General features: G+C 52.0%; 1 protein-coding gene across 4 annotated transcripts; it reads left to right on the top strand.

Annotated features, from left to right (window-relative positions):
• Positions 1 to 18,011: 18,011 nt before the first annotated feature.
• On the top strand, positions 18,012 to 61,243 carry Kcnj12 (potassium inwardly rectifying channel subfamily J member 12). 4 transcript variants are annotated; one of them, XR_007107890.1, is made up of 5 exons: positions 18,012 to 18,596; positions 49,406 to 49,527; positions 53,483 to 53,767; positions 55,834 to 57,606; positions 60,758 to 61,243. XR_007107890.1 is itself a non-coding variant. In XM_047546972.1 (4 exons), the coding sequence occupies exons 3-4, from the start codon at positions 53,518 to 53,520 to the stop codon at positions 57,189 to 57,191; spliced, it is 1,608 nt and encodes a 535-aa protein (XP_047402928.1). In that variant the 5' UTR covers positions 18,012 to 18,596; positions 49,406 to 49,527; positions 53,483 to 53,517; the 3' UTR covers positions 57,192 to 60,739. The 4 variants fall into 4 exon arrangements, 3 of the variants coding, with proteins under 3 accessions (XP_047402928.1, XP_047402929.1, XP_047402930.1); XM_047546972.1 differs by lacking the exon at positions 60,758 to 61,243 and having other exon boundaries at positions 55,834 to 60,739; XM_047546973.1 differs by lacking the exons at positions 53,483 to 53,767; positions 60,758 to 61,243 and having other exon boundaries at positions 18,013 to 18,596; positions 55,834 to 60,739.
• The last annotated feature ends 9,164 nt before the right edge of the window (positions 61,244 to 70,407 follow it).

The following is a 70,407-nucleotide window of genomic DNA, read 5'->3' as shown; positions in this document are numbered from 1 at the left end:
GTAATTTCTGAGAGGGTGTCATGTGCGAAGGGGATGGAGGGACCCCTCTGATGAGGGGAGCTTTGATTTGAGGTCCAGATGGTGGAAAGGAGTCTGTTAAGTAGTGAGGAGGGAAGAGCATGGTCAGTCAAAGGTCCTGTGGTGGGAAGGGAAGCTCCATGCCAGCGAGGGGAGGGAGAGGGGGAGAGTGAGGAGACAGCCCTGAGGAAGAGTGTGGATTCTTATTGTTATGCAAAGGACTGCTCTGTTGTCCCTTTGGGTGTTCAGAGCCTGAAGGATAGGGCCTGGCTCTGGTTTGCAGAATCTGTAAAACTGTGTGTGGTGGGAGGCAGAGAGGCCCACAGAGCCCTAGCTGCCCATGTCGTGACAAGAGAAGCTGGGGGCTCTAGCCAGGCAGGGCGGTGGAAAGAAGGGAACAGACTTGGACCTGCTTGGAACTGAGGAGCTTCATGAATCTTAGAATTAGATTCTCTGAATTAGAATTAGAATAGAATTAGAAGCCTCATGGAATTCTGGCAGTGGAAGGTGGCTGTCAGCTCAGTGGGAGGGGACCTCAGCCTCTCCCCTTCCACTATGACAGTGAGCCCAGCTGCCCCAGACTAGCTGCCCTGCCTGACCCACCCCTTCCCCTACCTTAGACATCTTTGGGGGCAGTAGAGGTCCTGGCTGCTGTCCCGGACTGCCCTATACTGAGGCCATTTGATTTGTTCCCCATGAGGCCCTCAGGAGAGGGTTACCATTATCCTCCCTACAACATGGATGAAGAAACAGGCTCAGAGAGGTGGAGTCGTTTGTTCTGGGTCTTCAGAGTCTGGATCTGGGTCCTGCCCTGGGCAGGGGCTGACCTCAGTTGGGGGACAGGGCGGGGGAGGGAAGGTGCTGCAGAAAGAGCCAGCGACGCCGGCAAGTATTTTTAGCGACCGCCTGCCCAGTGTGCAAGGGGAGGGGACTCAGAGATGCTCTTCCAGGGAGGAAGAGCGTAAAGTGATGTCTTAATTGGGATCCTTGAGGAGAAAAACTGTTACAAGTGCTCAATTATTTCATAATGAGCCCGCCAGTGTGCAAAGAGGGCCACAAACATTTTCAGAGCGAGATGGCGGGGGTGGGGGGGACGGAGGGAGAAAGAGAGAGAGAGAGAGCGAGCCCAGTGCTGATGCGGGGCCAAGGGAGGGATGGAGGCTCTTTCTCCTGGGTGTGAGCTGGAATCGGCCCCCACTTGCCTGACCGAAGGAAGGTCTTCCTGTCCCTTGAGTCGCTCCCCTAATGAGCCACTAATAATGGAGGAATTTCAGCCACCCAGAGGAAGGAGGGGACATTTTGATAAGGATTCCAGAATCAGGGAAACCCTCTGTCTTTGCCCACCCTGAAAGGAAACGGGAGCCACATCAGGCTGTTGGGTTGTTTTGGACTGGAAATGAGAGGAACCTTCGGAGGGAGGGACCCACGTTTCACTGTGTCTGAGTCACTTCCCAGCTGAATTTCCTCTCATGGGTCCCTATTGCCCTCCTAATAACGTGGCACCTCCTCAGTCCTCAGTGATCCCTTGTGACCTTTCCTTGTCCTGGCACCCTCCCCTGTCACTCTTCTGGGCTACTATTTATTTTATTATTATTATTTTGGTGCTGAAGATGGAACCACACTCTACCATTGAGCTACATCCCCAGCTCTTTTTCATTTTATTTTTAAAAGCTTTTTAATCAGATAAGTGCTTTTATTTTTATTTTTTATAAATATTAAAACAATTTTTTTCATACATGTATATAGGATAGTAATGTCTGTCTCACTCTACCGTCCTTCCCATCCCCACAGGCCCCACCCATCCCCAGCTCTTTTAATTTGTTTTTGGAAGTGGGGTCTCACTAAGTTGCGGAGGCTGGCTTTGAACCTTTGATCCTCCTGCCTCAGCCTCCCGAGTCCCTAGGATCACGACTGGCTGAACCACTTTTCTAACACAGGTAACAACTTTCCTCCCCAGACTCCTCTCACTAACCCTAACCTCTGCTTTTTACGTACCTGAGAAATTTCAGTCTTTCATGGCCTAGTTGCTCTGTTTCTCTTCAGCGAAGCACTCTTGTGCACCTCACTAGCTGGCAGGGGCTCCCTGTTCTGTTGATGGGTAAGTCAGCCCCCAGGAGGCCTCACTCAGTGCATCTGTTCCGCAGGGGAGGGCTAAGATCTGGAATTCTGGGTGCTGTAGGAGAGCTCTGTCCCTAGAGCGGACTTGGGCAGTGGCAGTGTGAAACATTACATAATCGTCTACATCTTACACTGAAAAAGTTTAAATTTCAAACTAATTTTTGAAAACAGGATTTGGGCTTCACAGTTATGTTGGCAATGGAACAGTGACTGGGAAAGGGGAGCTGGATGGAGCTGGATGGAAGATTGGTAGGGGTGGGGGACTCCGGAGCTGGCCCCAGGAGCTTCTCTTCCTCATCTGAAACAGAGAAGCTAATTGTCCCCAAGGTCCTGGGGCTGGGAGGAGGCCTCCAGGGAGGTCTGAGCCCTCATTATAGAGGCTCAGTGGACACTGAGAGTGGCTCTAATGGCCTCAGGGACAGGAGTGGGGGTGGGGCTCCTTGAACCTTCCAAACATCCCTCCCCCGCCTCAGGCATCAGGAGTCTGCTGGACCTGAGAAAGGAACTCCCTGGCCCCAGGTCCCAGGAGCACTGTCACCAGAGGCTGCAAAAGCCACAGGCTGCTGCTAGAGGCTGAGAAAGGGTCATTGGGGTCCTTGGTGGGGGTCATTGCCCCTTTTACAGGTGAGGAGTGGGTCCCCAGAGGTCTGGGCAGAGAAGAAAGAGCAGAGCGCTCCCCAGCCTCATTAGCCCTCCCTCCTTCCCCTATTCTTCCCTATTCACATATTTCCATCATCTGTTCCTCTCTCCTTCCCTCTGCCTCTCAACAAGTAGTTCCCATCCCCTGACATACACCAGATCCTGTGCGGAACGCTGGGGAGCCAGTCACCTGCAGACTCTATCCTGTAGGCATCTCCAGTCGCATTCCAGGAACTATGCAAGAGAATCCACCACCACCAGCCACCCTGAGGGTCTCATGGGGATTGGGGTCAGGGCACTGGAGTCTACAAAATTCTCCTGTCACTCTTTTGAAACCTACCTCAGCTCAGGTCTCCCCTCTGCTCAAACCCTTCTCATGATGACTTCCTGCCCTCCAGACAATGGCTTCTCAAGACTCCCCATCTATGACTCTAGTTAGCTCCCACCCCACTTCCCTTTGTTCCCTCTGCTCAACCACACAGTCCTCTTTTGAAACTTACCGGATAACTTCTACCTCAGGACCTTTGCACATGCTGTTCCCTCTACCTGGATCTCTCTTCCCCAGACCCCACTGTGGTTCTTCCCTTATCTCCTTCAGGTCTTTCTCAGTGCAATCTCTGGTGGCTCAACCTCAAATTGCAGCCACTTCCCTGACCCTGCCTATTTTTCCCCATGACACCTGACATTCTAATTCCCCACTCATTCTCTGTCGCCTGTACTAGACCTTCAGTTTTGCAAGGGTAGGAACTCTGTTTTGTTTACTGCTCTGTCCCAGCAACTGGCAGGGTGCCTGGCACATGGGGAGTGCCTAATAAATATTGCTTCAATGATTGATTGATGGATGGATGGCCTGCAGGGCACCCTGCCTGCTCCCAGGTTGCTAGCCTGGGAATGCTGGAGAGCAGTGTGGAGGGGTAAGGGTGGGTGGTTGCCTTTCCTGCTCTCTGGAGTGAATCAACCTGGAGTGCTCCACTGGGGACAATGGAGAAGTGAAGACCAAGCAAAGTGTGAAGTTTGGATTTGATTATGTCAGTAGTAGAAGTCAGAGGTGGGTTTATACAGGGAAAGTTGGGGTCAGATGTTAAAATTTTAAGTCTCTGGAAGGAAGAGAATGGAAGGGTGAGAAAGCCGATGCGGTAATGATTAAGAAAGCAAACAGATAGGTGGATGGATGGATGAATTAACAGAAGAGTGGGCGGATGGATGGATAGACAGGATGGATGGGCAGATGGATGGACAGACAAGGATGGATAGATGGACGGATGGACAGACAGGATGGATGGATGGATGGATAGACAGGATGGATGGGCGGATGGGTGGATGGACAGACAGAAGGATGGATGGATGGGTGGATGGGTGGATAGACAGAAGGATAGATGAATGGGTGGATGGATAAGTGAATGAATGGATAGATGAGTGAATGGATAGATGGACGAGTGGAGGAATGAGTAAGTGGATGGATGTGTGGATAGATGGAGAGATGGAGGAAGGATGGATGGAGGGATGGATCAATGGGTGAGTGGATGGATATATGAGTGGATGGGTGAATGGATAAATGGATGGATGAGTAGATGGGTAGATAAATGGATAAATGGATGGATGGATGGAAAGATGGATCAAGGGAGGGAGGACAAAAGGCCAGTCAGTCATTGATGGGTGGGTGGACAGATGGTGAGGATGATGATGATGATGATGACATCATTTTCCGAGTACTTTCTGTGTATCCTACCTGCACTTTGCACAATCAACCTCCTACTATGACCTTATGATGGAACACATTTCCATCCCCATTTTACAGATGGAAAAATAGAGGCTCAGAGACATGAAATGACTTATGAAGATCTCACAGCTGAGGAGAAGTTAAGGTTACATTTACTCTCAGGTAAGCCGAGTCTCCCTCAGCTGTCCTGCTTTTGGGGATGTGTCTCTAGCCTCTGACAGGTTACCTCTTGGGACCAGGTTTGCCCCCTAGCTGTCCTCTGGAGGAGGAGGTCACTGTGAAGATCTGTGCAGTCATGTATGGCTCCAGGGGATTGAGATGGGGGAAACACCCACCCACAATCCTCCACAATACCCTTGGCATTGGTGGTCCCCATGGAGAAAGGGTGTGTGTGGGAGAGTGACTGGCAGGATTCATCAGGATGAAGAGAACCCGTTCTAGCAGGCGCCTTGTTTCCCAGGCCTGTGTTCTTATTGAGGGCAGAAGAACAAAGGTTGGCCCACAGACCAGCAGGGCCCACAGGGTGGGGTGGGTATACCAATCCTCATCTTGCTCAGGGAATACTGGGCATGCAAAGCACAGTGGTTGGAAGTGCTGGACAGATAACAGAGGCACAGCTTATATTGGAAGTAATCCCGCCAGCTCTGCCATGTGACCCCAGGCATGTTACTTCTTCCAGAGTCTGACTCTGGAGAAGTGGATACCTGACTTGCAGCTTCATTAAGATGATTCAAGTCCCTGAACAAAGATTTATTTTCCCAGACACTGTTCTAGGTGCTAGGGACACAGCAGTCAATAAAACAGACAAATAAGCCAGATGCAGTGGTACACACTTGTACCCCAGGTAATAGGGAGGCTGAGGTAGGAGGATCACTTGGACCCAGGAGTTCTAGGTCAGCCTGGGCAACATAGAAAGACCCATCTTAAAACAAAACAAAAGAGAACAAAATCAAAACAGACAAACATTCCTGCCTTTGGGGATCTGATAATGAACACAATGAATTAAGCGAATTATGCACCATGTCACATGGGGCGAGATAGAGAAAAATAAAACTGGGGAAGGAACGATGGGGTGAGGAGGGTACAATTTTAAATGAAGTTTCTAGAACAGGTCTATCCCTGAGAAGATGTATTTGAGCAGAGACCCCAAATTGATTAAGAAAAAAAAAGTGAGCCATCTAGAAATCCAGGGGTAGAGTATCCACTGGGGGTGGGGGGAGCAGCATGTGCAAAGACCCTGGGGTAGGCATGACCTGGTATGTTCAGGGATAGAAAGGAGAGGGGAGAGAGAGAGGGCTAGGAGATAAGAACTGAGAGGTGAAGAGAGCCTCGAGGTTGTGGCTGAGCTGGAAGAGGGCTTTCAGCTGAGGATTCTGTGGTCCTGGGGATGGAACTCAGGGCTTTGTTCCTGCTAGCTCTACCACTGGGCAACATTCCCAGCCTCTTGGAGCTGAAAATTCTAGGAGGCTCCTCCAGGCTGTCACGTGCGAGGAAGGGGTTGTCCGTCCTCAATGTTGGAGCAGCACTTCTCCTGCGGACTTGGTGGGGTTGAGCCCTGCCTCCCCCTTCCCCAGTGGAGGTTGTAGGGAGCTGGTCACTGTCCCCATTAGGCCCACGTGAAGGTTGGCTTGTGGAGCCCAGGAGCTCATGGGGCCAGAGCTTGGAAAAATACCTGAGCCCCCAAACCTGGGTTCCTGACTGTAAATGCAAGGAAAGTGCAGGGGGCACATAGGCATGTGCCAGGCACATTGGCTGCCCTGGCCTGCAGCGTGGAGCTCCTGCCACTGTCAAAGCCGCCTTCGGAAACCTGAGGCTTTAAATTTGGAAACAGTTTGTGGCCCGTTTTTCCCGCGGCGGGAACCCCTAAGGAGGTACATGGAACAGCCAGGCATAAGCCAAAACTGTTAAAAAGCAGAAGGATAAAAATCCTTTCTCAAGCTCCCACTGCTGTCCCCAGTGGTTGCTGGGGGGTGGGGGTGTGACTGGGGGCTGCGATGGGGGGAGTGGTCGTGGGAGGGGGAACCGCCTCGCCCCACGGGAGCTATGTGCTGACACAAAGCCCCAAATTCCCCATCTTGCTTCCCTCACTGCACTCATTCTGTGCCTAAGCCCTGGCTCAGCGGAAGGCCCAGGAGGGATCCCAGGACAATGGTGCCCAGCTCTGGCTGCTGACCTCATGGCCGTGCCCGGATGGGCTTCATGGCATCATCCCCCCAGACCCCCCCAGGACAAGCAGAGTAGAGTCTCCCACCCAGGCCTGCCATTCGAGGACAGAGTGTCCCTGCTACTTGCACGCTTCTTGTGCTGTGGGGCTCACTACCTCCCAGGGCAGCCGTGCTTGGCTTTGAGCTGTTAGGATCATAGGAAAAGCTGTTCTTTCTTCTGTGCCAGCGGTGGAAAGAGGCCGAGCTTTGGCTTCCAAGAGCGTGAGCCATGTGTCCCTCCGGGTTCCCACGGCCAGCCCTCTGTCCTCACTGTTCTCCCTGCACTGAATCCCCTCCCTGCCTTCTCCCCTGCTATAGTGTTGGAACTTTAAGCAGCAGAGGACTGGGTGTCTTCAGACCTGAAATGACTTTCCTCCAGGAAGGGTGTACAACTGGCCCTTTCTGTCCATGGGTCCCACAACCTTGGGCTCAACCGATAGCAATAGAAAAATTTAAAAAAATTGTACTTGCCAGTCACAGCAGCCTGAGCCTGTAATCCCAGTTACTCAGAAGGCTGAGGCAGGAGGATGGCAAGTTCAAGGCCAGCCTAGGCAATGTAGCAAGACCCTGTCTCAAAATAAAGAAACGAAAAGGGCTGGGTGCAGCTCAGTGGTGGAAGGCCCCTGGGTTCAATCCCCAGTACCACACACATACACAAAGCTGTAGCTATACTGAACATGTACAGACTTTCCCCATAACAACGCAGTATGACAACTACTTACACAGTGTTGATGTCGTACTAGGTATTATAAGTTACCTAGAGAGGATGCAAAGTATATGGGGGTGTGCATGTAGGTTACAAGCAAATACTGTGCCATTTTATAAAGGGACTTGAGAATTTGGTTATCTTCGGGGAATCCTGGAATCAGTTCCCCACAGATACCGAGAAATAACTGTACACTGAAGTCCGGGAGCCTCTACTTCAGACTTAGCTACTTCATGGCCCATGTGACCCTGGACTTCATGTCTTTTTCCCTCATTTGTAAAATGACAAAAATGCTTTAGGTGGTCAGGGGGATGGACATCAGGCAATGTGGAGAAATGAGCAAGCTGGTTGCTGGGATGAGCTGATACCCCGAGATTTGGGTGCCTCCCTAAAATGTGGGGGTACTGGATCTCCTGTTCAGCCCAGTCGCCAGATCTGGGGAAGCAGGGAGGAGCTGCTTTCTCCATGCGACTCTCCTGCCTCATTTCAGAGCCCCTTGCTTGTGGATACCCTGGTCCCCTCCACTCCTCCCTCTGCCCTCAGAAGCCTGATTGGGCAGGGGTTCCCCTATCCCAGCTTCTCTTCTCACTCCTCCATTTCCTCAACTTCTGAGTGGCTGTTTCAAATGGCTAGAGATGGCAGACTTTCAAGGGATTCTGAGAGGGAGACCTCTTTGGGCAGACTTGGAAACTGGGGTTTTGAGGTTGAATGCTTGTGGCCTTCCCAGGGCACAGGTGGGCAGAGGCACCCCAAGCATAGCATGCATGCCCAGCGCCCACCCCATCAGGACTCAGATACCCGCTGCTCACTCTGAGCTCCCTGGTGGTCATAGAGATGCTGGTGCCTGTACAGATGGATCTGCAAGGTTCAGAGAGAGAATGGGTTAGCTCAGGGTTCTGCGGCCTGTGGTGTCAGGGCCAGGACTGGAGCAGTGGTCTTGGCTAGCAGGGGACCATGGTCAGGGGATCCAGCACCGCCTTGGGACCATCCCTCAGGAGGCGGAGTCTGACCATCCCTGTGCTGCAGACCCTTGCTCAGAACCCTGTTTATTTATTTATTTTTTAAATTTTTTTTAGTTGTCAATGAACCTTTATTTATTTATTTATATGCAGTGCTGAGCATCAAACCCAGTGTCTCACACAGCCTAGGCAAGTGCTCTGACATTACGCCACAACCCTAGCCTGAGAACCCTGGTCTTAAAGCATCAAATGATGCACAGGAAGCCAGATGTCAAAGCAGTCAAGAAGCACGCTTGTGATATGGGTAAAAATGCTCCTTCATTGATGACAAGATAGAATAGCAGATCAAAACCCAATCATACCTTTGAACCAGAAATGAACGTAAAGAACATTTGGAGAAGTCTGTCAGCCTTGGAGTGGGTTGTGACAAAGTCTCAGGTGCTGCTAACATGGCTGGGCTTGTTGTTTCAATTCATAGTAAAAGGGAAGGCTAAATTTCAGCTGGAGGTTGCTAGAAATAATGATAATTTCTTCTCATTCAAATTCATGTGCCCCTAAGTTCCATCCCCTACGTTTCTCCTGCTCTAGAACTTTCTGCCAGGAATAGAGCCTCAGCAACACCAGTAATGCCACATACAATAAATGATGGTGAAAAATAACAGCCACTAATCTTCATAGAGGGCTTGCTCTGTGCCAGATACTAGGCAAAGTGCTTCCTTCTACGTGATCCTTACACAGTCCTGTGAGGCAGCCACTAGTGTAGTCCCTATTTTGCAGAGGAAGAAAATGAGACACAGAGAGGCTAAGTAACTTGCCTAAGGTCACACAGATCATGAGTAAGAATGTCAGGATTTGAACCCAAGTTTGTCCCCAGAGTTTGTGCTGTTTATTCTCTCACTGCCCACAGTAGAATGGCAGGCACAAAAATGGGGGTGTAATAGATGTTTGACACATTTAAAGGGTCATTACTGAATCCTCTATGTTCACAAAGGGACATTTTCTGGGGTCCGGCTGGGCTCTGTGGATTCACAATGATTTCTAAAGTTATCATTCCCATTCCTAGGCAGGTTAATGGATTTTAAATGGAATAGATATTAGTTACCCTCATGCTGTGGATAAGGCAGTCTGCAGGGAGGGTTTCCTCCAGCTCTGGGACCAAATTTCTGAGCAGGGACCCTCACGGGACCTACATCACCAATTTAAATAGGCCAGGATGCGAGTAGGGAGGATGCTGGATTAAGGGAACAGCCTGGGGAAGGGCGCCCTGGTGGGATCTCCTGACCTACTGGGGAAACCTCCAGAGTGTCCCTGGTTTCAGGAAGCCCTCCTGGTCCAGGGACATGGGACAAGGCTGTCCCCAGGAGAGGATGTACACTCCCTAGAGCTCCTGTGAGATCCAGGCCATCATGGAGTGTTTATTAATCACCACAGACAGGATGGGGTCGGGCCTGCTGTGCAGCTCCATAGGGCATCGGCAGTGGGAGGGAACCCCGTGAGCAATGAGGCCTTGGGGGAGGTGGATTTTGGAGTTCAGCACAGGGAACAGGGGCTGGGGTGTCTCGACCAGCCTCCTCCCACAGAATGGGGTGATCTCCCTCCTCCCTCAGCTTTAACTGTTTTTAAAATTAATTAATTTGGGGGGAGGGCACGGAATCACCAAAGATGATCTGAAGATAAATGACTTGTCTCTTGTCCTCCCCTAACCTCTTACTTCCCTTCCAGTAGCCAGTTTCTGGTGTCTCCTTCCAGAATATTCTACCAAACACACCCGGGTGTGTGTGTGTGTGTACATATCTTGCTTTTAAAAAAATCTCAGTTGTGGCATCCAAAGCCCTTTCTTTAGTACTGTTTTTCCACTATGTCTTATGACCCTTCCATATTAATGCATTCAACCAACGTTTATGGAGCATCTACTAAGTGCCAGGCAGTGCTGTCATGTTGTCAAGGTGGGCTGCCCTGCCCTCAGAGTCCTGGCAGCTGCACTGCTCTGCAGCACTGTGCTGTGGTGGCCTTCACTTGGGGACATGTGCAGCTCTGTCCTATCACAAAGTGAGTAAAATTGAATGCACAACTTGCAAGCTTATCAGAGGGATAAATTCCTAGACCTGAATTTCTCAGGATAAAGGGATGTGTTTTCTTAATGTTGCTAACTATTACCAGATTTTGGTTGCAATGTCAGGTGTAGGTTGTGGACAGGGAGGTGTCCCAGGTTGAGGACCCAGGTGACCCTGCTGGAGATGGGACTGATAGGAATTGAGAGGCACATGCAGGGACTGTGAGGGGAACATGGCTGGGGAGGGAGGAATGGGGAGACCCCAGACTGAGGGAGAGACAGAAGTAGAGAGGGGGAATGTCTCCGGAGAGCTGTGATAGAGGAGTCCAGGAGGCTGTGGGTGCCTGGAGGAGGCCTGCAACTCAGCCTGGGAGGCGGTCCTTTCACCAAGAACCTGCTGTGCACCAGTTCCTGTGCTGGAACTTCCTATGTGTGTTTCTTGGGAACTCTGTGTGGTCCCTTCACTCATCCAATGAATAATCTGAATACCGACCTGGTACTACTGCAGCTCTGCAATGCACTAGAGCATTGGAGGCGAAGCAGCTCACTTTCTGGGGAAACATCATGCCCATTCTACAATGGAGAAAATGGAGGTTTTGAAGGAGAAGGCAAAGAAATCCCATCTCCTTCCTTCCTAGCTCCTGCCCCTGAGAATTGCCCCGGCAGAGGATGCTTCTATAAATAGGAGCTTCCAGTCCCAACTCATTCCTGGGATTGGGCCTCAGCTGGCCAGTCCAGCCTCTAGCTCTGCCCATGGGCCTGATGGTTGGGCTCCTATGAAGTCTGCTCTGGCCTGACAAGATTTCCAGCCCTGACCCTCTAGCTCCATGTCTTCTGAGACCAAGATTGTGTGGTTTACCTTCAGCTCCTGCTGGGGTGGGGAGCCCAGCACCTCCCCACTGGACTGTCACAGAGTAATGACCCCTTGGAAGGTCAGACCCTTAGCACACTGAGGGCCAGGACACAGAAGTCCTTTGCTGGCTGAACCCTCTGAAGCACAAATTTGTTTCACCCCAGAGAGGTCTACCCGCCAGACTCTGCTCAGCCTTAGAGCAGACGAGGTTCAAGTTGGCAATTAGTAAACCTCCCCTCCCCAACAGAACAGCAAATTCCTTGGGAAGCCTAAGCCAGCCACCTGGGGGTGGGGGTGATGGGCAGCTAGATGGTGCTCAGGGTGTTCCAGAGTCCAGCCTGACCATAGGGTAAGTGGGAGATCAGAGACCTCAAAAGACCTGGGGGGGGGAGGGGGTTGGGGGTGGGACTGAGGCCCCAAAGCAGTTCCACAAGGCTAGATTCCTGTCCTGTGGGCCACCAGGAAGACTTGTCCCTCCCTATTGCCCAGTTATTCAGCTTATTCCACTCATGGAGTAACTTGACTTAAAAACAATTTCTTTCTAAGTGCCTCATGTACTCCTCTTAACTGAGCAGAGGCCTGGGGGCTGGGCCTGGAGAGACCTGTCACCAGCCAGAAAAGGAGTGGGACCCCACCTTTCCAGGTCAGCTGGATTCCAGAGCCCTCAGAATCAGGTCTAGACACAGAAATGGATGAGCAAAAGTCCCTTCCTGGGAGGACACAATCACTAACAGTTTTGTCTCCAAATGCCTAGATTTCTCAATTTGCTGATGCAAATACATATGTAGTTTTTCTTAACATAAACAGGCTCACATAGCAGTCCCTAATCTGCCTCTTGATTACTTGGGAGGGGGCAGTTTGGGACAATTCGCTCTTGTTGTCAGGACTCATGTTAAACTCTATTTCAGGGTCAGGCCCTATTCACAGGCACTGGAGGCGCAGGGCTCTGCCCACTGCTGAGGAAGGAGGGCGAGATCGAGGGCAAGGGCCAGTTCTGGCTCTGGGGCAGAGTCCCCTGTCTGTGGAGTGATGGCCCCACATGGGGACCACAGTGGGGGAGGCAGGGAGGAAGCAGGCAGTGCCCACCAGGGTGGAGAGGGGCTGGGTAATTGGCCGGATTATCCCAGCGGGAAGGCCTCCTTGGGGGACGCTATTTTTAACTCTGAGAGACTGAAGCCACTTCCCTCCCTCCCTTTATTGCCCTTTATTCCTGTCCTCCTGGGGCCTGAAGGCCTTGCCCGCCTTCCTGGAAGCTCTGTCCCTTTAGAGGAGGAGACAGAGTGAGAAGGGGGGAGGGAGAAAACATCTCTCTGCATGTACCATGTCTCTGGTCCACACGTGGTTCTGCCAGGCGGCTCTTCAGCACCCTGTTCTAGAGGATGAAAGAGGTTTTGAAAGCTTAATGGATGTTTTGGAGGCCACGGTCTTTTTACATCTATGCCCTCTACCAGTAGCCCCTTGAGGTTACTGGAAATTTCTTAAATTAAAAACAGGATTGTTTTGGTTCATTACCAAAAGTCTAGGGGTAGATCTAACGGACTGAAAAGATCTATCTAGAATCTTGCTTTTCTCAGTATCTCAACTCTGCTTTTCTCTGGTGGGTGTCATTTCAGGTGGGTTCACTCAATGTGGGGCAGAGGTGTCCCTAGCAGATCCTTTCTACCACTCCAGCAGCCTGGGAAGTAAAACTCCTCCTTTTCCTGCAGATCCAACAAACGTCCTACGGCTGATATTCATTGTTTGGTTTCTATCACAAATGTCATCATTCAACCAATCACTATGATGTCTACTTCCAGACCTTGGTCACTTCTTACCCCTGAACCCTGGGGATGGCCCCAATCCCACAGGAAACAATTGGTGAAGGGTATGGGCTAGGAGTAGGTGAGATCCCCAAAAGTAAGTTTCTTAGCAGAAGGGTGTAAACAATGGCAGGACTGACCAATGACACCTCTTGAAGTTGCCCAGCCTGGACAAAACCCCGAACCCACACCCTCCTGATGCCCAGGAAATGCAGCATGGAGCACAGTGCAAAGTCTTGGCCTTCTGCTTGGCCCACTGCTACCCTCCTGGTCACTGTGAGAGCATCCTCCTCAAAGACAGAGCTCCAGGGGAGCTAGGGTGGGGGTGCAGGGTGGGGATGGAAGGACTAGGACAGGCTGAGGGATTGTCAGAGCCCAGGGCAAGGGAATCAGTCAGCGCCAGCTCCCAGAGCTGATCAATGCCTGCTTCCGGCAGGCGGGAGGGGCAGGAGGGACTCAGTGTCCTGTTCCCAGGGCTGCCATCATTCCTGAAGTTCTGCACGCCTCAGATCAATGCTTCAGGGTCAGCCTGGGGCCTTCAGGCACCTGGATGGGGGAGGGGCGAGTGTGCGTGCGAATGTGCCTGCAAGCAAGGTTCTAGCCATCCCCCCACAGCATCTCTGGGGACAGGGCCCTTGTCTTCCCTTAGCAATCACTCCCACCTGTGTGTTGCCTGGCACATGCCAAGAGCACAGCTGGCATTAGCCCTTGTCACCATTAGTTTTGGTTATTATCATCAAAGAGTGTCTTGGGACAAATGGTGCTAAGGAAAGAAAACAGGCTGAGAGTAAAGCTCCTGGGCCTGGGTTCTGCTCTGTGGCTCATTGTCAGAGAGTTGGGACCTTTATTTCTAGCTCAACTGACCTTGGACCCCCATGTGGATAGAGCTTAAGTGGAGTGCAACACTGTGCTTCTGGGCTTCCCGCCCTGGGCTCCCAACAGAAATGTGTATTCTGGAACCAGCCAGCACACTGGTCTTTCCGGCAGGGTAAGCACCGAGAAGAGGGTAAGGTTCGAACCCTGGCCACCTGCCTGGAGGAAGAGGCAAGTCTTGTGCTGACAGGTAGACTATGATCACACAGGGTCAAGTGTGGCTCTGCGATAGCACAGGTGCAGTTAGGCATGGCTGTAAGCACCCAGCAGGGGAGAATCCATTCATTTATGTGTCTGTCATTCTTATTCTATAGACACTTATCACCTGCTGAACCCTGGGATGGTTCCTGTCCTCAAAGAGCTGATATGCCAGTGGGAGAGGTGAACGTTAAACTTGACACCTCAGCAAAGTGGAGTTGTGAGGTGGTGAGTCCCAGTGGTAGGACAGGTCTCTTCCAGGGTAGCTGGCTGAGTTAGCTTCCCTGAACGAAGAGTGATTCTAGGAAACAGAATTCCCGGCTCAGTGGTCAGTGGGTGCTGAGACCAGTGACAGGATCAAGCTGGTAGCAGGCCTGCATGGCTAAGCCAGCGAGTCTAGAAGAGGGGGTCCCAGGGCACTGGGTGTCCTGAGAGTGGCAGGTCCTTGTCCTGGGAGATTTTGACTTTCATATCCATTTCACATTTTGATGATCTCCTGCTGGCCAGGAGAGGCCCTGACCGCTGAGTCTGGGCCATGGTCTAGGGCAGGCAGGAGAAATTCTGGCATTCCTCTGGATGAAGCATTCCTGGAGAGCTCCAGGTAGGTGCAGCTGTCTGTCTGGCTGAGAGGAGATACCGGGGAGGGATCATCTGGTTTCTGTATCTAAGTTGATGATAACTAATGCTTGACTTATGCCTGAAACAAAAGCATTGGCATTGTATTAAGATGTGACTATTATAAGAGCCAGCAGCTAGCCAGATATGATGGCACACACCATAATCCCAGTGACTCAGGAGGCAGAGGCAGAAGGACCTGGAGTTTTAGCAATTTAGTGACATCCTGTCTCAAAAGAAAATTAAACAATAAAAAGGGTTGGAGAGGTAGCTCAGTATAGAGTGCTCCTGGGTTCAATCCCCAGTCCAAAAAAAAAAAAAAAAAAAAAGGAGAAACAAAACAAAACAAAACAAAAGAAAGGAAAATAGAAAGAAAGAAAAAGAAAAAGCTGGCATTTGCTGTATAGCTGAGGCTCTGGCCCTGCTGTGCACAGACAACAAAACCCAGCCTTCGAGTGAGGCATTCTCTGGGAACTGCTTGGTGGGCCTCACTGTCCTCAAAATGGAGGGATTACAAATGAAAGGAGGGGCTCCTCTGGCCTCCCAGCCTGTGGCTCTGAGGATGCTCCTATTGCATACTTTTGTTGATCATGTACTGAGGGTTGGAGGTACCTTGACAACATCCTTTCCTAGAGCAGCTCCTTCCCTGGAAGGGAAGAAGGGGAATTTCAGGTTGAGGGCACCGGGCATAGGCCCATCTTGCTGGCTTCTCCTTGGACTATGCCAGGTGGGGAGGTTATTGTTTTTATTGCTGTGACTGTTACCACCCCAGTTTTACAGAGAAGGATGTGGAACCTCAGCAAGGGATGTATCCAAGGGCTGTCTGCTGGGTGTGGCAGTGCTGGGGTGTGGGTCCACCTGGGGGTCCCTGGGACACTCCCAAACACTTTCAGCTCAACAGGAAGCAGGTGGCATGCCTCTACCCTTGTGCCCACAGGGGGAGCCCACCAGTGCAGGTGCATGCACTGATTATAGAGAGGACTGTCCACGTGTCTGCCCTCCTGGTCCTCAATCTCTGTGTGGAGCATGGGGATGTTCCCCAAAGGGATGTTGGTGCCCCATGCCTGGCAGAGGACCCATAACAGCCTTGGGTGATTAAGAATTGAACTCCAACCTTGCAAGTGGGTTGGGAGGATAAGGTGTGGAAACTAAAGGCAGTGACCTGGACCGTTCAGTTTACCTCTCTCCTGGGGCATTCTCTGCTGGGTGATCTTGGGCAAAATACTTGCTATTTCTGTGAAATGGGTTGGATAATGGGGCTTAGGAAGAAGACCCCCACCTGCCTCACATGGGCCATCTTGGCGAACAACTGGGTGGGAGGTGTGTGTGTGTGTGTGTGTGTGTGTGCGCGCGCGTGCGCGCGCACACGCTCCCGTGCCTGCACACATCCTGGTCTCACCCCCTTGTCCCAGAAGTTGTCAGAATCCTAGACCCAGAGAAGTCCTATAGTGTACCTGCTCATTTTCTCATCCCCAAGCCAAGGGGATGCTATGGAATCCTTTGGGCACCCACAGTGGGGCCTCCCCAGAAGGGTGACTTAGGCTCGATTCTCCTGGGATAGTTGAGTCCTCTTTGGCTTCCTTCTTCTGGACACTGGGGCAGGGAAGGGTAGGAACTGAGTCATTTCCCTCCTTGGTCACTTGGAGGGAGAGGGGAAAAATTTCCTGAGTTTTTGGTCTCCTTAGAGTTTTGTTTCCCAGGAGGAGGAGGAGGAAGAAACTAGGACGCGGTGTGGTTGTTCAGGGCAGGTGTGGGGGCGTTGGGGTCAAGTCCTCCAGGATACCCCTTTTCTCTCCACTGCAACCTTAAGTGGCCCTCAGGCAGGGCCTCAGTTTCTTTATCTGCAAAATGTGGCAATGAGTGTATCTACCCCAGAGGGTCATTGTGACAGTAATAAAACTAGTCAGGTCCTTGGCAAAGAGCTGAGCACACAACAACCATTAGACACTTTACCCAGCCTAGAACCGTGCTAAGCACTTTATGTATACTTACCTCATTTAGCCCTCTTAAGATAGGGATTCCCACTATCTCCACTTGACCATAGGGAAGCTGAGGCACTGAGTGGCAAAGACTTGCCTCCATGTTCATCAGTAGAGGAAGTGGGATTTTCAAACTCAGCACAGCCTGAGGTTGGTGAGTGCTCCAGATGACTGTGGGGCCTGGGTGAAGAGCCTGGGTCAGAGCCCTGGGCTGGGGGAGACTGCAGACGGCTCTACACTGAGCTGCCAGCAATCTGGGCGGTGGCCAGAGAGCCGTCCTCCTTGGTTAGAATCCTGCAGCCAGTCTCCCCGCTGTGCAGACACATAATTATATTTCACATTAAAGGGGAAGCTGGAGGCTGAGGGGGCCTGGAAGCCTTTTGAGGCTCGTGCTGTGGGCATAGACCTGCCTCCCCGGCCCAATTCTGTGGCCCTGGGGCTGAGCTGGGGTTCAGGTCAGTGATAAAATGGGGTTTCCCTGGGTCAGGGCCCAGCCGGGCTGGTCTGTCTGCCAGGATGAAAGGCCGGGGCCCTGCAGGAGGCAGAGAGATGTGAGGCTCAGACAATAGGCCCCAGGAGGCTGAGAGGGCAAGGCGCCTGGGGACAAGCTGGGGAGGAAGCCTGAGCCTCCCAGACGGGGGTAGGCAAGAGAAGGGGGTCACATGAGGGTCAAGTCAGCATAGAGAGGGCAGGGGGAGGAACACAGGAGAAAGCAGGAAATGGAAGAAGCCAAACTGAGTACTAGATGGGGAGGGGGAGACATGCCATTAAGGAGAGGTGGTGGTGGTGTGTGCGTGAATGTGTGTGCTTGGTGTGCAAGGCGAGAGGATTTTGTGGGAATGCACAAGTTTAGATGTGTGCACATGTGCAGATACCACTCACGTGTGCACGTGCAAGTGTGTATGCACCTGTGTACCTTCAACCATTGTGCATGTTAGGACATGAGTTTTGCATGTGTGGACATGATGCCTAGGCTTGTGTGTCTGGTTGTGTCACTCCTGTCCAAGATTCCTCTGCCTGTGTGTGCGTGCCTGTGTGTATGCTCGCCATGCACCTGTGTGTGGTGCGCGAGTCCTCGGGAGGATGTGCCTCTGTGTGTGTGTGTGTGTGTGTGTGTGTATGTGTGTGTGTGTGTGCGTGCGCGCGCGCGTCCCAGTGCGCAAGTGGCTGGCGGAGTGTGTGTGTGGGGGCAGCCTGGGGCGAGGAGGGGGCGCCGGGCCTGGCCAGGGCCGTGGTGGGCGGGGGCAGTGGCAGCGCGGTGCGGGGCGGGAGTGCTCTTGGCGGAGAGTTAGACGAGTTGTCGAGCTGGGCAACGGTGGCAGCGGGGCGCGGAGCTGGGTGCGCGCCGAGCTTCTGTCTCCCGCCGCCTCCTCGCCTCCATTCCTCGCTCCCCGTCTTCCCCGGGCCAAGCCGCCGCTGCCGCTGCTGCGGCCGCCTCCCTGGGAACCGTAGCTGGTGGAGGGGGCCTGGCGCGGCTGAAGCCCGCTGGGAGGTGCAGGACTCCCGGGCGTAGGGGAGCGCGCCGGGCCCTGCCCGGGATCAGATAACAGCCGGCGGGGGAGGGGGTGGACCGGCCGCGCTCACAGCGGGACTGAGGGACCGACGCCAGCTGCGCCGGCCCGAGCGAGCGCCCAGCGGCCGGGGGCGCCGTCCAGGCGCGCGCCCCCGACCCGTGGCTAGACCCCGGCAATCCGCGCCGGGGACTGACGCGCCCCTCGGCATGGAGCACCCCCGGGGGCTGCCCTGAGGCGGCGGCGGCGGCGGCGGCGGCGATGCAGCCAGCGCAGCGGCTACCGGGGCCAGGAACGGCCACCCGGAGCTCGGAGGACGCGGAGCGCGCCGCGCCCGGACTACTGACCGAGGTAAGTGTGTGGCCGCAGTCGCACGGACCCCCGGGAACCCGGCCCCAGCTCCCCGCAGGCCGCCTTCCCGGCCCGGTGTGCGCACGAGGTGGTGCAGCAACAGGGAAGGTGGGGCAGGAGGGTTTTTCCTCGCTCTCGTTTTCATCTTTTTTCCTCCCTTGGTGAACCATCGGAGGAAATGCTGACTGCGAGCTTTTCTTCCTCTGCCATGTCTCCGGCTACCGCCACCAGGGAACTTTGCTCCTGGCTAACCTTCGTCCCGGGGGGCGCTCCGGGAAACTTTGAGGAGCCTCGGCCCCCCTCTGGCCGGTTTGCATGAGGGGGGCTCAGAAGGGAGCTGGAGGAGCCACTTTCGCGCGTGGCATCGGTCCTAGGCGTGACCTTCCTAAAGACCCCACAATCAAGGTGGGGCCACTGCCCGTGGGATTTATTAGCCGGCCTCGAGGATGCTCCCAACCCGAGACCTGCGGGGTCCTTGGAATCGTTTCTCTTCCACCTCCTGTGCTCTAGTGGAGTAAAAACATTCTGGAAATGGTTCTCGGCCAGCGGTTCCGTTCTGCTTTTTAAAAGTCGGCCTTGAGAAGCCCGCAGCCGTTCGGGACTGAGGGTCCCTCCTGGGCGCGCTTGTCTGGTCTGAGTGTCCTGGGGTGTGGGGGAAGCTGGACGGGGAGTCAGCGACCCAGTGCAAATGGCATCCGGGTTGGGGAGCGCCTTAAGGGGGGCTTCAAATGCGAATGGAGGCCCTGGCAGTGTCTGTGCCTCTGTGCACATGTCATGTGAATGTCTTAAAACCTATATTCTGAATGAGGATCACAGAAAAGTGTTTCTTTGGTGGTGGCCTCCCGTTCTGGGAGGTTCTGCCTTCCTGCAGCCTGGACTTGTGGAGACTAGGGCCATCCCCTTCCCGTTTCCCAGGGGGCGTACCCATCCCGGAGTGTGGCGCTGCCTGAGGCCATTTCTAGTTTCTTCTTCACTCCCCTGTGCTCAGGTCTGAGCCATGCAATAAAGCACTGGGGACCTCCTGCTCCCCACTTCTGCATCTCCGAACCCGGGTTCTTAGGCTCTGTCTCCCGGGAGCGCCAAGGCGCCCACACGCCGCTGAAATCGGCAGCCGCCTCCTCGAAGGTGCGAACCCAGAAGGCGTTAGCCTCCGGCCTACCCTTCGCTCCCTTCCTGAGGTGCCAGTAAAGGCCAGCCTCTGGCTGCTGCCCACAACCCGGGTCCGGACCCCAGCCTCACCTTGGGCTAGGTTGCATGTTTACAGCCAGTTCCACCCTGGACCGCGGCCCTGTAGCAGGAGAGGGTTAGAGAGGGGACAGCTCAGCATCAGAAGCTTGGGGTCTTTTTGAGGAGTGCGCCCGCTTGTATTCTCAGAAGAGCCCCTCATTGTCTGCCAGGGACCTCCTAAGAGATTTCTCATTGAAGTCTGTATCTCAGTTTTCTGGTGGCCCCTCCCACCAGCTAGGGTACCTAAGGTTGGCTGCTCTGGAAGGGGTGCCCTGGAAGGGCTGGCATCAGGTGGGGCCAGGCCTCCTGAGAGAGCGTGGTGTGAAGGGGGAGGAGCTTGAGCATCCTTGCCTACAAGGAGGCTGGCTCCAGTGTGCTGGACAACAAGGAAGGATTCTCTTCTTCTCTAGAGCACTGCTGTGCCCATTACAGTAGGCACTCTATAAATGTTGGGAGTTGGCACAAGCCTATCAGACATGAGATCCAAGTTTCAGATCACCTCCTTGTTCTCCTCCCTGGTGAGAGCACGGTTGAGCTCCTTCCTCAGCTCGGAAGGGAATGAGTCTTCTCTTGGGGAAAGGGGCAGGGTCTGAGTGTGTCTGGCTATCTATGGACCCTGGCTGTGCCCAGTTGCCATATCAGATTCCCATAGGACCATCTGGTTATTCAGGCAGGGTTCCCTCCAGGCATATACCTGATGGAGGGATGCTCAGGGACCTGAGATGTGCTGGGAGGAAGAGGTGCCTGGAGAAGCTATTGCCCAAAGCCTCATAGCAGGTTGGGTTGAAACAAATCTTCAGCTAGCTCTCTCCAAGCCAAGGGTTGCCCCCATCCTTCCTGCCCCAGGGCTACTGTATCCCTCTTCCAAGTCTGCTCCAACAAGGACAGGGTCACACTAGGTGGCCCTGCAGCAGTGAAATAATAACAACAGCCATGATAATAGTAATAACAGTATTGGCGACAGCAGCACCCTGCAGCTCTGCAGCACTGGGCGGTGTGCAATTTCCTCTTCTCTGGCTAGGCCTTTGGTGCCCTGGGCCATAATTGGCAACACCAAGCACGGAACCCAGAGGCCTTGGCACAGGATGGGGGCAAAAGTGACTGTTTTGTCACTCCTAGTAACCTCTATGGTCCTTGCTCAGCCTTCAGGCAGGGGCTGCTGCTGTACGTGTATGCTTGCCCCATGGTCACCCTCAGCCCCCACATTTCCATGAACTCTGGGCTGGGCCTTCCCTTTGACAGGTGCACCTGGTGCCTGTGGCTGAGAGTTGGCCAGTGCTTTACTGTGAGTGACACATGGGCACACCTGCCCCTCCCCTGGGGCTTGCTGCTGGAGCCTGGCCATGGCTGGCACCAAGGAAGGCCAGGAGGGGGCAGCTTGTGGGCAGCAGGAGGGTTGGGGGCTGGGCCAGCCACTCGAAAGGGAAGGTGTGGTGGGCGTGGGCTCGGCCCCTCAGAGGCTGCTCTGGGGAATTGGCAGTGTGATAGGGAACCAGCAGTAGGGAAAGGCTGCAGATGAAAGCAAGCCGCCTGAAACTGGGCCGCGGGCAGGGCTGTCGGAGGCTTCAGAGGAGACATGGGGTTGGGGGTGGGGGACTGGGTGGGGGCAGGTGGGTTTTCTGGAGGAGCTGGGCCTCAGGCAGGACCAGAGCCCTTGCTGGGCACTGGCTGAGGGCCCAGCGCTCTGCTAGTTGATTTAATTTCCTAATGGCCTGCCAGTGCAGAGGGTGGCATTAGCTTCGTTGTACAGATGGGGTTGGAGGCTGGGGAGGCTCTGGAGGGGTCATAATAGCCTGTGAGCCTCTGACCCAGAGTCCTGGGACTTTCCCAGGGACCGACCTTACTCTTCCTTGCTCAGCAGACATCCCACCCAGGGGTATTTATATGCCAGCCTGGCTTTAACCACCTGTCCCTGAGGAAGGTTTTACACAGGCCCTGGGGCTTGCCATTCCAGTCCCCAGGGAGCTGCATCTTCAGGACCTAGTGAAGGCCTGGCATTTAGAAGATGCTCAGTAAATGTCTGAAGATGCTTTAGTGGCACTGGCTTTGTTGTACTGGCACAAATTATGGGGGGAGTGCACTCTGGGGGTGAAGTTCCCCATGGTCCCCTGTGCAGTGTCCAGCATACAGAGGTGCTTCATAAATGGCTGTTGAATGAATGAATCTCACTATGTGGGAGGGATACTTGAGGGAAGCAGTGCCAAGGAGGAGGTAGGGTGAGGGAGATGTACTTCTTTGGGCCTCCATTCTCTTGGCCTTGGTTTCTTGACTGTGAAGTGGATCTGATGCCCCAGTCAGGGAGTACCCAGGATAGGGAAGTAGAAATGTGAGCTTTGGCGTATACCTCTGGGGGAAAAGGGTGGTGGTCTCAGCAGAAATGGGGGAATGCAAGGGGAGCCTCTGAAGGAGGGGGTGTGAGCACCTGGGGAGACTTGAGAATCTGCCATTCTAGCCCAACCTTCCTGTGGACACATGGAAAATGGGTCCAGAGAGGGAAGGCATATGCTGCAACAACAGAGGGCCTCACACACAGGCCTACTGCTTGGTGTGTGCTCTGTGGCCACCCCTTCATTCACCCCTCTGAGGTTCCACAGCTCAAGTCTTTCTGCTTGACTACAGAGGCACTGAGAGGCTGCGGGGACCTTGCAGACCCTGGCCCAGCTCTCATTAGCCTTCAGCCCTGTAGCACTGGACAGTGAGTGTTCTGCTTGCATGGCTAACCAGGAGCTGGAATTCCCTTCTTAGTGCCCCAGGGAGCAATTCTGCCCTGACTGGGCATTAATGCTACTGCTCCTAAAGTCAGTGGGGGCATAGCCTCCTGGATCCTGAGTGGAAAATCCTGACCTCTCCTCCAGGCCTTGGGCAGCTGATGCCCCCCTCTACTCTTCACCTGTGGCCTGGGCTTCTTTGAAGGATGCAGGCTTGGGCAGGGGCCAGGGAGCAAACAATAAATGGTATGGAACGGAGGCTTCCATCAGAACATTGTTACTTGAGGGTCTACTATGTTCTTGACACCCTCTGGGTGTCAGGGCCTTCCCATCATCCTAGCCTGGTCTTTCTCCTCTGTCTCTCTCTTTTTCTGCTCTGGCCACTCCACCTGTTCATCTTGCTGAGCCTCTGACAGATCAGGCCCACTCCTACCTCAGGGCATGGCATGTGCCGTTTCCCCTGCCTGGGCCACTCTTTCCCAGATCTTGTTCCCTCCCTTCAGGTCTAGTGCAAATGCTACCTCCTCTCTAAGCCCTCGCTGACTGTGGCCTCCTTCACCCCATATTCCTTCCCTCCTGCTCTACTTTTCTTTTAATGCCATATACTTCAATGCATTTTGTCTTGTTTATTGTCTGCCTCCCCTTGAGATATAAACACCTTGAGTACAGGGTTCCACCTTAGCTCTACCCCCAGGGCCTGCAGTGTGTATAGTATGTGTTCAGTAAACACATGGGGTTGAATGGGTTGCTTCAGACATACACAATACCTAACACACAGCAAGTGCTCAGTAGCAATGGTAGCTAGAATTACTGTCCATTCTGCAGATGGTAATACTGAACCTCAGAAAGATGACATCACTGTTCCAGAATCGTGGACTTGTCCAAGGCAGAGTGGGATTCCGCCCTTTTCTCTGAGCCTTTGACCTGCCATCTGTTCGGTTATGGGGAAAGGAGTTGGGTTTATGTCAGGCTCCTGCTCCGGATTGCTCTGGATTGAATTCTGTGTATCTGTGTCCTCACTGGCTGCAAGTTCTGAGCTTTGTTTCGTCCCTGGCACTTGACTTGCTTCCAGCTCAAGATGTCCCTGCCCAACCCTGCAAGGGGCAGAAGCCATGCCCACTGCAGATCTAAGTGCACTGAGGCCCAGGGAGACAGCCTTCTCAACCTTCAGCTGATCTTTTTGAATTAGCAAATCTTAGCTTCCTTCTGTAAAAATGGTGAAAATGTATGGAGGCCTCAGGAGGTGGGGTTGGTGGGGGGTCTCCATTCCTTGCCCAGTTAAGCATTTTCACACTTCTACTGGCTGCTTGTGTTTCGTGTCAGTGTACTCGCCTTCCCTTTTCCAACCTCTTTTTGACATAACACCCAGGTTTACATGTACATGCGTGTGCACACACGTATATGGGTATTATGTATGTATATTAATCTTTAAAAATTGGCAATGACCAACTTTAACAACTTCCTAGTTGTAAAGAGATCCGGATGCTTACTGGTTAGTCTGTATTTGGTGAAGCCTAATCCCTTCCTTCCCTCCTGGATGCCCCTGTGGCCTCTGAAAAGACAGGGCTTATATTTCCTTTCCAGCATGAGCAAATAGTTTTTGGGACTGAGCCTCAGTGGGCCACTTAGCTCAACTCAGCTCAGCTCAGCTCAGCCAGGTGCACAGGCTTCTGGGATTCACCTGGGCACAGAAGATGGACCAGGAAATAGGAGCCATTTGCAGCTGTCCGTGCTCCCACCCTGAATGGGGAGTGTGTGTATTTGTAACATGACACCTCCATTGTGAAATTCGGCACCCTCGGCCAGAGAGGGAGAGCCCCAGCCCATGGTTGCACAGCTCATGAGAAGCAAGGTGGGACTCTGCCCTCCTCAGCCTCCTTGCAGCTGTTGGGAGACTTGAAGTGGGGGAGCACATGGAGATGGAGAGGTGCTGGGCTGTGTGTGATGGGGGAGGCTGAAAGACTGGGGCAAGAGAGGTCGAGGAGGAGTTGTGGGGCTGGGGAAGGACGCTTGCCCTCAACCCCTGCCCACCTCCCCCTGTTCCAGCTGCAGCTTGGGCCCCCTGAGCTGGCAGCTCCAGCCCTGCAATTCTCCAGCACTTAAAGCAAAAATAAATCGCTGCCAGCAGCTGGTGTTCTGGGTGGCAGCAGCAGCGCCACCCCCTGCCCCGACCCTCTGCCTCTGGGCTCCTGGTTCCAGGCCAAGACCAGGCTCCCACTCAGGCAGTAGAGGGCTCAGGGGGCTTGGCATGACCCAGAGAGAGTGGAAACCTGATGGGTCACATGGAGGGCAGAGGCGGGGTGAACACCTGGGGCTTCAGGGGTGCTGGTGTCCTGAGGTAGGTGAGGGATGCTCATATGTGGGACTTCCTAGAGTTCCAGGCCTCAACTGTATGGAAATAGCACCTGGGTAAGGCTCGGGTGTTGCAAATTCACAGAACACAGCCACCCGTACCCCGCTTGCAGGCCATCCTTGGCCCTGGTCCTGGGCATCTCTTTTCTTTCCAGCCTCTCCCTTCCTTCTTAGAGAATCCTAGAGGTCTTGCCTTATCAAATGCTCTGAGGAGGTCACATTTTAGCATCATTCATATTTTCAACAAATAGCTCTTGAATGCTTGCCATGTGCTTGGCCCTCTGCCAGGAGTCAGGGGACATGGCAGTGCACAAGACCCCACCAGCCCTCATGGGAGGGGGAGGATAAAATAGACAAGTAAACCAACTCAGGAAGAATCATAGACTTGCACATATTCCTTTGTCAATTATTACAATTTTTAATTATAAGAGTGTTGCACAGTCCTGGTTAAGTATCTAACAATCAGAAGGGTGAAACGTGAACCCCTCCTTTTCAAATTCATTTTCTCACTCCCCCTTCATGTTCTTGAGGTGACCATCATTAGAGAACTTGCTGGATTTTCTCTGTTCTTGTGCAAATGATAATATGTGAATGTAGATATATAAGCAAGCTTACTCCCCATCCCCCTTCCTTCCTTCCTTCCCATCCATGCCACTGTGTCCCCTGCACCAAGGGCCCAACTTTGTGGTTTCCCAATGCCTGCTGGACCCAGGGCTCTCATCCCATCACCTTTGCATATTGGTTGAGGACTGAGTCACCAAGTCTCTGGATCATAGAATTCTAGTTGTGGAGTCTTTGAATGCACCCAGCCACTGAAGTTCATGCACCATGGATTCTTTGTATGTTTTAGTTGCTTTGGGATAGGGAACCTGAACTGCAGAATTGGAACATCTTAGTACCAGGAGAAGTGCCGACTCCTTGCTTAGATACCTCCTTTCTCAGATCCCGCTAGCAATTTAGAAAGTCCCCTGGCTCTATACCCAGAATTCTGGTTTGGAGGGGAGTCTGGGAGTTCAGTTTTTGATCTTCCCCAGTAGCCATCCTTTGCTGCAGTCAAGCCCCCTGGCCCCTGGGCAGGTCCCTTTTCTTTGGGGTGAGTCCAGCTCCCAAGTGAGGTGAGCCCCACTTGGATTCCCAAGGGAGAGCACCGACAGCTTCTCTAGGGAGAATCCTTGCTTCTCTGGCCCCCTTTTTCTTGACCTCTTAGAGGCAGAAACACTAGCTTCTTCATGGTCTTCAGATGAGGGCAGGCCTCTGTCCTGAGGAGGGTCACCCCTCATCTTCTGTGAGATCTGCATCTCTGTGCCTCCCACCTGCTTGGCCACCCTATCATTCCTGAATGAATGATTTGAGAAGAATTGGACTCCTATTTAGGATGGATCTGGTACCCCGATTCTGAGGCAGGTGATAATGACCCACTGGTGTTCTTCCTCTTGAAGCTTTATTTTCCCCACTTGTGAAATGGGCACCATCCTCCCTTCCATCCATCTCTTCCTGCCCTCTGTGCATTGGCTCTGTGGGCAGGGCAGGGCAGCTTCCTCTCCTGCCTGCTCCTCTCTGCTGTGTGGCCGGAGGCTCAGCCACGCCATCCCTTTATCCTGCTGGGTCTCAAGCTGTCAGCAACACCTGTCAGACAGAGAAGCCAGGTCCCTTCGTGGGTTGGGAGATTTGAGGATCATCTCAGGGAGTGTCCCCAGAAACCTGTGCTGCAGTCCCAGAGTGACCCAGGCCCCCTCTGGGGTCTTGGTGGCAGAGGACTGACACCCTTTTCCTTTCCTCTGCTGGGTGTGAGCTGGGTCTGACCAGCAGAGTTTCACCCACTCAGGCGTCTTGGCCCTGACCCTGTGTCAGATGCCCTGGCTCTAGCACCAGGGTCTGATGATTAGGCTCTGGGTTTGTCCTGACCCTGTTGCCTCCTGGTGGCCTCAGAGTCAGCTGTGACTGGGTGAGGACACCCCATACGGAGCTAGGTAGATGGGGAAGAAACTGGGAGGGCAGGGCTGAGGTGGGGAGCGGGAGCTTGGGGGCTGTGGCTCAAGCCTGTGCCTTACTGTCTCACCTGTGAAATGGGAACACTAGAGAAATTGGGTTGAACAAAGCCATACACCTGATGTTGTATCTGGGTTGTGGAAGGGCAGGAGTCTGGAGGGACAGTCAGCCAGGTTCAGGCAGCGACAGCAGGAGCACTTGAGACCCTGTGTCAGTTTCCTGTGTCTGTGACAGCGATGACCACCACTCTGGGGGCTGAAAACAGTACAGGTTGGACATCCCTTATCTGAAATGCTGGGATGAAAAGTATTTCAGATTTTTAAGAATTTGTAGTATATTCATATACATAATGAGATATTTTGGGGATGGGACCCGAATCTAAGCATGTATTGATTTGTTTCATATATGTCTTAATCTGAAGGTAGGTTTATGTAATATCATCAATGATTTTATTATTATTAACAAAGCTTCATGGTATGGAATTTTCCACCTGCAGTGTCATATCAGTGTTTAAAAATTTTGGAGTTTTGAGCATTTGAGAGTTTGGATTTGGGGATTAAGGATGCTCAACTGGTACAAGTGTGCCTCCCAGTTCTAGTGGCCAGACATTTGGGATCCGGGTGTCGGCAGGGTTGGTTCCTTCTGGAGGCTCTGAGGGACAGTTCTTCTGGGCCTCTCCTGGTTTTTAATGACTGCTGGCAACCTGTGGTGATCCTTGACTTGTAGACGTGTGGCTCCAATATCTTCACGGCCTTCTCCTTATGCTATCTCTCCCTCTCTTAGAAAGATGCTTGTGGCTGGATTTGAGAACCACCCTAATTCAGGCAAGCTCATCTCCAGAGCTTTAAGTTATTTACATTTGCAAAAACCCTTTACCTACATAAGGTCACGTTCACAGCTTCCAGGTAGACATATCTTTTTTGGGTGGTGAGGAAGGCACCATTCAAATCACAACATGTGGTCCACCTGGAAACACCACCCTGTATCTTGACATTTTCTTCTTTAAGAAAAATGGAGCAGCCAGGTGTGGTGGCACATGCCTGTAGTTCCAGTTACTCAGGAGACTGAGGCAAGAGGATTTCAAATTTGAGGCCAGCCTAGGCAACTTAGTGAGACCCTGTCTAAAAACAACAACAACAACAACAACAAAAGGATTGGGGGTGTAGCTTAGTGGTATAGCACTTGACTAGCATGTGCAAGGTCCTGGGTTTCATTCTTAGCACTGGGAGAAAAAAGTATTTAAAAAAATGTTCTTTCTGGGCAATGTGCTTTGGAGACGCATACCGTTGGGGTTCTGTTTGTTGGTCTCTGCCATTTACCATCTGTATGTCCTTGGGCAGATGACCCAGCTGCTCTGTGGAATGGAGATAGTAATGGTCCTTTCCCTGTGGGGCTGCTTCAAGCAATCAGTTCACAGGCAACCCTGGGACATGGGAGGGTGTGGGAGATGACACCTTTTATGATTACAGCAATCAGCAAAATGGTTTTAAAATCTGACTGGTATTTCCGGAAGAGGCTGAATTTCCGTTTGGTTAACCTGCCTCACTGTGATGTACTCACTTCTAGGTCTCTATCCAGCCTGGCGGGAGGCTATTGTTAACATACTGCTGCTGTAATAACGTGGCACTTATGTCCTGGTGCCTGGGCAGTCCAAACAGAAAGTTCTGGAAGTGGTCTTGCTAGGTTGGAGGGGCTGTGCCTTTGTGACTTTGAGAGCTGTCACCACTATGCTTTCCATGGGGTCATGCTGGTTTGGGGTCACCTCTGCAGAGTTTGTGCATGCCTCTGCCACTGCCCAGCTCCCAGTTTGCAGACATTGAGGTCTAACAGTGCAGTACATTTCTCTTGGTTCAGAGGTGGAGCATCTTTTCATGTTAATGCACCTTCTTGTAGTTCCTTTTCTGGCAGGCAGGGTGGGGGCATTTCCAGACCTCTATCTTCCCCCCCTAGGTTGAGCCCTCAGGGAGTCAGGTGGTATGGCCCTGCTTCCTGAGGGGCTTTTCTCATCCTACAGGGGACTTCAGGGACAGGGAACCACTGCCCCACTTCTCAGATGCCAAAACCAAGACCCAGAGAGGACCTGCAATAGCCTAACCTGTTTCCCAGCATCCCTGCCTGTGCCTAGAGACCTAGGGTGGGGTCCAGGGGCCTTTGAGTTTCTCCAAAAGCTGCCGCAGTCATGGGAGGTGAGGTTGGGTTTTGCTCTTACAGATCCCCTTGCTCAGACCCCTCCCTGGGCCACCAGCCAACATGTCCCGCTAGAGGTGGCCTCTGTTTTGATGGCTCGCCGTGATGGGCTGGCCTGACGCCGGCCTCTCCCTGGGCTCCTGGCCACCATCAGGATATTTTGGGGGCTCCAGTACAGCACATGCCCAGTGGTGGATTCAGCATGCTGCAGTGTCACTGGGCGCCTTTACTTCTCAGGAAGTGGCGTGACGTCTCCCTGAGATTTGGCACCCAAATATAATAATGAAAATGACTGTTTACCCCACATCTGCTGGTGCCAGGCGCTGTGCTCAGTGCTTTCCCGAACATTATCTCATTTAATTCTCAAAATGTCCTGGTTGGATGAGGAAAGAGACTTGGAGAGATGGGGCCGCTCAGGGAGGCGGGTAGCCAAACTGGATTTCAGCTCAGATCCGGAAGCCCCACAGGAGGAGGGCCTCAGTTCCTGAAGAATGACACAGGCTGTGCTGGGTTCTCCCCGGAAAGGAGACTCTTGACCCCTGGATCCTAGGAGATGTCTAGTCCAGGGAATATCTCTGGCTTAGAGTGACCGTACTGGGCATGAGCTGGGCTGGCATGGATTCAAGTGGGCTGTCCTCCACCCCCATTTGCTGGGTGACCTGAGCAGCATCACCTCTCTGAGCCTTACTTCCCTACTCTGAGAAACAGGCCTAAATCTCCCTGATTTTAAACTGATTGTAGGGGACATGTCCCAGGTCCTAGGATTATTTTGGCGGTGTAAATGGCAGGAGGTTCTCTGAATCCTTCCCATTTTATGGGTGAAGAAACTGAGGGCTTGAGAAGGGGAGGGATTGACAGAGCTAATAACTACCTTGGGTGACCTGTGGCCTTCCATCCCCACTGTGACCTCAGCCAACAAATGTGGGCTGGTCCAGTTGACTGCTTTCTTGCCAAATGCCAGGCTAGAAGACAGGCCATTATTTGAGTCCTTTGGACTCAAGTAGGGAGAAGGTTGAGGTCAAGGCCCTACAAAAACTCTTGGGGGGCATGCTGCCCCTATACGTGTTTCTTAGGTAGCAACGGGACTGACTTTTCCTTCTGCCTCATGTACCCAGAGCCCTCTGCTCACCAGAGCTGGGCTTCCAGGTTCTGTGGAGCTGGAGTGTGGGTCTGTCCTGTCTTTCAGAAATCTGTCTATAAGTAAATATTATATGATACTCCAGGATGTGATGGGGTGACTTTGCCACTTGGGAGGACAATTGAATTGTTGGTTGCTTATTAATTCATTTATTGTTTGACTTTGGGGATCCCTAGTCCTGTGGGGAAGCAGCTGCACCCAGATGCCTGGATTGAGTAGAAGTCTCTGCAGAGGGCTGGGTGTTGAGCAGAGAAGGCTTCCAGGGGAAGAGACTATGGGTGCTTGCCTTCTGGGGGCTGCTGTCACACCTGTGCCCTCCAGGGGGAGTGTCCAGCCCAAGGGAGCCCTCAGCAAGCCTTTCAGAGCCATCCCTAGGGCCTTAGGCACGCAGGTCCTCAGCCATTGCCTCCTGGGACCCCCCTAGATACTTGCAAGAGAGCACAAGTTAAAAGATACCAAGCCATGAACATAGTCGCAATCTTGGCCCTTCTGCCTCACAGTCCCTTCTCACTGCCATGCCTGCTTCTGAGCTTGGGTGTCATCCTGGGCCCTCCTCTTCCCTCCTAGTCCAGAACTTGAGCTCTCTTTCTGGGACCACCTTCCTGTCTCTTTAAGGTCCCAGACTCTCCCGACAGTGTGACCATTCCTCTCACTGGGAACATCAAAGAAGAGACTTTCCACTGGCTCCCACCACAACTGCTAACCTCCTGGCACCAGCCTTTCCCTTCCCTGAAGTTGGCTTGTCACCCAGCTGTCCACAGGGCCCGTCACCTCTCACATACTCAAGGCCATGGCTGTATCCCTTTCACCACTGGACCCTTCTATAGACTCTGGTCAGGAATGATTCTTTCTAGAGGTGACCCCTGAGAACCCACTGGGGCTGGCACTGCTCCCGCTGGCCTCAGGACACTCCAGGGGACAAAACAGAGTCCTGCCCCAGGGAGCTTATGTTCCAAGGGCAACGGACCATAACTCCATCTGAGCAGAGACCTGTAGGCCATCAAGGAGGGAGCAGGGAGAAGGTTGGAGGGAAGAGGGGCCAGTGGACAGCATTTCTGGCATTCTCTCTTTCTTTCTTTTTTTTTTTTTTATTGTAAACAAATGGGATACATGTTGTTTCTCTGTTTGTACATGGCGTAAAGGCATACCATTTGTGTAATCATAAATTTACATTGGGTACTGTTGTTTGATTCATTCTGTTATTTTTCCCCTTTCCCCACCCCTCCACCCCTCTTTTCCCTCTATACAGTCCTTCCTTCCTCCATTCTTGCCCCCCTCCCTAACCCTAACTCTAACCCTAACACTAACCCCTCCCACCCCCCATTATATGTCATCATCCACTTATTAGCAATATCATTCGTCCTTTGGTTTTTTGAGATTGGCTTATCTCACTTAGCATGATATTCTCCAATTTCATCCATTTGCCTGCAAGTGCCATAATTTTATCATTCTTTATGGCTGAGTAATATTCCATTGTATATATATACCACAGTTTCTTTATCCATTCATCAATTGAAGGACATCTAGGTTGGTTCCACAATCTGGCTATTGTGAACTGAGCAGCTATGAACATTGATGTGGCTGTATCTCTGTAATATGCTGATTTTAAGTCCTTTGGGTATAGGCCAAGGAGTGGGATAGCTGGGTCAAATGGTGGTTCCATTCTCTTTCTTATAACAGCAAGCATACCTTCCCCAGGCCCTGGTCCTCTGCCAGGCACCTGGGAACTGTTGGGTTTGGATCTGTCAGGCTGTGATTTGGTTCAAATCTCCTTTGTGTGTCTCCTCACCTCCAGTTTTTTTGGGGGGAGTTGAAATTCACATAATATATAAGGAACCATATTAGCCTGGCACACACCTGTAATCCTAGTGACTTGGGAGGCTGAGGCAGAAGGATAGCAAGTTTGAGGCCAGCCTGAGCAACTTATGGAGACCCTCAGCAATTTAGCAAGACCTTGTGTCAAAATAAAAGCTAAAAGGCATTGTGGATATAGCTGAGTGGTAAAGCTCCTGCGGATTCAATCTCTGTGACTCCCCCCACCGCCAAAAATAAAAGTCAAATGAACCATTTTGAAGTGAACAATTCAGGAGCATTGAGGGCGCTCAAGATATTATGCAGTTACCACCTCTGTCTAGCCTCAAAACATTTCCCAAAAGGAAACCCCATACCCATCTGCAGACCCTCTTTATTCCCTCCCATCAGCCCCTGCAACCATCAGGCCGCTTTCTGTATCTGGATTTTCCTAATCAGGACATTTCATGTAGCATGTGGCTCTTCTTCCTGGCTTCTTTCATGTAGTGTCCTGGTTTCAAGGTTTACCCATGTTGTAGTGTGTGTTAGAATGCTGGGTAACACGTCACTGTGTGGATAGACCACTTGGTTTTTGTCCACGTGTCAGTTGGTGGACACCAGAGCTGTTTCCACTTTTCTGCTATTGGGATCGATGCTGCTGTGATCATTCGTGTGCATGGTTTTGTTTGAACACGTTTCTGATTCTCCTTCTATACCCAGGAGTGGGATTGCAGGGGCAGGTGGTAGCTGCGATTCACTTTTGAGAATCTGTCTTTGAAAGCTGTCTCCCAGCTCGAAAGCATGTGCTCTTGACCCCTTCTGGCCTCTGCTTCATCTCTCTGCTCCCACAAACTCTCTCAGGGGTTCCTTTGCCTTCCTCAACTTCTCTTCTTGGCCTTCACCACTTCGGTATCTCTGAAAATATTCAGAAAGAGTCACGGTGCCCTGTGGTGTCACCTGTGCCTGCCCTGCTCATTCACCCCATGACTCTGTGAATACCTCCTGGCCTGGTGCCCAGCTCTGCGACCCTCCCATCTACCTCTTCCCATTTCTTCCCCAGAGTTCAGGCCTCTTCTTATCCACACTCCTTCCCCTGCACACCTTGGTCAGCCCTGGACTCTGTCTGCACCCTGGGGTCATCTCTAGCCTACCTCATGACCTTTCCCCTGGAGGTGACCATGGGCTCTGACCTCTGAACCTTTACCCTTCCCTGCAATCTGGGGAGGCTGTGTGCTGAGAAACCTCTGTGAGATGCTCACAGTTGCCCCCGAGACTAGGCCTGCTCTGATTAGTGGAGGGGGGAGGGCAGAGCTTGGGGCCCATGGTTGGGGTTGGCAGGGCGGCTCCCAGCTGTGGCGTTGCTCTACAGCTGTGGGTCTGGGGGCTTCTCACCTGAGAAGCAGCACAAGAACTGCAGTCTCTCCACTAGGGTGGTGATTACAGTGACCCAGGCTGACTCGTGCCCAGGGCTGGGAGAGTGGCTTGTGGAGTCCAGGGCAACTTCCCTCTCTTTCCTCCTGAGCTGCAGTGACTTCTTCAGCTCCTCTCAGCTTCAGTGCCCCCAGGTGTAAGTGGGCTTAATAAGCTGCCCACCCAAAGTCCCATTGTCATTGTGTGTCTAGGGGTTCCCCCAGGTCTGGCACACATTTGGTGATCAGTGTGTGTTTACTTGGAGTCATGGACACTGGGTGTGTGTGCCCGGTGGCATGCAGTCTGTTGGCTGGGACGCACCAGGGAAGGACCAGTCTCATTGCTATAAAGGGACACCGAGGCAGGCAGACGACAGATGGACACATGCCCCCCAACAGGGGCCCTCTCCCTTTGTGCTGCACCCCCAGCTGCAGCTGCTCAAGGCGGGGGGCACAGTCCCAGCTGATATCCCACCCCCTAATCAGCCTGTCAACATTGAGGGCTGGCAGGAGCCCCCACCAGGGCTGTGCCTAAAGTCTAGATTTGGAGGGGCTCCAAGCCAGCTGCTCCCGTCAGCCTGGGGGTGCTTCTGTTGTGTGGAGTGGGGGTTTCATGGGCCCTGACCCTCCTTGCAACCAAGCATGCTCAGGCAGTGGGGCCCAGGCAAGTGGGTTCAGAGGATGGGGCCTGGGGCGGACAGTGTAGACTGGGTCTGTCTGTCTACACAGCAGATGGTATAGATGTTAGTGGCTACAGGCCTGGGGCAGTGTGAACAGATGTGGATTGTGGAGATAGGTGGAAAGCCTGATGGTGCGGGCAGCACTGGTGTGGCCTTAGTTGTGTGAGTGCTGTGATCATGTGGAAGACATGGGCGATGCCCATCTGTCTGAACTTTGTAGGCAGGGCGAGTGGTGTGCTGTGTAGACATCTGTGTGTGGATAGTTGTAGGTAGGGAGGGCATTGTGGACAACCTAGACAGTGTGATGGGTCCCGTGTCCCAGTGACCCATTGGTCCTTTGTGGTCTGTATTCTGAACCTTAGTAACATCTCTCCCCTCCAGTGCAGCCCACTGCTCTGGGAGGGGTCACGCCTCTGCTGCAGAGTTGGAATCTCAAACCCACGTGTGTCTCCTTTGATGTCCCTGGCAAGGCTGCTTCTGCTCTTCTCAGTTCCAGCTTCTCAGGCTTCTCTCTGTCCCCTGCCCACCTTGGCCGCTGGGGCTCACACGGCTTGAAAGTTTAACTGGTGTTGAGGCTTCACTGTCATATAACAGCCTTGGAAGGTGCCAGGGCTCTTGTTCTCTGTTATGTGGATGAGGACTCTGAGGGATTTTGGGGGACTCCTGATGCTCCCCTGAGACATAATCAAAGGATCCAGCCTTCAGAAATCCAGCTTCAGTGCCCTCCCAAATGACTGTACCCCTGGCTGGCCCTGCTCCCCTCTGTCCCTCTGCTTCTGCAGCCCCTTCTCTTGTGCTCTGCCTTGGGTTCCTTTTCTGTGTTGCTCTGGGTTGGTACTGTCTGCTGGTCATTGATCCTACTCAGGTCCTGGTGTGGAAGGGTGGAGACTGGAGGGTGGGTGCGGAGCAGTGAGGGCTCCTCCACCATGTCCTTGAGCACCCATTCTCTGCAGGTGGTTGTCTTGTCTCACTTAATGCCCCTAAGGTCCATCCCCTGCCTTTTTCCAGTATTAGGGATTGGACTCAGGGCCTCTCACATGCTAGGCAGGTGCTCTATCATCAGGCTGCATCCCCAGTCCCTTTTATTTTATTTTGAGACAGGGTCTTGCTAATTTGCTCAGGCTGCCCTTGAACTTGCGATCCTCCTGCCTCAGCCTTCTGGGTAGCTGGGATGACAGGCGTGTGCCTCCATACCTGGCTCCTAAGGCCCATGTTAGACGTGAAGGCGCTGAGGCCTAGAGTGCACAATCTGATCTTATAGGCCTGATGCCAGCCATCATACCAGTAATCCCCTACCACCCAGTCCCCACCCTGGACAAACACCTGGCCCATGGTCTGAGACTGGGAACATCCTCCTCCCTGGGCCACTCATTTGTGCCTGTGGTCCTCAGAACGTGGCTTCTCCAAGCTCAGGGTTATAAGCTTGGGACTGTGGGCACCATCGTCCCTGCAGGGCACTCCTGGTCACCAGTGCTAGCTTTTCCTTTCTTATCCACTAAGCCAAGTGAGGCAACAGGATGTGTTGGAGCAGAGAGGGGGCTGGAATCTGAGCAGTGGTTCACCTGAAGTCTCGGATGTTTGAAGGTCACCTCCCCGTGCCTCAGTTTCCTCATCTGTAAAATTATACTGACTCATAGGGCTCTCATGAGGTTTCCATGAGAATTCAATTATAGTACTTGGGGGTAAGGTCTGACATGGTAAATGCTCAATAAATGTAAACTCGCACTGTAGATTATTGTGCAAATAGATATGGAGTCCCTGCCCTGTGCCTACCCTGCGCTGGGGGACACAGTGATTTTAGAGAGGACCAGAAGCTCAGACTGAGGGTGGGGAGGGTGAAGATAGTGACTGCCTAGTGACTGCCTAGATTGTGACAGAGAAACCCTGGTGCTGGGCACCCTGGGAAGGGGAGCAGCTAGGGGAAAGACCTGGAGGTGGGAACTCCTGGGAATTCAGCATTGCCAGAGGCTAAGTCAGCCAAAAATGTCCCTTCCTTTTCTTTCCAGAAACAATTCTTTGGAGTTGTTGGGGCCACAACTGAGGGGTGCCCAGCAGTGACAGAGGACCACTGTGGCTCTGACAAGCCTAGACACAACCATAACCTCCTGGTGTGGTCAACACAGGGATGGATGGGTTACTTCCTGGTTTCTGGCACATAAATGATGAGCAGAGTTAGTGATAATAATACTTCTTCATGCGAGTCACAACTCTGAGCTCTTCACGAACTTGGTGATCCTCGCAAGAATCACATTGTATTGACCCATGTTACAGATAGGGAGACTGTAGCTGGACAGGTGAAGCTACCTGCTCTAGGGCTTGCCATGACTGAGCTGCCAATCTCAGGGGAAGGTTGTTCACTGGCCTGAGGAGACGTGAAGGGTGTTTGGGGTTTAGGTGAGATGGGGGCGTGGCCAGAGCCTCTGTAACTTGGTGGGCAGGGCCATTTTCAGAGTGTGATCTGGCCTGACTTGCTGTGTGATCCAGGCTGTCTCTGGACTCTTGGGCATCTGTAGCCAGCCTGAACTGTCCCCTGGTTTCTCAGCTGGACCACAGTCCTGCCGTACCTGGGTCCCTGTGAGGTCTGGCACAGTGGCCCCTTTGGGCCCTTGGAGGGTAGGCAGGGGCCCAGGGACATTGAGAAGTGCCAGTTGCCCTGGTTTGGAGTCAGAATGGGGGGTGAAGGCCTTGACGAGGCTGGAGCTGAGGACTGCACAAATATGAACTCTTGTCTTCCTGGAGTCCTGTGAGAAATCCTCAGTTAACAGGCAGGAAGACTGAGGCTCAGAGAGGGATGACAGAGTAACTAACTGTGATTAAGTAGCCAGGAAGTCACAAGGCCAGCGTGCTGCTGAGCCTGTCATGCGCCCTGCCTCCCACTTTGCAAACAGCTTGTGTGATGGCCATAGTCGCTTATGCTGGGCCGTGATTTGGTGTAGGCCTCAGGCTACGGACTAGTCCTCCAGTGCCCACCTCAACCCTTGGAGGGGCTATCAGTGTCCACCTTACAGATGGGGACATTGAGGCCCAGGCAGAGACTTCCTGGGCAGGGGCTGGCCTTCTTATAGCTCAGGAGAAGCCAGTGGTGGTGGGATACCCTGGGGGTATGGACAGGGGGCCCCCAGGTCAGTCTTGACATGGCCAGGACTCTCCAGGCCGGGGTGTGGGTCTCCTTTTCTTAGGATGACAATGAGAAGTTGGTACTGGGATTCAGGGGCCCATCGCACTTGCCATGTCCTGGAGTCACAGAGCTGGCCAGGCTGGTCCTCCGCATGGTGTCCGTGAGGTGGAGTGAGCATCGAAGCAGGCGTCCCCAGCAGGGGACCCTGTCTGACTGCCCTGGACCATTCTCACTAGCCCTGGAGCTGATCCCTGGACGCAGGTGTTTGGGAGACTATAGCCAGGGGTCATAGTCCAGGGGTGTCACACAGAACCTGGACAGGAGCACATTGTCAAGGTCACACCTCTGATTTCCATTCTTGACTGAGTAACCCCAGACTGGTCTCTAGTTCTCTGAGCCTCATTTTCCTCATCTGTAAAGCAGGAATCATAATGGTGCCTAACCCATGGGGCTGCTCTGAGACTAAATTAGGGAGGCCAAATGCTGTGGCATTGAAGGCACAGACTCTGGAACTACCTGCCTGGGTTTGTCCAGTTCTGCCTTTCCCAGGCTGTGTGGCCTTGGGTAAATAGCTTGACCTCTCTGAATGTCAGTTTCCTCATGTGTCTGAATCTGCCCTATAGGGCTTTCTCAGGGCACTTTAGGGTAGTCCAGGTAAAGTACCCTGTAGCTGTGACCAAAGTTCTTGCTATGGGCTCTGGAGTAAGGGCCTTACCAAAGAATACAGGAAACCCTAGCTTTTCAGGCCTGAGAGCAAGAGTCCACATTTTAGCCACTGCCTGAGTGGGGGTTGTGGCTCCTGCTGCCTGCAGGGAGCGGATCACCGGCAGTTTCATCCCTGAGCACTCTTGTCTGATGAAATATAAATAGCATGCAATGTTTTCGAGCATGGATAGGAAAACGTCTGTGGGTCGGGCCCTTCCTCCCTGCCCTCCCTCCCTGCCCTCCCTGCCCAGCAAAGGCAACTGAGGCCGATGAGCTGGCTGTGGGGATGAGAGAGAGAAGGAAGCTCGTGAATTAATCATCTTTTGATCTGGGCTAATGCGCTGGCCACGGGTAGTGTGTGCAATTAGTGCATTAATTGTCCAGAGAGGGCAACTTTTATGAGGGTGTGGCCCAGCATCCCCAGGTTTGCAGAGTGCTTGGAGTCTTGTTTCTGGGGCTCAGTGTCTCAGGGAGTGGGCACCTCCAGGGTACTTCTGTCCTGCTGACTGTTCCTTGAGTGGGCTCCCCAGGACTTGGAAGGGACCCACTCCTGGAGCTCAGTCAACCCAGCTTGACATGGGGCAAGGACAATAATGCCAGGTAGGGATCAGGAGCTGTGAGCAGAGCAGGGGGCTTAGCCTTGTCCACTCCCAGCTCCTTTATTTCATCTAGTCTCTTTGTGTTCAGTGTTTGGGTTTTTATTATTTTTTTGCTTTTGAACCAAGGCTGTCCCAGACTAGCTAGTTCCTGCCCTGTTGCCAAGGTGACCAGAGTGGCTCTGCCACCCTGTGGCCATTGCCAGGTTTGGGTGAGGGACCATGGTGCGTGCACACGTGTAGCCATGGACATGGGTGTGTGTGTGCTCGCCTGTGTATACAAATGTGCAAGAACAGATGCAGAGAGACGGCTCCAGGTGCACAGCTCCACATGAACATGCACAGATCCAGATCTGGGGAAGGGCACAGGCCCCTGTGCATGCCCGCGAGTACACACGCAGGTAGGTGGGTTGCACGTGTGCTGGTGCACTGCTGCACACCCCGGCAGGTACCTGCGTGTGAGGCAGGAGCTGCTGGCTGACTGTGCCCCTATCAGGTGGTGAGCTTCCCTCAGCACCTGGGCTCTGCCCAGCGTTTTCTCTGGTCAATAGAGCAGCCTGCATTCATGGCCATGGGAGTGAATGTGCTGCTCTGCGGCGCTTGGCAGCTATGGTCCCTGACACCAGGCCACCCAGAGCACCTTGGGGTGTCCTCCAAGGAACTTTCTTGCCCATCAGGGGGATAATCTAGGGGAATAACACCCACATCACTGAAGTCTGAGTCCACAGTGGTCATCACTCACCAATGCTTCTGTTACTGGCTGCCATTCTTTCCTGCCTCATGTCCCCTATGGGTGCTTCCTGGGGTCACCTCCCCAAATAGATGACTTGTTCTCAAATCCTTGACTCAAGGTCTGTCTCTGGGAAAAGGCCTTGAAAAGCATGTGCCATACCTCAGGCTGTGTGCCCATGCACACTCGTGGACGTGTCACCAAAGAGCTCACCAACGGCTCTCACCACCTGCAGGCTGCCTGCTGTGTGCCAGATCCTGTTCTGGGCATTGAGCATTAATCCCCCAACAGCTGCTCCAGGGAGCCAGAGACTAGGCCCATTTTATAGATGTGGAAATTGAGGCAAGGATTAATCATGAAAACATGGACCTTAAATGTGGAGGCAGGGACTGGGTGTGGTGGTGAATGCCTGCAATCCCAGAGGCTTAGGAGGTTAGGCAGAAAGTTCAAAAGTTTGCTATCAGCCTGGACAGTTTAGGGACACTGTTTCAAAATCAAAAAATAAAAAGGGCTGGAGATGGAGCTCAGTGGTAGAGTACCCCTGGGCTCAATTTCACAGTTGAGGAAGAAAGAGAAGGAGGGCAAACTAAAGCTGGCCAAGGCTGGAAACAATCGTACAAAGAATTCACAGCCCCCCGCCCAACATCTGCCCTGCTTGTGGCTGCTGGTGCAAGGATGGGGACGGGGCAGCCTTACTTATCTTTATGTTGTGCAGAGCCTAGCTGGCAGCATCCAGCCACACATCCCAGGGACCTCTCCAGGATGCCCAGCTCCCAGGCACTGGCTGGTCATTCTGTCCTGGGCTGCTGGAGTCCCTCTCTGAGTCTCTTTCTTTTGAAGGAGGGGGTCCCATGGTCGTTGAGAGGTGCACTCAGCAGGTACAAAATAAAAACTCCTTTCTTCTGAAGCTGGGCAGGGAAAGCTTTTCCTGGGATTCTCAGTGTCTGCCCCTGCTGCTCTTTGGGCAGAGACCAGCTGTTTGCACCCTTGCTTCCCCAAACTGACCTAGTTCTCTTAGGGTCAGCCTAGGGCCAGCAGCTCAAGGTCACAGTGCAGCAGGGACCCAACAGGATATAGATGCCAGGTCCCTGCCCCACCAGCTCTAGACTCCAGCAACCCTGGCCTTCTTGGGCACCAGTTAACCTCCACCCAAGGGTTGGGAGCCACATAATCAGAGAAAGCTTCCGGCAGGAGGTGGTCCTAATCCCAGAGTATGGCTATAAGTTCTACTGGAGACACAAAAGCCAACATCTTGGGTCTCTGTGAAGTCCTGAATTCCCACCCTTACTCTGCCATGAACTTTGTACCAGGACTTTGTGGCCTTGGGCATGCAATTTGCCTTCTCTGAGCCCCAGTTTTGTACCTCTGTAAAAAGGAACAATAGCGTGCATGGAAATGGTATGAGTCATGGTGTGGGGTGTTCCTCACACACAGAAGACGTGTAGAACCTGTTTGTTTGGGGTTGGAAAAGCATGCGACCAGGCAACTGTGGGGTCAGAGTGGCTTCCAGGGACCTGTTTACCACCCTCTAGCTTTGGGATGCCTCAGTCTCCTCATTGTGAGGTGGAGCTATTGAGAGCTGTACCTCACTCAGGACTAAGATGAAGTAATGCCTGGAAAACCAATGCTGTGAATACTGTTGTCCTGCCTTCTGGAAACTTCCTCAGTTTCATGCTCCTGGCTTGGACCCCCAGCCCTAGTGACTGCGGGTTTGACCTGGGAGATGGAAGGTGGGCCACATGTCCAGAGGAAACCTGAGGTGGGGCGGTCAGCATTCTGGGTTGGCCCTGCCCATGTCTCTGAGCTGCCCTTCCCACTCCATCGCCTCTCTGATCTCACTTCCCTGACTCAGCTCCTCATTCTGGCCTCAGGGCCTTTGCACTTGCTGCATCCTCTCCCTGAAGCCTTGCTTCCTGCTTCAAGACCTGTCTGTCTCCTGGTCAGCCTCAAATGTCACCTTTCTGGGTGGCCACACTGCAGTTCCTGCAGTCTGAACCTTCTGCATTATCATTCATTTTTTTTTCCTGGCATGTCTGTCTGTCTTACTCTCTCTGTTAGGAGCACTGAGGGGCAGAGCCTCCCTGTTCATGGTTCACCTTACATGGAGTAGTGGCATGATTGCTGAGTGAACGGATGAATGGATGAACCAATGGGTGTGTGGCCAGGCTGCCCTGCTATTTCACAGATTAGGCTGTGGTCCCCAACTTGCTGGGGCTCAGCCCTTCTTCCTTTATGGCACGTTAAACATTTGTATGCTGTGGGTGCCTTTGACATCCACTTTATCAGAATGACTTTTTTGGCAGTACTGGAGATTGAACCCAGGTGTGCTCTACCACTGAACTACATTCCTAATACCTTTCATTTTACTTTTTGGGTACTAGAGATTGGACCAAGAGGTGCTTGACCATACAGCCACATCCCCAGCCCTTTTTATTTTTAATTTTGAGACAGGGTCTCATTGAGTCATTTGGGGCCTCGCTAAGTTGCTGAGGCTAGCTTTGAACTTGCCATCCTCCTGCCTCAGCCTCCCAAGCTGCTGGGATTACAGGTGTATGCTACTACACCCGGTCCTTTCATTTTATTTTGAGACAGGATCTGATTAAGTTACCTAGGTAGGACTTAAACTTGGGATCCTCCTGTCTCAGCTTTTGGAGTCACTGGGATTACAGGCATGCACCACCATGCATGGCTTCAAAATGACATTTTTGCATGCATGAGAGAAGCTACTTAGGAATACAAAGGAAACCAGAAATGTTGTGCTACTTATCAAACAGTATCTTTAAATGGGTGATGTAGTAATTAGCATGCTGCTGCCTGATGAGCGCCTACAACCATCAAGACCTGGCTGAGGTTCTAAGAGCAGCTGCACTGGAGGCAGGGAGGGGAGCAGGTGCAGCCCCAGCGTCTGCATCACTGTCTGCCTTGTGGTAGCGCCTAGGTGGGAGCCAGGCATGGCGGGCCCTGCTGCCTGCATTCATTGCAGAGGGAACCATAGGTTCTGCAGTTTGCAGAGAGATGGGGGGGAGAAGAAATTGCCGTTTTTTTCTCATTGAGTTCACAACTAACTTAGAGACTTTGGAACTCCCTGAGGAAGACAGGGGATCTTGTAAGGGGTAAGTGGCACCTTTTCTGTATTCCTCAAGAGGTCTGAGTTATTGTCAGCAGTGTCCACCAGATCTGTCAAAGGACAAAATTACAATAATTTAGTTTAAATATCTTTCTTGGCTTTATTTTTTATTCTAGAATCAGGCAACACTTCATTCCATAAAATAAAATAAGTGTTCCAGTGAACTGAGCAGAGGAGGTTGATTTTATAGACAGAGAAAGGCTGAAGAAAGCAGAAACCAAAGAAAAACAGATTGGTCATTTCAAAGTAACTTTCTTATAAAGTGGGGGTGGGCAGGGAGACAGAACAATAATAGAAAAATAACTGATTAGTTAATGTCAGGTTGTGTTTTTTGATGAAAGGATTAAGGCAGAGAGAACTTCATTATCATACTGATTAAAACTGGGCTGTTTGGGAAAATTGGTTATCATCTCATTTTTCCTGGTGTCTTGGAAGGTCAGTTTCAGGTTAGGGACATGGACCTTTAGTGTCAGTGACTCCATTTTGAGTTTTAGTCTGGTCTGTGAGGCCTAGTGCAGGAGCTAAGTCCCAAATGATGGCCTCCTGTGATGTTTAGTCAACACCTGGATTCCATCCTTGAGCCCTCAGTTGTAAGGACCCCAGAGCCTGCCCTTGCCTGTGTGGTCCTTCACTGGGCCCCTGTCTCCCTGGGCGTCCTCCTGTGGGTCTGGGGAACAAGACAGATATCCTGTGACCTGGACTTTAGTTTCCTGACCATGGTGGGAAAAAAGGAGCCAGGGATCAGCTGCATTGCCAGACCTGTTCACATGACCATTGTAGATACCCGTGCCAGGCTGTGAGCATCCCAGCAGGGTCACAGGGGCAGGAGGAACCCCCCCGCCTTCACCCAACTCCTGGGCTTGGCTCAGAGCCCCCTTACTGGCCTGGCAGAAAGCTGACATTTCCTGTCCTAAGGGACAAGCTCATCTGATGCCCTGAGGATGACAGCTCTGTGCCCTCCTGCTGGGGTGGCCCTGCTGTGAGCAGTTAATAAGGGAGGGGTATGGGAGACTGCCTGCCTCCAGGCCTCAGGCTTCTCCCTGTGACAAGGTGAACAGGATTTTGAGGGGTATCTCATTTGAAAGATGGCAAAACTGAGGCCAGAGGGTGGTGGTGACAGAGAAGGTCCTGTGACGGGGAGGTGCCTTGGGATTGGCTGCGGCCCTGCCTACTATCTTTCCATGTAGGCCTCAAGGGCACTTCTGGGGGCACAGGAACAGTTTCCTGGTTCCCAGTTCCCTCCTCTGCCTCCCCCAGTAGCCCGACCCTGTGCTGGGGGTCCCTCAGGGAACTCAGACCCAGGCCCCATCCTCAGGTCGGGGAGACTGAGGAGTAGGTAATGTCTCTTAGCACAGTCTGGTCTGAAGCATAAGGGAGTGGGGAATTGAAAGTGGTTGTTGAAAGATGTGAAGGCGTTTGAGGGAAAATGGGGAAGAAAGGGCTTCACCTAGGGGATCCGGCATGTGTAAAGGGAGGGTGGGAAGCAGTTCCTTGGAATGCCATCCTTGGGACATGGACTCGTTTCATTACCACTGATGAGAAAGAGGAGGCCTGGGACTTCAGTGGAGCCTTCTCTGCTGTCTGTGCCACCCTCTCCTCTCCCTGGTATGCTCAGCTCCAGTCCCCATCACCCTTCTGGGCTCCTTGAACACGTGGAATCTGAGCCCAGTCTCAGGGTCTTTGTCTACTGTTCCCACTTCCACTAATAAATACTCTGTTCTCACATTTTCTCCTCATTTAGGTGTCCAGTCAAATACCTCCTCCTCAGAAACATCTTCCCTGGCCTCTAAATTGACCCCACCTGTCCCTGAAGTCCCCTGGCTTTTTTTCTTCCCAGTACATTTTGTCTGCCTCACACCACCCTAGTGTTGGCCCCAATATTGGAATCTACACATAGCAGATAGTTGCTGAGTGAGCTCCTCAGGCTGAGTGGGACCCTCTGCAGCAGGTGGAGAGGTGTGGCCTGCCTGGGCTGTGCTCTCAGGTCCCAGTGTAAAGGGGGCGTGGCAATGGGCCCCCTGGAAGCCACCCTTTCTTTCTGGGCACCTCATCTCAAAGCTTAGCCTCCTGTCCTTACCAGGCCAGGGCTCCTAGTGGTATGTCAGACCTTCCCTGGGAATATTCTGTTCCTGAAATAAGGTCAGATTTTAAAATGGGGAAGGAGAAGGGGAACAAAGAAGCAAGGAAAACAACTATCAGGTTGTGGGGACTGTGGCCTTGATTCTGCAGGCTTTGTGTTGGTTCTGCCCATTGGGGAAGAAATGCAACTTCCAAACTGGGTCCTATCCTGCTGGGATCAGGTGGGCCCGAGGGATCTTGGTGAGTGGGGGCTAGAGCACAGAGGGGCCAGAGACAGATGCTAGGCCTCGCTCTGTCGCTCATAGATTGGTGACCTGGGACATGGCTCCTCTGTGCAGCTCATTTCATCCCATCAAAGATGCCTGTGCTATCCCTCTTGAACATTCTCTGAAATAATGAGCTGAAGAAGCCAGGGTTTCAGTTGCAGGGGCCCAAGAAACATACTGGGGTACTAAAGGAGGAACAGCCGAGAAACCTTGGCAGGCTTCATGCAGGAGCATCCTTTGAGTTTTTTAAAGGATACTTTGAGTTCTAAAAGGCAGAGAAAGGCATTTTGTGGCATGGGACTGGCTCACACTGAGGCCCTGAGGTGTGGATGTTCCTGAGACATTGAGTGTCAAGTCAATGAAGAGTCCATCCCTAGCTCTCTGCTCATTCCTACTGTTGATTATAAGAACACTTTATATATTGAGTACATTAATCCTTTTTAAAACAAATATTTATCATTTACCTTTTATTTTATTTATGATGGGTTTTGGTAAGAAACACCATAAATACTTTTATTTTGGCACAATTTCCAGTCTTTTCTTTGGCAGTCTTTCTGGATCCATGTTGCTTCTTATCTCTTATATCTTGAGTTCGTGCTCTTCTCTGCACATGCAGGAAATGTCAGAGACTTGAATTAAGTTGATGTTTGAAAAATGTATGAAAATCAGAAGCTATGATACCTTTGCCCACCTGTGTCCTTCCTTTTGGGGTTCCTTCCATCATGACTATCTACTCACTCCTTCCTGCCTGAAGTAGGGTCCAGCTGAGGCCTCACAGAGTCCTGTTAGCAATCTCTGGAGTGAGGCAGGGTCTCAGAGGTGCAATAGGTGTAGGGTGGGAGACAGGAAGTTTCCACAGGGAAATCACAATATACTAATTCATTGCAACCCTGTGAGATAGTATTAACTTCATTAGTCAGATGAAGAAAAATGAGAAAATTGTGGTTCAGAGAGGTAATGTGACTTGCCCAAGGCTACGCAGAAAGGATCAGAGATAGGATTTAGATCCAGGAGATACTGCCACAGAACTCTTATACTTCTAAACTCTCTTATGGCTTGAGGTCCTCATAGCCCTTGGGATCAAGTTCAAGCTTGTTAATATAACATCCAGTGCTTTTGGGGGCCTCGGTTTCATTCCCCTGTCAGTGTGACACCTTGGCCCCAGTGCCTGCACACATTAAGGCAGTCAATAATGTTCTTCTTCCCTGTTGTTAGGATGACCACGATGTGCCCCTACCTGTTTCTGTGTATCCCCACCCCAGCCCAAATCCCTTAGGGTGCTGGGATGTTGGGTTGGCCCCTGATTTGCAGACAAGAGCAGGGAAGCTCAGAGGTGGAGAGAGCCTTCCCAAGACCTAGCATGTGAGGAGCAGATCCAGAATCTGCTCCCAGATCTGAGGGACTCCAAGAGCCGTCATAACACCCAGGGTGACCTAAGCCACTCTTGGTTCCTCTTTTGTCCTGTGGTGGAGATCAGTCTGGGCTCTCTCTGTCCCTGCTCGGTGCTCCTGGGTTCACTGACACTCCTCCAGGAAGCCTTCCTGATGTCTCCCCACTGGGCTAGACACCTCCCCTGAGCTCCCAAGGGCTCTGACGTGGCTTTGATCCAGCTGTGCTGTGACTGCTAATTTCCTTGCTGTCTGCCCTGCTAGGCAGGGAGTCCCACAAAGGCAGGTGCCTGCTGGTACCTCTTCAAGTCCCTGGTGCCCAGAGCTGAACCTGGCATTGAACAGACCCTCAGGAAGAGTGGACAGCAAGAGGGAGACCAGAGAAGGCTGTCCCAGGTCACACAACAAATGGGAGCCACATGAAGCCCCCAAGACCCTTTAGGTGTCTCTACTCCTGGGACTCAACAAAGCCCAAGGAGGATGTCTGCAGTGATCATCCCACAGAGGGCACGGCGGGGCCTCTGTCCTCCGTTGCTCCCAGGGGCCTGGGGCCAAGGACACCCTATCTCCCTTGCCCCCACCCTCTGCAAAGGATGTTCTCAAGATAAAAATACCATCAGAAACATTCCCTGGTGTCTGGTGTGACTGTCATCTACTCTGGTGGGGCCAGAATCTCTCGCCCTGTCCTCACCTCAGGGCTCACAGGGTGGATGTCCATCTCTCCTGGTCACTTACAGCAGCCCATCCATGAGGTCAGCGGGTCCAGCTCCTGTCTTCAGACTATAGATTGCAAAGATCCCTCATGTTTTTTGCAACCAGTACTTACTGAACCCCATCTGTGAGCTGGGCATGTCCTGGGAACTGAGGAAGGAGGTAGCCTGGTCCCTGCCACCATGGAACCTTTGGAGGGTCTTCTGGGGGAGGATCAGGCACAGCTCTCCACCTGCTTGGGACCTCTGTTTCTTCTTTCAGCTGTCTAAGGGGGGTGTCATAAACTGACACTCCGTACTTCTGAGGTGGAGAACCTGCACTTATTGTGTGTTTGCTGTGTGCCAGACACCAGAAATGTGTCTTGCTGGGTCCCTAGGAGAGCCTCCTGAGGTGTTTGGGGTCTTCCCATTTTTTGGCTGGTGAACCTGAGGCCCAGGGAAGTACCCCAGTAATCTGGGGGTGTCATGCCCCTCCAGGGTGACTGCTGTTGATGATGTTGGTGGCTCTCTCCTGAGCCCTACGGTGTCAGGTCCTGTCCCTGGCCTTGTGCTTGGCCCATACCTCCCGTCCCCGCGTTCAATTTCATGGGCACATCCTCTGGGAGACCAGGCAGGCGGCATCATCCCCAATTTTGGGAGGAGGAAACTGAGCCTCAGGAAGGGGAAGTGCCTTGCCCTGTCCCCTGGGTGGTTTCAGCCTTGGCCTCTGCTGCCAAAGGTTGGCACAGGGGGAGGTTCAGGAACAGTCCTGCCCTGCCCTTTCTTGCTGGAAACTGCAGGCCAGGAAGCACTGCCCCCAGGTCTAGTCTCCCTCAGCTGGAGTGGTGATCATGACCCAGGAAAGAATTTGGTGAACTTGGAACAATGTGGGTTGCATGGCCCTGCAGGGTGGACAAAGAACCCTGGACAAGGTGTCTAGAGACCAGGGTTCTTAGGACCCCACTTGCTGGCTCTGCTCTAAGCCTCAGTTCTCTGTATAGAGTGGAGCTGATCATAGATGAGGAAGCTAGGGTTGGATTTTTAGTTCTTGAGGAAGCCCATTCTAGGAAATATAGGGAGTCAGGAATGAGGTCTTGAGAGTTGGAACTCTGTGGAGGTGGGCTGTTACCACCAGGCAGTGGGGAACTAAAGAAAGTTCAGGAAAAAGGACAGGAGTGAGAAATATGCCCTCCTCACTTCCTGTTCATCACTTGGCCTGTCCTAGGCTCTCAGTGAGCAGGGACACGTGACTTGCCTCTTTTGTCTTTCATTTCCTCCTGTGTTCAGTGGTGTTGTGGGGGCCGTGAGGGTTTGAATAACTGAAGTCAATGGCTGAGCACACAGTTCAGGCCAGGCACGGTGTGGGCTCACTCCCTGGAAGGGCATGAGATCACAGCCCTGACCCAAGTCCCTACCATGGGTTCCCAGCTGTGTGACATTGGTCCGTGGTGCAGCCTCCATGAACCTCATCAGTTTTGAGAGTGAAAGGGCTGAGTGACAAACCCTGGGTCTATGGCAGCTGCTAAGGGAATGATGGGGGTGGGAAATCAGGAGACTGAGGGCTGGGAGGCTTCAGTGGGTGAAATGACTCACCCAGAGTCACAGAGCTTGTGAGGGGCAGAACTGGGATTTGAACCCATGTCTGTGCACCTCTAAACCTACCACTGTCACCTGCCTCAGAGGCTTATGATGTGGAGGTGACTCACCAACCATTCCCTTAATCCTAGCCAGAAAAGCCAGTGTAACAGTGTGACAGTGTGACACACCAGACTTGACTGTACCCTTGGATAGGGTGGGGCCTCTGGACTCAGTGCCTGGGAGGAGGGGAAGATGGAAGCATCTCAAGGAAGCTGACCTCTGGAAATTTACAGGGACCCTTCCCACCATCTTCTCTTGCTTCTCACAGCATGCCAGAGGAGAAGGAAAGGGGCCTCTTAGACAAAAGGCCAAGTTGATTCTGGGGGATTGCCGACACCATGTAGTATGTGTGTATGCCCAAGGGAAGTCCCTGGAAAGTTACTGGTGTCTATGAATCCATGCTCCCATGCCACTCACCTAACCACCTCATTCACCCATCCATCCATTCATCCATTCCTCTCTCCATGCAGCGCCCCCCATTTATTCATCCATTCACATGTCCACCCATCCAGCTGTCCATAGCTGGCCCAGGGTGGCATTGGGAAGGTTCAGCAAGTGATGGCCAGGAGCACAGACTGGGGACTGAGTCCCTTTTTAATACCAGGAGAATTGCCACATTATCTACCTCTCTAGAATGGGAATAGAAAGAGCTCCAACCTTGTGGGATTGTGAGGATTCCATGAGATGTCATGGGGAAAGTATCTACAACACCATCAGCCTGCAGTGGGTGCTAATAATTGTTGGCTGTTATTTTCTCTGAAGACCCATCTTGTTTCACCCTTCTGGTTCTACATGGTTGTGTGGACAGTGCTTGAATGCTGTGAAGGTGTGGGGGCATCAGAGGTGCAGGCTGGGGGCCTCCTCCACCTCTCATGAGGGTCATGAGGGAAGTGAAGAGAAATGTGGGTTTGTATGAAAAGTTCTAACTTTTGAGCCCCTCTGGGGAGAGCATTAGCCTATGCAGTAACTTGGGTTTTCTTTGTTCACTTTAGGATCTTCTAGTGACTGGGTCTTCCCTAGCTGGTGCCTGGGAAATGGCAGCCGCTGCTAATTCAACCCTGAAGAGTGCCACTTGCCGGCTCAGCACCATTACTTAGAAAATAGAATTCAAGAGGTAAGATTAAGTTTTCTGATGCAGACCTGTTCGGTTCATCATCCATCCACCAAATGCTCATTAGTGCTTCCCCTCACCCACTCATCTATCTCTTCTTCTGCCCATTCACCCACCTCTCTGGCCTCTTATTCACCCTTTATCCATCCAGTAGTTCCAAACATGCTCATCCATCTACCACCCATCTACCCATGGGCCCACCTACCCCTCCATCCACACATCCATCCATCATCCATTCATCCATTCACTGACCTGCCCATTTATTCATCCACTCACTAATCCATCCATCCACCCACCTGCCCATCCTATCCATTTGTTACTCATTTCCCCCACCCATTCATCTGCTCAACTATCTATCCACCCACTTCTCCACCCACCTAACTCATCCATTTATCTGGTCACCCCATCTATCCACCTACCCATCTGTCAGCCCGATTTATCCATCCATCTGCTTGACCACCCACCTGTGCATATGTCTGTCTCCTCATTCATGGCTCCAGCACCTCCTCATCCCTCCCTCTATTCACTGCTTATACCTTCAGCCTTTCCGTTGGAAAGGGACCATTTCCTGGGTGCCTCCTTTGTGCCAGAGCCTGTACCAGCCTCTCTGGGCCTCTGAGGTGCATCAGAGATGGAGCCTGGGCAAGATGAACTCTCACACAAGGTAGAAAGTAGCTTTGGACCCTAACAGGAAAATCCCAGGGCTAGAAAATTCAAAAAGGTTTTATGGAGGAGGGGAAAGGAGGAAGAAGAGTGGGGACGAGCAAGTCTTAGGGAACCAGAACCAAAACAGAGCCATACTGGCTGTGGTGTGGGCATCCAGGAGGGGAGGAGTCTTTGCTGGGGAGAAGCCACCTGAGGATCCATGAGCAGGGTCTAGGAGGGGAATGTTCCAGTGTAAGTAATGGGAGGTGAACTCAGGAAGCATTAGAGGGAAGAGAGGAAGTAAGACACGGAAGAGAAGGAACCAATAAAGGGTGTGTTGTCTTCATGGTTATTGCCGGGGAAGTTGGAGTTCAGTCAGGTTGGGGCAGCCAGGGAGGCAGCCTGGAACACACCCTCAGAGTTACCCCAAGGGGCAGGGAGCTGGGGCCTTGAGCCACCATCTCCTGACCCCAATGTCTGTGTATAGGCACAGTGTGCTTCAGTGACTGGAGAGAGCTTTTGGACAAAAAGACACTGGTGTTGGCTGTTGGAATTGGTAGGTGGGCCTTGAAGTGGTGAGGGCTGAGGGGACTCTAGAGCAGCACTGACCCCCTCTCTGCATCCTTGGCACACTCTGACATATCATGACTGACTCTCCTTTTTTTTTTTTTTTTTTTGGTGCTGGGGATTGAACCCAGGGCCTTGTGCATGCTAGGCAAGCACTCTACCAACTGATTACCATATCCCCACGACTGATTCTCTCCTGAGGCACAGAATAGGCTTGGTACAGAAAGCCTACACTGCACAGATCCCAGATGTGTTCAGGCCATGTGTCAGCACAAGGGCAGAGGCTGTCCGAGCTCCTGGCAGCAGAGTCTGTCTGGAAAGATAAATGGGTACAAGAGAGATCCCTTTCTTCCCAGGTTGGGAGAAACAGAAATGTCAGGTCCCTCCCAATTCTCCATCTCCCTCCACACTCATGCGTGACTCTTACTAGCCAAGCTCTGCCTCCTCACTGGCCCCTTGCTCCTGGCTCTGGCCATGCTCCCACAGGGATGACCCTTTTCACTGCCCCTGCATTGCCAGCCTGGCCTTGCTGTGGTTCCACTCTTTGAGCAAGTCCTGGCACAAGAGAGAACTCTGCAGCCCTCAGCCTCTCAATTTGACCAAGGAAGTCCTCTCAGAACTTCTCATGCTAAACTTGATGGATAGGGACTGGATTAGAAAGATTTTGTGGTAGTCCATCACTCAGTGGAAAAAAAGTTCTGTGATTGATTAGTCGTGTCTACCACAGGTACTACCACAGGTACTAGCTGTAAGAAGAGGCATACACAAGCCACTGTTGGCCTTCCCTGCATGGAAGATCAACTTTGGGACTTGATCATGAGTACTCAGTCCCTGGACTTTCAAACAAGGGCAAATGACCATGGGTCAGTACTGATAAGGATCTGTAAAAACCTCCACTTTACAGTGTGGATTTGGGCAGTTTGTCTGTCTTAATCATCAAATGGGTTTGCAGGAGCCTAGATGACTGAGACTGGATTTCAGCATTGCCATCATCAGGACTTAAAACCTTGGGTGTTGGTTTCACCTCTACTATCCAGATTGGAAGTACCACTCCATAAAGTCTGTGACTTGATCTCTCTTAACTTTAGTTTCATCCTTGGAAATTGGGGATAATAGCCACAGTGTTATTATAGGGATTAAATGAGTGAGTTTATTAGAACTTTTATTTATTTATTTATTTTTATTTTTTATTTATTTATTTATAGGTGGTGCTGAGTATTGAACCCAGGGCCTTACACATACCAGGCAAGTGCTCTACCACTGAGCCACAACTCCAGCCCATATTTTTTTAAAGTTTTTATTGGTACATTATAATTATACATAATAGTAGGAGTCATTGTGACATATTCATACACGCACACATCTATTTAATTAATCTTAACTTTCAGAAAAGTATCTAGTATATGGATGGTAGATAGTGGATCTGGTTCCTTCCACCATCCCTCCCAGTCTGCTTTCTTGGCATTTGGGAATGTGGACCCAGGCCTTGTCTAGCTCCTCCCGGATGTTACCGAAACCTGAGGTGCCCAGAGCCTCAGGGACTGGGCATGGGGTGTCCTACTCCATCCGGACCCACCTCCTGGTGACGCTGGGGCCCCACCCTTGGGTCGGGTAGCAGCTGCTCTCTGGTGTCTTCTCTAAAAGCTCCAGCCCAGGTGCTGGCTGGGGCTCCTAGCACACTGGATTCTGAGAGGCTACATCTACAGGAGCCTGGTGGGCAGGAAGCAGGTCGCATGGCTGCTGGTCCTTGGATGGCTTCACCACCTCTTGCATGGTCTGTGCCCTCTGCCTGCTGAATTTGCTTTGATCTCTCATCTCGTGTTGAATCGCCTTGTCTAGTTCAGGTAGCATACTCCAGTACCTCTCCCCATCTCCCTCTCAGTGCTGCCTGGAACTCAACTGTCGTGTTGAGCATCTCCTCCTGGCTCATGCATTCCTCTGAAACCTCTTTTTCTCCTTTGGCCTTTGTTTTCCTATCTACGAAATAGGGAGTGGCCTCCTTGCTTGCTAAGATCTCTTCCAGAAAACCAAACTTTCTGATTCCTTTTTGTATTTGTTTTTACTGTATGCACTGCATTAAGCAAGAGTCAGACAGGCCTGCCTATCTCTGATTGAGGGTACTGTCCTACATTTCTTAAACTGAGTCCTTAAAGACTGCAGAGTTTTGTAATCTTGCTGCCACACCTGTGTTTGTGTGGGAGTGTCCATTGGACATTTGGCAAGTTTGTGGTGTTGGGCTTCTACTCATGAGTCCTCTTCTGGGTCTTTCTTGTGGTTCTTTGTTCACCAAGTACTCAACCAGGGAGCTCCACATCCCAAGGGTTCTGTCTCTGATACACAGGCACGCACACACACACATACACATGCACACACAGCAGAGGGAGGTTCCAGGAAGCTAAGGGCTGAAACTCTGGGTTTCAGCTTTTTCTTTACCTAGTTTTTGGACAATTGACTTTGTTCCAAGTCAGTTTCTAGCTCTGAAAAATGGGGGAGCAGTTGTGAACTTGACCTTGTTAATTTTCTCTGTGTGGTTTTAGGAGGAACATCAACTGAAGTGGGAGTTCCCAGGCCTGTATGACACTGTCTAGGTGGGTCCCAGGTGCCCAGCCTTGGCAGAAATGCCAGGAGCCACTGTAGCACCCTTACCTGCCTGGTAGTTGGCCTGAGGCAAAACTGCCTGGCCCCTGGGAGCAGGGGCCAGGCTGGGCTCTCTGGCCTTTGATTCTTATGATTCTGTTTCCTGCAGGCCTCGATCTGCTCAGAGCACTAACTGCAGCAGCCATGACTCGATGGACGTCCCTCAAGGCCTCCAGGCCACACAAACCTGCCCCTTGTGATCTGGCGGCCTCCCGCCGGCGTCTGAGTGCCCCAACCCTGGCCACCTCCCCCTGGAGGGTCCAGGAATCTGGGACTGAATCATCTCTCCAGAACATCCCTGGGGGTCCCCACCCCTGCCGACTCCCTTCCTCCTGGTCCAGGCAGAAGCAGCATCTACTATTGTGGCCTCAGGCCTCAGCTCCTCAGACCCATGGTGAGGTGGTCAGCTGGAGCAGCTGTGGGGGAACAACAGAGTGAGGACAGGTGTTCTCCTGTAGAACCTAGGGTTCCGTGGTAGAACACTTTACATTAGACACAAGTGGTTTGGATCTCAGCTCTCTTGCTTGATGGCTTTGTGGCTTGAGGGGAATCATTGAACCTCTCTGAACCACCATTCAGAGTATATGTGACAATGGTAGTTATCTCCATAGATTATCAGAAGATTATAGGAGGGCATTAGTTGTGTCTGACCTCAGGATACCATACTGGTCAGCTCTTGCCCTGGTTCTCAGGCCTCTATATCTGAGCATCTTATACCCAACAGGCCATAGGGCTTAGCAGCACTGGTTGGGCACAGATGCTGGGGGTGCTTTCTGATCTGGCTAGTCATGTGGCCCTTACCCTTACCTGTTGTTGGAGCAGAGGTTGGAGACTGTACCTGACTAGCATGGACTTGGCCAGGAGATATGTGGCACAGATGGACTGATTACTGGCATCACTACCTTGTGCCTGGTGCCCAGCCCATAGTGGGTGCTCAGCCACCTGGGACCTCTGGACACCTCAGTGCCTTTCTGGTTTTGCTGAGGCAGGTATTAGTGGCTCTGTCTGTTCTGACTCTGTGGTATGACCAGGTGGGGATTGGGAGTACGTGGGGCCTCCATGGTAGGCACAGCTTCTCAGCATCCTGCGCACACCAGCCAGTCCCAGCTCTCCCAGTTTTCAACTCAGCCAAGCAAGAGCAGCTGTATTCCAGATGGCATTAGTGGCCTGAGGACCAGGCAATGGTGTGACCCCCAGAATGACATCAACTGGCTTGTGTGGCACCTGTAGGGTGTGGGAGAGAGCTGCTCAGCCTGTGCATCCTGGGCCTGAGAGCTGGTTGTTCTGCTGACCGGGTGCCATGTTGAAGGGTCTGTCTGCTGTGGGAGGGCACATATTATATGCATGAGGGCGTGTGGCAGGCAGGTTCAGAGCCAAGGGCCCCTTCTGAGTGGGCCAAGGGTGTGAAAGGAGCAGGTGACACTTGTGAGTACTTCCACATGGCAGGGTAGTGGCCCTGTGGTCCTCCTTTAGAGATGAGGAAAGCAGAGAATGGAGGGCTCCTGGGCTGAAGTCAGGGGTAACCCTAAGTGACCCCTGTTTGTGGCCACTCTAGGGTCACCCCTCACTGCTGCCCACAGGGAGGTTACAGATATGGCCTGTGGGGGCCTGAGTGGGCACCATAGGCACAGTACACGGGCATCAGAGGAGTACTTAAGGTGTCTGAATCAGCTTAAGGCGTCTGCAGTGAGGGGTGCAAAGATGGGACTTGGCAGGCTCTGTTCTAGGCCCTGGGGGTGCGATAGCAGTATGCAAAATAGAAAATTCCTTGCTGTCAGGAAGCAGGTCATCTTACAGTGGGGACATTCAGTCAGTGCAACCCTGTCTGCAATATTTTGCTATTATTGCCCTTGTGATTGATCAGAGGATCCGTGCTGTGGAATGATGACTGGGATGGGGCATCCAGTCCTCCTGGGGCATGGGGAGGCCTCTGGAGACATCAGTGTTGGAGCCATAGCCTGAGGGGGTGAGGCAGCAGGAGGACGTCTGTTGGGGGGGCATCAGCAAGGCAAGAAAAAGGGAAGCTTCGAATGAGGTCTGGAGTCATGGGCTGCAGGTCCTGAAGATCCCAGGAGGATCTGGCTTTGAGCAGAGGAGGGACAGGATTCAACAGCATCCTCAGGCTCCCCATGGCTGCCACCAGGTTGGGGGATTTGGGCAGTAACAGGGAGGCAGCCCCTGTACTGGTTCAGGAGGGCAATGCTGGGAACTTAGGCCATGAGGGTGGGAGGAAGTATTGGATCCTAAATATATTTTGAAAGCAGATCTCAGTGTGGGAGTAAGAGGCGTTAAGATGAATCCAAGGATTTGGGAGAGGCACAGGGGGGTCATTTTCCAGGCTGAGAAGGTAGAGTAGGAGTGGGCTTAGGATGGGAAGGAAGATGGGGGTAAGTGTGGGACCCTGGTGGGGACAGTGGAGGAGGCCAGAGTCAACCACACACACTGTCCTTTTTGTTGCAGGAGCCCCCTGGCCTGGAGGCAGCCTGGGGGCGGGTCAGGGCCCCCCCAACCCCGGGATGACCGCGGCCAGCCGGGCCAACCCCTACAGTATTGTGTCATCAGAGGAGGACGGTCTGCACCTGGTCACCATGTCGGGTGCCAACGGCTTTGGCAATGGCAAAGTACACACGCGGCGCCGGTGCCGCAACCGCTTCGTCAAGAAGAATGGCCAGTGCAACATTGAGTTTGCCAACATGGACGAGAAGTCGCAGCGCTACCTGGCTGACATGTTCACCACCTGTGTGGACATCCGCTGGCGCTACATGCTGCTCATCTTCTCACTAGCCTTCCTAGCTTCCTGGCTGCTGTTTGGCGTCATCTTCTGGGTCATTGCTGTCGCCCATGGCGACCTGGAGCCAGCTGAGGGCCGTGGCCGCACTCCCTGTGTGCTGCAGGTGCATGGCTTCATGGCAGCCTTCCTCTTCTCCATTGAGACACAGACCACCATAGGCTACGGGCTGCGCTGCGTGACTGAGGAGTGCCCGGTGGCTGTCTTTATGGTGGTGGCACAGTCCATCGTGGGCTGTATCATTGACTCCTTCATGATTGGTGCCATCATGGCCAAGATGGCACGTCCCAAGAAGCGGGCACAGACACTGCTCTTCAGCCACAATGCTGTGGTGGCCCTGCGTGACGGCAAGCTCTGCCTCATGTGGCGTGTGGGCAATCTACGCAAGAGTCACATCGTGGAGGCCCATGTGCGGGCTCAGCTAATTAAGCCCAGGGTCACAGAGGAGGGCGAGTACATTCCGCTGGATCAGATTGACATCGATGTGGGTTTTGACAAGGGCCTGGACCGCATCTTCCTGGTGTCACCCATCACCATCCTACATGAAATCGATGAGGCCAGTCCACTGTTTGGCATCAGCCGGCAGGACTTGGAGACAGATGACTTTGAGATCGTGGTCATTCTGGAGGGCATGGTGGAGGCCACAGCTATGACCACTCAGGCCCGCAGCTCCTACCTAGCCAACGAGATCCTGTGGGGCCACCGCTTCGAGCCAGTGCTCTTTGAAGAGAAGAATCAGTATAAGATTGACTACTCCCACTTCCATAAGACCTACGAGGTGCCCTCTACGCCCCGCTGTAGTGCCAAGGAACTGGTGGAGAACAAGTTCCTCTTGCCCAGCGCCAACTCCTTCTGCTACGAGAATGAGTTGGCTTTTCTGAGCCGTGATGAGGAGGATGAGGTAGACGGAGACCAGGATGGCCGTAGTCGAGACGGCCTCAGCCCCCAGCCCCGGCATGACTTTGACAGGCTGCAGGCCGGTGGCAGTGCCCTTGAACAGCGGCCCTACAGAAGGGAGTCAGAGATCTGAGCCACTTTTGGCCTAGGTGCAACACCCACCCCACCAGGGAGAGGCCCGGTGTCCTTGGAGGGCTCTGGGTTTGAGCAGAATGGGCCAGGTGCCCCAGGTCGCAGACTCAATAGTGTTTTAGTTGTTTTATGTTTCTTCGCAATAGTCTTGGAAGGTTGGTGGGAGAGTGAGCGGCCAGAATGGGCAGCCCCCAGCCTCAGAGGCTGACCAGGCACAGGGGCAGGGAGGTGGCCTCCTTGGGGGACAGGCCATAGGAGCCAGGGGCTCTGCCTGAAGATGGAGCTGTAGCCTGCCTGGAAGTGGCTCAACAATGGGTCCAGCCTCTGTGGTCAAAGGCTGGCAGGCTGCAGTGCACCTTGCTGGTTTTTAACTTGGGGGGAAACACCGGATTTTGGCTTTCTCAATCTTAGCTTGGGTAAGACTGTTTACAAAAAACAAAACAAAACAAAAAAACAAAAACAAAACCACAAAAAACAACATGCAATTGAAAAAATTTTTTTTAATTTGTGGGGAGGAAAAGGACAATTAGAATCCCATTGGTCTGCCAGGATGCAGGAAGCTGGATGAAGACTCCAGAAGGTTCTCCAAGGCTGGAATGGCCTCTCCCTGTGTGTGCAGGCCCCAGGCAAGCACAGTGCTCCAGGCTCAGTCTATAGTGCTTAGGGGTGAATTCAGGTCATGTTTGTGATAGAAGAATCATGTTAATCATCAAATAAAAGCTTTCAAAAGTCATTGGTGTGGGGTGGGGGGAGGTTGGGAAGAAGCTGGTTTGAGCATTTTGAGCTTGACTTTGTACCTCAGAGGTGCAATGTAGGGCTGGGTATAGGACCAGCCCTTGAGGGTCCACAACCCCCACCTATTCATTTCTACCTGGGGAGCATCCATCCCTGGTACAGTGAGGGGCAATTGGGAAATATCGGAGTGAACAGCTTCTTATTGGGAAGCCAGATTCCCACACTGAGAGGAAGTGGATCAGTCTCCATCCCCACTGGGCCCACAGTGTGAGTCGTGCCTTAGAGACTTCGGGTTGTCCCACTCGAGTTGTTTCTGTTTTTATTGGACTTGCCTGTCCTCCCCTACTGTCCCTGACTCCACTTTCCTGACTGCCCACCCTCCCCACCTGGGGCTGGACAGGTGAGCCCAGGAAGGACCCCACCAGGCTGTGGTTGGCTGCTTCATGGCAGAGAAAAGAGTTTAGGAAAGGATAGGAATTGTCATCCTCTTTCCACCAACTGAGATGACTGGGGATGCCATTTAAAACTAATTTGAGAAATTGGCCACCAAACAAAGAAATCCTGCTCTGGCTTCAGGGGTCTGGGATGGGGGCTCCTGCCTGTTCCCTCTTCATCCTCCCTGAGGACCAGAGCAATGAAGGGTCTAGACACTGGCTAAGTGCCTGGGGTGGGACGGGGGTCAGAGTCACTTCAGCTCCCGTGCCCGGAGGTTGGCCTGCTTCCATGGGCCCTCATCCTTCATCAGGCAAAGGCCTGAGGCCCCCTTGTCACTAGCATTGGTGCTGCCAGCCCTGTCTTGTTCTTAGAGCTGGCAGGGCCAGGCTAAAATGGAGTGCCCTTCTTCTTGAGCTTCCCCAGGATTGTGGAGGAAAGCTGTCCTCCCCAGACCATGCCCCTCAGGAAGGCCATAATTAGAAAGTGGGTGTCTCCTCTGCCTGACTTCCCAGATTGCTCCAACTGTGCCCCACAAGATAGATTGGAACCAAAAAGCACCAGGGACTCTTTGGCCCAAGTGGGGTGCAGTGGGTGGGGTGTAGGAGGCGGAGAAAGGTCTGGGGTGGGGGTTCCTGCCTCTTCTCTTCACTTTCTCCCTGAGGACCAGGACCTGGACACTGGCTATCAATTCTTTGCAAGGTGCCTGGGGCAGGGGGCAGAGATACCCAGTGCCCCCCACACAGAGGCACTCCACCCTAACCTCAGACCTTACCCTAATTTCTGGCCTAGAAGCTTCAGCCCCAGACCATTTTTTCCTCTCAGGATCTGCTGGAGGGACCTCAGCTCCTTCTAGGCTTCTGGGCTTGGCCCCTAGTCTGGCTTTTCTGGCCTTAGCCTTGGGGATCTTGAGGGTGAAGTTGGCATGAGAGTGCTTGGTTCTCACTCACTCCTGCAGCTTTCCAGACTGAGACATGGGAAGGACAAGGGTGGCCCCTGGGCACTGGGCGCCCATATAGGGTCTGTGCCCTGCTCTGTCCTTCCAGTGCCAGGGACCTGGCCTTCTACTCCCTGCATCCAGAGCATAACCCAGGGTCTCTGTGTCCCCCATGGCTTGCTCTCCAGCCATCCCTGAGACCTGGTCATCTGCCTCTTAGGCCCGTCCTGCTAGGCCCACACTGGGCCTGAATGGTCCAGCCTCCAGCCCCTGCGGGAGAGCAGCCCAGTGCTGTCTTTCATCTCACCAAAGGCAGGCAGATCTGTGTTTTCAAATGCTTCTGTCCTCTTTTTCCCCCTTCCCTGTATTTATTTATTTATTTATTTATTGCTTGTGCTAAAGACCAAAATAGTCCCCTCTTTAGTGCGGGAGGCAGGATGTGGGGAGCCATGTACGTGTGTAGGGTCGGGGAGACTGGCCCCCTGGGGAGTGTGTGGGGAAGGGAGGCATGTGAGTGCATGTGCATGTGTGGGAGTGTGTACATGTGTGCACGACTGTCTCCACGTGTGTCTCTGGATTGACAATATGGATATGTTGGTGTGTGCGTGTGTCTACCCACAGGTGCGTGTGCATATTTTCCATGTGGGGCTGGTTTCATGCTGAGGCTGGTTGCACACTGATCTGATTGAACACTGACCTCAGATGTTGGTACAATCCAACCTGATAGTTCCCGACTCTCTACCCTGATTATACAGTCTGTGGATGGGCGTGTGTGCCATTGCGAGGCATCTGAAGGCGAGCATCTGTACCTGGATTATGTGTTGGAGGCCGTGGGTGTGTTTGTCCATGTGAACACATGTACATGTGTGTGTGTGGTTGTGTGTGGGTCCTGGGATGTGTGTGTATGTGTCAGTGGGGTGGTGCATCCATGTGCAGCCTGTGGTTGCTGCTCAGAACACAGGAAGCCACCCCCAAAATCCTGCTGGTGCTGTGCCGCCCAGTCCCCACCCAACCAAGGGTCCTGGGGGCGGCGGGAAGGAGCCACCGTCAGGAGGCCCCTGTATGGGGTGTCTGCCCTGCGTGAGGTCATAGAATGTCAAATCTATTTTAAATGGTGAAACCGGAGAATTTTCATGTTATTTTCAATACATAGCGGTATCTAAAGATGTAGGCAATGAGACTAGATCACATTAAATGCATTTTGATCTCTTTGAGTGCCACTGTGTTGAGATGTGTGTCTGACTGTCCCCTGCCTGGCTGCACTGAGTGCTGGGCATTTGCTACTTCCTCAATACCTGCCTGAGGGGCCACAGGGCTCCCAGAGCCCATTTTCAGGGTTGTGGGTGGGACGTGGCAGCACTAGGGTGAAAGGACAGAACGCAGCCTTCTTGCATTCTTTCCCATGGACATCACACCTCCTGGCAGCTGCTCATTCTCCCCACCCTTCTTCCTTCCTTCTGCAGAGATGTGCTGAGCACCAGCCACATGCAGATATCTGCTGTGTCCAGCAGACCCTCCCAGGGCTCCTGCAGAAGAGGGCAGCTGGCCCTGGGATGGGCAACACTCTTCCCACTGCAAGAAAGAAGAGGAGGGCCTTGGGATCTGAAGAAGCATTATCTTGGCCTGGAATGGGGTTGGGGTGCCATGATTCACCTGCTCAGATGATGTGATGAGGAGGGGTGGGCCTGGGGGTGGAGGACTGACCCAGTGCAGACAAGCGTGGCCAGCAGGGGAGGTGCATGGCACATTTTCAGGAAACTAGGCTGCTGTGTGCCAAGGGGCTCGAACTCTGGAATCTGTATTCTATGGGAGAATCTTTTCCTTTAGTCAATCTATTTCCACCTGTAAGTTCTCCACCTTTCTGCCTCAGTGAGGGACCCAGGGGATCCTCATTCTGTAAGATTCAGATATTTATTCCAGGTGACCCAATAAAAAGCCCCTGGTCACTCCTGGGTGATGAGGACATGTTCTATGGTACATGGGGTCTGGGTTTTGTGGGACTGGGGCAGCACTGGTCATAGAGTTTTTGTTTTTGTTTTTTTTTTGATAGGAACTTCCCTCTGATGAGACCTGGAGGGAGGGAGGAACATTGGAGCTTGTGGCTTGGTCTGGTGGGGGCTCCCCTCCCTTGGCTCTGGAGCTCCTCTGGGACCCCAATTCTGCAATCCAAGGCAGTTGGAGTCAGAGTATTGTAGCTTTGCTCTTTGACCTCTCATCCCCAGTCTATCCCCCACAGTACTGACCATTAGATATGGGTCCCCAGAGGCATAAAAATCTGGCCCCTGTCGGTACCACATATTGTTTAAATTTGTGCCACCTGAACTCACAGTCTCTTGTCCCCTGATTACTGGCTGTGCTGATATCCCTAGGGACGCTGGGTCAGATTCCAGGCCACAAGCTTGTTAGGACACTCAGAGTGATTTCTTTCCCCTTCAACTTCAACGTCCCCATCTGTCAAAAGCATATTTGTAGCTCACAGATTTGGTGACAGAGGGTGTGGCCAGTTCAAGGTCATAGCCAGAAAGATAGAGCCCAGGCCCATACTAACCTTGGGTTGGGCCTGAGCCAGCCCTCTTCCCTGCACTGTCCTGCCTCCCCAGGGATGAAATGAACCCAACTCAGAACCTGCTTTCAGACAAGTGGAACTGGGCTGAGGTGGGGGTGAGGTGATGAGGTTAATTGAGCATCTGCTGGCCTGAGGCCTAAAAGCACCCTTGTTGATCCTGGACTTTACTCCTGCCAGACAGGCCCAGGAGACACTGTTACTCTATTTTAGAGGAAATTGGTAGAGGGGCATTAGAGACTTGCCCAGGTCACCAAGAGGGTAGTTATCTGTGCTATGTTCTGAGCCAGGCCTCAAGCCCCAAGCTGTCCTATAGCTTTCATGTTGGGTCAATTGACCCAGTTGCCCCCTGGACTCCCTGGGGCCTTTGCCTACCAGTGGCTAGGGCTGGAACTACAGTTTCAGCCAACAGAGGGACAGGCCATGTTCCTACCCTGGACTCATCCTGTTTGTCTGCAGCAGAGGCCCCTACAACTTAGGGGGAATCACACATGGGTGTTGCCTTGCCACCAAGGGACCAGATCTGCCCATTTGCTTCCTGGAGATGTGGGAGCCTTTAAGGACACATTCATTTCACTACAGTCCCCCTGCCACCCAGCACAGAGTGGTCTCAAAATCCAAATAAAGCCATGTACCACTGCTTCCTGAAACCTTTTCTGACTTCCTGTCACAATGAAAATAAGATTCCCACCCTGCCCTGGCCCTGGGTCTCCAGGGCTTAATGGGGCACAGTATTTGCTCCGTGTGTACTTGCTGGATGAAGTGCAGTGCCTGTGAGTTTCCCTCTTACCCACAGGGTTCCAGGGTTCTGTAATCCTCATCAACTTGTGGCTCTCCTTTCCCTGACCCAGTCTGGATAGCATCTGGTCATCAGCCACAGGACAGACCAACTTACCCTGGGGTCAAAGGCTACTGAAACTGGGAACTAGGAGCAGAGGAGGGTGGAGGGTCCTTATGCTGGAGGGAACTTGGTTCCTAGGAAGGCTCTGGGCCCCCGACCTACTTTCTTTCTCTGTGCTGCCAAGAAAGTTCAGAAGGGGGCCTTTTCACCCAAGGCTGGGATGGGACCTGGAAGGCCTGAATCCTGGATTTAGCTCCTGAAGTATTTATAAGTGATCGTATCTGGGCCTCAGTTTGAGGAAATGAGAACGCCATTCATTCCTTAATATGTATGAGCCGCCACTTTTTATGGCAAGCTGCTGGGCATTGGGGCATAGTGGGAAGCCAGACAAGCCTGGTTTCTGCTGTCAGGGGCTTTCAGTCTGCAGGCCAGAGACCAGATGACAGGGAATTGGTCTGAGTTCCCTAGAAGTGGGGAATCTGGTGCCCAGGATGAGCCAAGGGAGCACACTCCAGGGAAGTGGGGAGGGAGGCAGCAGGGGTAGGAAGGGTGAAGAGTGGAATGTATGTCTACCTGGAGTCCAGCTCAGCTGAGCACTCCTCAGAGTGTGAAGAGCATGGAGGGGCCATCCCACCTTAAGGCAAGGAGGCTGGGATTTGCACCCCTCATGAGTCAGTTCTTGGTTGAGGCAACTTTGAGAATGGGGAGGTGCTATGTCATTTCTGAACAAGATGGCTCCGATTCACCCAGGAGATTATTCCAAAAAGGGCAACTGGGAACAGGTGCTTCTCCCAGTGAAGGGGTCCAGGCTTGGCACCACAGAGCAGTAACAGTATAGTGTTAGATGGGACACACACAGGGTGCTGTGGGACAGGCAGAGGGCCTGGAGGGACCGGTGGGCTTCACTGGGAAGCATGCTTCCTCTGAGGTTTGAATGCTGAGCAGGTGTTTGCCAGGTGCATGGGGAGGGCTCAGGAAGAGGAATCATCAGCACAAGCAAATGAGGTGGGAGAGAGTAAAAGGAAGCGACTTGACTGGGCTGAGGTGGGACAGATCACAAAGAGTCCCATGGACAGCACACAGAGGCCATGAACACCCCTGTGGACACCATGCAGGGTGCAGCCTTCATTTCCCAGGCCTCAGCTGCAGCATTGCCCTCTCCCAAATGTCATCCTCAAGAACAGGAGCTTTTGTTTTTCCTTGTTCATGGCTCTGTCCCAGTACTCAGAAGAGCAAACACCTGGTGCCCAGTAGGTGCTCAATAAATCTTTGTCTGCTCCAATAAGGTATAAAAGAACCAGACGAGGTAAAAGGTCTGTACTGTGTTTCTTGTCCTTGGGAGGAGCCTGGGGCTCTGCTGCAGTGTTGGGTCAGGCCATGTCCTCTGGTGATTTGGAACAAAAGTGGGTAAGACCCACAGAGGTCCAAGAGGCCTCTTCTGTGAAGGCAGCAGCCCCTAGCTGCCTTGGATCAGGGATCCCCTACCTGGGGTTTTAAAAAATGCCCTGTGCCATGTGTGATCTCCTTTCAAGATAGCATTTTAAAAAGATATAACATAGAAGAAAATACATAGGGCTTCAAAGGAAATACTATAATACTGCATTTTATTGAAATGCAGTTATTACAATATGAATAAATAAATTTGTGATATATGAAGAGCTGTGTTTCTTCACTAACTCACTGGCTGGCAGGCCCATCTACACTGACTCTTGCTTCTCTTCCAGGTGTCCCTACAGGGGGTGATGGGGCACACTTGCAATTCCAGCAACTCTAGAGGCTGAGGCAGGAATATGGCAAGACTGAGGCCACTTGGGAAACTTAGTAAGACCCTGTCTCAAAATAAAAAATGAAAAGGACTGGGGGTGTAGACCATTGATAAAGCACCCCAGGTTCAATATCTAGTACAAAAAAAAATGTGTACTGACATGGTGCAGGTACACCTCCTGCTCTGAGAGTGACAGAATTGTAGGCACTATTGCTGCCACTGACTGCCTTCATCCATAAGGGCAGAAAAGAGGAAACTTCCCTGGGACTTTAGACACTAGGGACTTGTGATACCATGCACATGCATGTATCCCTGAGTTTTATCCCTGGACACTGAAGTCATTCAGAGTACAGGGACTGGACTAGGTTGGGATCATTTCTTGAACCCTACATTGAAGTTCAGAGGCAGAGAGACCCACCCTCAGTCTGTCCCATGGATCTCTGAGAAAGTCCAAGTGCCCATAAACTCACTCCAGCACTTGTTCAGAGGCAGGGACAGTGCTGCCAGGCTTTTGTTCAATGGTATTTAGAGGACTCCTCTTCCATGTGCTGCCCAGAAGTGATGAATGCTGTGAGCACTAAGAAGCAAGCAGATGGAGGAGAAGAAAGGCAGTGCAGGGTGTGGGGAGAGGGCTCAGGAGAGGTGGCCTTCATGGCAGCCATGAAGCCACCCAGAGAGTGTGCCTGAGTTCTCTGAATTCAGTTGTCGCCCTGGCTCCTCCTCTGCCCAACCCTGTGCCCCTGCTCAGTGAGCTCATTTCTATGAACCTCAGTTTTCTCCTCTGTTAAATGGGGGAGATCACACAGTAGCATGTGAGGATTAAATGAGTAAGAAGCAGAGAAACTGTTGTAGCAGTGCCTGGCACAGAGAGGCCGCTTAACTACAAACTCTAATCCTATCGATTAGATGCTCTGGGGCCAAGTACTTCTGACAGGGCGCCTGGGGCTAATGTTCTGTAGGTCTGAGGAGCAGAGGGAAGGCCGGTATGACTGGAACACTAGGAGCCAGGGACTGGGAGGAGGGATGGCTAGGTCTGGGGTTGGGACCATGAACAGCCTAGCCCTGGGTGGCGGAGGGGGACTTGAGGCATCCAGTAAGCAGCTGCGTGGATTCAAGGATCAGGCCTGGGCCAGCATGACAGCAACTCTGGGCAATTTAAGATGCCCCCCAAGATGACCCAGCTACCTTGAAAATCAGGTTGGCAGTTATTTTTTTCTATTTTTGTTGCTGGATATTGAACCTAGGGATTTGCTCATGCTAAGCACATGCTCTACCACTGAGCTACTCAGTCTGCAGTTTAGTAAAATCACACAAAGTTTACAAACGATCCAGCCATTCCATAACTAGGTGTACTCATGAGAAATGACAACTTATGTTTACGCAAAAACTTGTAAGTGGGTGTTATTAGCAACTTTATTTGTAATTACCAAAACCAGGAAACAAGGCCAATGCCTCTTACTTGGTAAATGGGGGTAGGGGATGCTAATAGTGACACATTATTGGTCTACAGTGGGATTATTGGATGTGTCTAAGATCCAGGTAAACACAAGACAGTTTCACACTGAGAAAAGCATTCAAGTTATTTTATTATTTGTTTCTTTCTTTTTTTTTTTTTTTTCAGTGCTGGGCATGGAACTCAGGGGTGTTCTACCACCAAGTCACTTCCCAAGTATTCAAATTTTATTTATTTTACATATACATGAGACCCTCGAAAGAGAGTGAAAAGTCAAAGACATGGTTGGAGCAAGATACTTTCACACTTTTTAAACAAAGAACAATGACATAACAAAGAGATTTCAGACCTAGGGGAAGCAGATTCCAGGGGAGTGACTAAGATACAGGGAGGTATGAAGCTGCTGGAGGACTGAGAGTTAACCAGCAAATTTATGTATTAAGATCCACTGAAGCCTCAATCCCCAGTCTCTGGTGAAAATGACTCTTCTCTCACTCTAGTGTGAGGAAAGAAATTCTTACAGCCTGTGCATATAGGGAAAATATGGCTCTCTGAAATTTTAGTTTCTCCAATGTTTTCAGCTCAAAATAATCAATATACCAAGTCAGGATAGTTTTTGCTAGCAGGTCCTTAACTCCTTCATGGGTAACCAAATGATGGCCCATCCCCATGATGGAATCCTACTGAGCAATGAGAAGGAATGGGTACAACATGAAAGCTCTCAAAGGCATCAAGCTGAATGGGAGACGTCAGGCCCAATAGGCTTCCTCCTGGGGGATCCATTAATATGACCTTAATAAGACATTCTGAAAATGGCAGTGCCATAGGCAAATGAGAACTCATCCAGAGTGTGGGATGGAGGATTGGTGGACCACAGTGGGCAAGAGGAAATTCAGGAGTGGGTAACAGGTACTGTATCTAGATTATAATGATGGTTAACTACATGGATATATATGCATTGTGTTAAAACTGGCAAGACAGTGTTCAACAAAGGATGAATATAAGTAAATTATACATTATTTTAAAAAATGGGGAAAGAAAAAGAAGTTGCCGATAAAGCTCACATGCAGAGACATGGATGTGTGTGGATTTCAGAGACGAGATCAGGTCTGAAGCTGGGGACAGGGGAGTCAAATCTGTTGATGGGACTGAATGATCAGGAAATGTTAAAGACCTCATTAAGATAGCCAATAGGACAAGTAGGAGGGAGTGGGAGGGTCTAGGCATTTGGGACTGGCAGTATGGCAGCTGGAGTTGGGGGTGGTCCAGAAGAGGTATTTGGGGGTGGTGCTGAGATCAGGGTCAATGCCCCTGCCTCTGGATTCCTCACTCACACCTGCTGCTCCCCCTTTCCCAACTACACTTCTTGCCCACTCCCAGACACACATACCAGGACCATGAAAACCACAGCCATTCTAATCTTGGTCCTTCCAATGGCTCTTGGCAGAGTCAAGCTGTGTAACTGTTGAGCCAAGCCCTGACCCCTGCCCTTGGGCTTCTATCACCACCACCTTGAGACCATATCCTGCCTCCAAACCTCCTTGCCCTTCCAGCTGGGTTTGGCTGGGGCTGAGGGAGTGGGATGTTTCAGGGCTAGAATGAAGTTGGAGCTGCAGTGGAGGGGCAGCCTGGTGTCAAGGGAGAGTTAAAGGAAAGGGTTACGACTCCAGAGGAGCTGGGCATTTGCTACGTGAGGCTTTTGGACCATGGGGAGCAAATTCTTGGGACTCCTGCTGAATACATAAGGTGATGGGGGCGGACAGCATCTTTGGGTCACTTCAAGGTCGGGAAAAGTGGTGCCACCAGGGGCTCTATTTCCCAGTCCCAAGGTCATGTCTTAGGGGCAAAAGGGTTCAATTCTAACTGAGGGACTGTAGAGGTGGAGAAGATGGGACTCAGGGACCCTCAGGCAGGATCAGAATCTTCCAGAGCTCCTGGAAAAAGCCCAAAGAACAGAGGCTGGGCTCTGACCACCTCCCCCAGCATCCCTTGGGAACAACTTTGAAGGAGACTGAAAGATGATGGTGGCCAAATCAATCACTGTTCCAGCCAGGACCCTTTGCTCATGAAAGAGTAATGATGACATTGGGGTAGGGGAGAAGTGAAATGGGACGATCCCAGGCAGACCAATTGCGTATCACCCAGGCTGCTCAGGCAGTGTTGGGACCTTCCCAGTCTGGCCCCTTCTCTGCCACACCCCATCCCTGCAGAGAGCACGCAAGCCGCTGATATACTGTTAGGATTTGGATGTGAGGTGTCACCCCAAAGCTCCAGTTAACGCAGAAATATTCAGAGATAAAATAATTCCAGTATTTTGCCTGTAACCTAGTTGGTCTATCCTAGTTTGAATGGACTGGCTGGATGGTATCTGTAGGAAGGTGGGATGTGTCTGGAGAAGGAGGGTCACTGGGGGTGCATCTTCCCTGCAGTTCCTTCCCTCTGCCTGCTTCCTGTTCACCATGGGGTGAGCTGCTTTCTTCTGCTGCACCCTTAGGCCATGATGTCCTGCCTCATCTTGGTCCTAGAACAATGGAGTTGGTCATCCAAGGACCGAGACTTCTGAAACTGTGAGCCTCAAATAAACTTTTCCTCCTAAGTTGTCCTTATTGGTCATAGAAATGAAAAAGCTGACTAAAACACAAAACAACATCACTAAACAGAGCAATACAAACAGAAAGAACAGAGAGATAGTTGGATACATATATAGACAGATGACCAACAAATAGATTATATAAAGACAGGCAGCTGATAGATAGACAAATACATGGAAAGATGGACATACAGGCAGATATAAAGACAGAAATGAATGTAGAGAAGTTGGCAGATGAATAGCAAGACCAACAGCTTGTTAGACAGATGCACAGACACACACATAGAGAGAGGACAGACTGGTAGGCAGACAGATAGACAGGTGTCTGCTTAAAAGGCACATCCAGATTTTTTTCTGTAGTCCTTTTTGATCTGTTGCCTGGTGTTGACTGATTTCCTCCTCAGAGCTGGAGTGTAAATCAAAAAGAATGCTCCTAACTCAATATCTGGTTCCAAATTGAACCTAGACTCTGCCTGATTAAGTTACAGCTAAACCTGTCCTGTAGGGCACCCAGGAGAGCAGGGTGGGCTGGCATCACCTGTGTACCCTTCATGAGCTGGATACATGGCCCTCTCCAGGTGGTGTGTGTACTGTAAAATCAGTAGAGATTCTGAAGTCCTATTTCTGACTGTCATGTGGAGTGGGGAGTGTGAACAGGTGTGTGGAGCAGGGATGACAGTAAACTGCTCTTTAAACCTTACATGATGAAGAAAGATCTGCATGGGTTATGGATTAAGGGCTCATGTTCACTGTATTTTCATCAAAATGCACAAAATGAATTGTCAAAAATTTTTTTAACTGATGATAGCTCCTCACTTAAAGACTGTTGACTTTTAAACCTTACCTTCATTTAAGTAAAGCAGACAGTAATAGCTGTCCACCCCTAGCCACTGACTGGCCCTTGATTGAAAAGACCCAGACAATGAATTCTCCTGTCTTTTACTAATAGTGTGGGGAGACTGACCAGCAAAGGTCTGGGTGTTTTTATTTTATTCTTTTGGTACTGGGGATTGAACTCAGAACACTCTACCACTGAGCTACATTCCCCATCCCTTTTAAAAAATTACTTTTTTGAGACAGAATCTCATTAAGTTGCCCAGGCTGATCTCAGATTTCCAATCCTCCTGCCTCAGTCTCCTGAGAAGCTGGGATTACAGGTGTGTACCACCTCACCTGGCACGGGTCGAGTATCTTCTTATGGACGAGAAGTAGGAAAAAAGAAAACCTCAGAGTCCCAGACCTGGCCAGTTCCATCAACTGTTTGTCCAACTCATTCTGCAAGTACCATCACCATCACTCCTTTGGGGAGGCTGGACTGTGCAGAGGGAGGCATGTGTTGGTGAGCCTGACTGGCAGGCACGGTTATTAGCACATCTGTCCACAGCTGCACCCACCCTAAAGAGGAATGCGCTCAGTGTAGCAGAACACCCACAGAGAAAAGGGGCTGGAGAAAGGAACTTGCAGTCCATGGTACAGATAACCCTGAAACATGAGTTAGTACTGGGTGAGTGTGGGGTAGCTGGTCCCAAAGCCATTCTGTGTCACTCATGAGTGTGTTATTGTGTGTGTTCCTCTGTGTATTTGTTTTACCAGTTTATGAACTAATGAAAGTGCCCTGATTTCAGCAGGGAAAATCCTGGTGCCTACATGCATGGAATCAAATAAAAAGCATTTGAAATATGAAGACATTGTCAGCTTATGTTTGGATGTGTGGCATATTTACATTTTTTCCATGTTAGCAAAGGGCACGTTTTTTCCGCCTTAGCAAAGGGTTTCTCTCTGAGGGCTTGCAGATGTGGCTCTGTTCAGAAACTGGCACGAGGACGTCACTCCTCAGAGTAGTCATTATCGAACTCTACTTTTAACCATGAAGCTAAGATTCTGGGCAAAACATTGCAGTT

Source organism: Sciurus carolinensis, chromosome 3 (assembly GCF_902686445.1).
Source record: "Sciurus carolinensis chromosome 3, mSciCar1.2, whole genome shotgun sequence".
NCBI classification, from domain to species: domain Eukaryota; kingdom Metazoa; phylum Chordata; class Mammalia; order Rodentia; family Sciuridae; genus Sciurus; species Sciurus carolinensis.
Note: the sequence above shows the minus strand (reverse complement) of the source record. Positions and strands in the feature narration are given on the sequence as shown.

Bases quoted from the DNA above. Each gene is read 5' to 3' on its own strand.
- Kcnj12 (XM_047546972.1), top strand. From the start codon at position 53,518: ATGACTCGATGGACGTCCCTCAAGGCCTCCAGGCCACACAAACCTGCC. The intron at 53,768-55,833 runs GTGAGGTGGTCA...TTTTTGTTGCAG, and splicing joins CTCAGCTCCTCAGACCCATG to GAGCCCCCTGGCCTGGAGGC.